The sequence below is a fragment of the Malus sylvestris genome, chromosome 9 (genome assembly GCF_916048215.2).
Source record: "Malus sylvestris chromosome 9, drMalSylv7.2, whole genome shotgun sequence".
NCBI lineage: Eukaryota > Viridiplantae > Streptophyta > Magnoliopsida > Rosales > Rosaceae > Malus > Malus sylvestris.
The window spans coordinates 27,763,942-27,836,030 of record NC_062268.1 but is presented as its reverse complement, the minus strand read 5'-3'; the positions used below and the strand labels follow the sequence as shown (position 1 = coordinate 27,836,030).

General features: G+C 38.0%; 3 protein-coding genes and 1 long non-coding RNA gene across 7 annotated transcripts in view; 3 read left to right on the top strand and 1 right to left on the bottom strand.

Annotated features, from left to right (window-relative positions):
• The window catches only part of LOC126634160 (shaggy-related protein kinase eta-like), a 13,981-nt gene extending 9,083 nt beyond the window's left edge, over positions 1-4,898 (top strand). For both annotated transcript variants that reach the window (XM_050304650.1, XM_050304651.1), the window contains exon 12: positions 4,219-4,898. In XM_050304650.1, the coding sequence (XP_050160607.1) occupies positions 4,219-4,314 (96 nt within the window). In that variant the 3' untranslated portion in view covers positions 4,315-4,898. The remainder of the gene's footprint in view (positions 1-4,218) is intronic.
• A 39,072-nt stretch (positions 4,899-43,970) lies between these two features.
• LOC126634163 (uncharacterized) lies at positions 43,971-44,782 on the top strand. Its single transcript, XM_050304654.1, has 2 exons — positions 43,971-44,397; positions 44,501-44,782. Exons 1-2 carry the CDS (start codon positions 44,181-44,183, stop codon positions 44,614-44,616), a joined length of 333 nt encoding a protein of 110 aa, XP_050160611.1. The 5' UTR covers positions 43,971-44,180; the 3' UTR covers positions 44,617-44,782.
• Positions 44,783-50,262: 5,480 nt separating this feature from the next.
• LOC126634161 (60S ribosomal protein L11-like) lies at positions 50,263-52,428 on the top strand. 2 transcript variants are annotated; one of them, XM_050304653.1, is made up of 5 exons: positions 50,263-50,419; positions 50,519-50,626; positions 50,741-50,783; positions 51,438-51,633; positions 52,057-52,428. In XM_050304653.1, exons 1-5 carry the CDS (start codon positions 50,417-50,419, stop codon positions 52,256-52,258), a joined length of 552 nt encoding a protein of 183 aa, XP_050160610.1. In that variant the 5' UTR covers positions 50,263-50,416; the 3' UTR covers positions 52,259-52,428. The 2 variants fall into 2 exon arrangements, with proteins under 2 accessions (XP_050160610.1, XP_050160609.1); XM_050304652.1 differs by lacking the exon at positions 50,263-50,419 and having other exon boundaries at positions 50,513-50,626.
• A 178-nt stretch (positions 52,429-52,606) lies between these two features.
• On the bottom strand, positions 52,607-60,911 carry LOC126634164 (uncharacterized). 2 transcript variants are annotated; one of them, XR_007627228.1, is made up of 3 exons: positions 60,751-60,911; positions 53,606-53,716; positions 52,607-52,810 (listed from the first exon to the last, which is right to left on the bottom strand). It is a non-coding gene; the product is annotated as an uncharacterized LOC126634164 (long non-coding RNA). The 2 variants fall into 2 exon arrangements; XR_007627227.1 differs by lacking the exon at positions 52,607-52,810 and having other exon boundaries at positions 53,320-53,716.
• Between the last annotated feature and the right edge of the window lie 11,178 nt (positions 60,912-72,089).

The following is a 72,089-nucleotide window of genomic DNA, read 5'->3' as shown; positions in this document are numbered from 1 at the left end:
GTCTCAAACAGGAGATTAGGGGGCTCAAGCATGAGAATAAACAGTTGCACCGGCTCGCACATGACTATGCTACAAACATGAAGAGGAAGCTTGACCAGATGAAGGAAATTGATGGTCAGGTTTTACTTGATCATCAGAGATTTGTGGGTTTGTTCCAAAGGCATTTATTGCCTTCGTCTTCTGGGGCTGTACCGCATAATGAAGCTCCGAATGATCAACCTCTGATGCCTCCTCCTTCTAGGGTTCTGTCCAGTACTGAGGCTCCAAATGATCCCCCTCCGGTGCCTTCTCTTTCTGGGGCTCTACCGACTGCTGAGACTTCTCCTAAGCAACCTTTGTGAAGGCTCCCTCTTGTGTGTTTATTTTGACTCATGCATATGTACATATTTGTAGCTTATCGGGGATATCAATAAATAAGCTTTCATTCATTTCAACGTATTGTGTTAAATACACCAAAGCCTTCTTCGCTAAGTTCTTTGAATTTTCTTTTGTTGAAGCTTGTATGTTGAAGCTTTCTGAGTGGAGCATGTAGGTTGGGGTAGTGTTCCCTTAATTTCCCGAGTGAGGAAAACTTCTCGGTTGGAGACTTGGAAAATCCAAGTCACTGAGTGGGATCGGCTATATGAATCTTAGAACGCCATTGTGCTCGATCCTGTGTCATGTCCTTCGTTAGATCCAAGTACTCTAAGTCTTTTCTTAGAGTCTCTTCCAAAGTTTTCCTAGGTCTTCCTCTACCCCTTCGGCCCTGAACCTCTGTCCCATAGTCGCATCTTCTAATCGGAGCGTCAGTAGGCCTTCTTTGCACATGTCCAAACCACCGTAACCGATTTTCTCTCATCTTTCCTTCAATTTCGGCTACTCCTACTTTACCCCGGATATCCTCATTCCTAATCTTATCCTTTCTCGTGTGCCCACACATCCAACGAAGCATCCTCATCTCCGCTACACCCATTTTGTGTACGTGTTGATGTTTCACCGCCCAACATTCTGTGCCATACAGCATCGCCGGCCTTATTGCCGTCCTATAAAATTTTCCCTTGAGCTTCAGTGGCATACGGCGGTCACACAACACGCCGGATGCACTCTTCCACTTCATCCATCCAGCTTGTATTCTATGGTTGAGATCTCCATCTAATTCTCCGTTCTTTTGCAAGATAGATCCTAGGTAACGAAAACGATCGCTCTTTGGTATTTCTTGATCTCCGATCCTCACCCCTAACTCGTTTTGGCCTCCATTTGCACTGAACTTGCACTCCATATATTCTGTCTTTGATCGGCTTAGGCGAAGACCTTTAGATTCCAACACTTCTCTCCAAAGGTTAAGCTTTGCATTTACCCCTTCCTGAGTTTCATCTATCAACACTATATCGTCTGCGAAAAGCATACACCAAGGAATATCATCTTGAATATGTCCTGTTAACTCATCCATTACCAACGCAAAAAGGTAAGGACTTAAGGATGAGCCTTGATGTAATCCTACAGTTATGGGAAAGCTTTCGGTTTGTCCTTCATGAGTTCTTACGGCAGTCTTTGCTCCTTCATACATATCCTTTATAGCTTGGATATATGCTACTCGTACTCCTTTCTTCTCTAAAATCCTCCAAAGAATGTCTCTTGGGACCCTATCATACGCTTTTTCCAAATCTATAAAGACCATGTGTAAATCCTTTTTCCCATCTCTATATCTTTCCATCAATCTTCGTAAGAGATAGATTGCCTCCATGGTTGAGCGCCCTGGCATGAACCCGAATTGGTTGTCCGAAACCCGTGTCTCTTGCCTCAATCTATGCTCAATGACTCTCTCCCAGAGCTTCATTGTATGACTCATTAGCTTAATACCCCTATAGTTCATGCAATTTTGTACGTCGCCCTTATTCTTGTAGATAGGCACCAAAGTGCTCGTTCGCCACTCATTTGGCATCTTCTTCGTTTTCAAAATCCTATTGAAAAGGTCAGTGAGCCATGTTATACCTGTCTCTCCCAAAAGTTTCCACACTTCGATTGGTATATTGTCTGGGCCTATTGCTTTTTTATGCTTCATCTTCTTCAAAGCTACAACCACTTCTTCCTTCCGGATTCGACGATAAAAAGAGTAGTTTCTACACTCTTCTGAGTTACTCAACTCCCCTAAAGAAGCACTCATTTCATGTCCTTCATTGAAAAGATTATGAAAATAACCTCTCCATCTGTCTTTAACCGCGTTCTCTGTAGCAAGAACCTTTCCATCCTCATCCTTGATGCACCTCACTTGGTTTAGGTCCCTTGTCTTCTTTTCCCTTGCTCTAGATAGTTTATAGATATCCAACTCTCATTCTTTGGTATCTAGTCGTTTATACATATCGTCGTAAGCCGCTAACTTAGCTTCTCTGACAGCTTTCTTCGCCTCTTGCTTCGCTTTTCTATACCTTTCACCATTTTCATCGGTCCTCTCCTTGTATAAAGCTTTACAGCATTCCTTCTTAGCCTTCACCTTTGTTTGTACCTCCTCATTCCACCACCAAGATTCCTTTTGGTGTGGGGCAAATCCCTTGGACTCTCCTAATACCTCTTTTGCTACTTTTCGGATACAACTAGCCATGGAATCCCACATTTGGCTAGCTTCCCCCTCTCTATCCCACACACATTGGGTGATTACCTTCTCTTTGAAAATGACTTGTTTTTCTTCTTTTAGATTCCACCATCTAGTCCTTGGGCACTTCCAAGTCTTGTTCTTTTGTCTTACTCTTTTGATATGTACATCCATCACCAACAAGTGATGTTGATTAGCCACGCTCTCTCCTGGTATAACTTTGCAATCCTTACAAGTTATACGATCCCCTTTCCTCATTAGAAGAAAATCTATTTGTGTTTTTGACGACCCACTCTTGTAGGTGATCACATGTTCTTCTCTCTTCTTAAAGAAGGTGTTGGCTAAGAAGAGATCATATGCCATTGCAAAATCCAAGATAGCTTCCCCATCCTTGTTTCTCTCCCCAAAACCATGGCCACCATGAAAACCTCCATAGTTGCCTGTCTCCCTGCCCACGTGTCCATTTAAATCTCCTCCTATAAATAACTTCTCCGTCTGAGCAATTCCTTGTACCAAGTCTCCAAGATCTTCCCAAAATTTCTCCTTCGAACTCATATCCAACCCTACTTGAGGTGCGTACGCACTAATCACATTGATAAGTTCTTGTCCTATTACAATCTTGATTGCCATGATTCTATCTCCTACCCTCTTGACATCTACAACATCTTGTACCAAGGTCTTGTCCACGATGATGCCAACACCGTTTCTCGTTCTATTTGTGCCCGAATACCAAAGTTTAAACCCTGAGTTTTCTAGATCCTTTGCCTTACTACCAACCCACTTAGTTTCTTGTAGGCACATAATATTTATCCTTCTCCTCACCATAACTTCCACTACTTCCATAGATTTTCCTGTTAAGGTTCCTATATTCCACGTTCCTAAACGCATTTTGCTCTCTTGAACTCTACCCTTCTGTCCTAGCTTCTTCACCCTCCCCCGTCTAATAGGATCAAAGTACTTCTTTTGTGTGTCCCGGGTAAAGTTGATAGGAGCATATGCTCCCAAACAACTTTGAGTGGAGTCGTTCGAAAAGAAGTTTCTATGGCCCCCTTGCTCATTTAACACTGTATCCGGGTGCCGATGGAGATACAGCGACCCTTGCTCACTTATCACTGTGCTCGGGCCACACAGCGCGCCACTTACGGGTGACGCCCTAGCTTTAGCGCGATTTTGTTCTGGATTCATTTTCATAAGGATTCGACGTGATCATGGAGTGCCGGCTGTCGACTACCTGACGCCCTCCCCCTCCTCCTTTATCCGGGCTTGGGACCGGCCATGTAAGACATGGGCGGAGTTATCGTGGTACCTTTCCCAGAAAACAATTCCACCGATTCAGATATTCTGGGCCTTTCAGCAATTGAACGTGCATGTCTGATTGAATCAGTCCTGAATATATGAAATTTCTTCAAATTTTGTCCATAAGTTTAGTTGGGTTGCATAATCTGGAAGAATTGAGTAGGGCCTTTTAAGCGGTTGGAAATTCGTGAGGCAGCAACTCTATGAAAATGACTTATATATGTTTTGTCTTGTCCCTTCATTACTATCCACAAGTTCAAATGAAAATTTTCTTAGCAATCACATTTTCTACTCTACTCGTGCAAGTTTTAATTGACTCGTGCCTCCCACCGTGCTCCAAAATTGACTTGCAGTTAAACGGAGTATCACCTGAATTGATCAAGAGGCTCATACCAGAGCATGTGCGGCAGCAGGCTGGACTTGGATTCCCACAACCAGTCAGAACTTAAACGTAAAGTGATGAAACAAGGAATTATCTTTTGTACTAGTGGACGGATGTGAAGCAAAAGAGGGCCTCTTTGTGGTCTATATATAACTGAGCATTTTGGCCTAATCTGCTGTTCTCGCCTTCCAAAGATGTATACATACAATGGCTCTCCGGCTTAACCTGGAAGTCGTCGATCATATCTACCGTCATTTTAGCCTAAACATACCGTCTTCCTGCGTCTGTACATCATTTTGATTGTAAGGATTCCAGAAAGCCAAAAGTACAAGGTAATGTTATCCAAATCTAGCTAGTAGTGGCTGTAAAAAGTCCAGCAGGAGCCCGAGGGGCGAAATAGTAGCGCGGCATGTGTTTTACTTTTATTATCTGTGTTGTTTCTACTGTCTGGTTGCGGTATGGTCTCAAATTATATCTTTACTATTGATTACTGTCTCCTCCAACACTGCAGTTGTGGATAATTTCAAATCTATGTTGTTTGACAGCCACAGCTTTGAGCTTCATCATGTAATTGAATATTCTTGCTTGGTATTTTTCTACTCGGTTATTTTTCCTTGAGGACGTAATAAAACTCCGAAAACTTTGATTTTATTTCTTACTTAAGGCAAAACCAAACAACAAATTTGCCTCCCAAGGTTTGTATAATATACTCAAAATAAAAGTAAGCGAGCGAGCAAAAACTGCAATGATTTGAACCTAAATGGGAACGTAAATCTAATGTGGATGATTTGAACCTTCTATATTTTAGGTACTCTTTCAAAGGTCAAGCCTGTGAAACTTCAATTTCGAAATTGTTTGGTCACCTAAAATGGCCAATATAAAAGTTAGAATTAAAAATGGATGATCGAACTGCTAAAAATCATAAATTGAGTCAATTTATTTGCCTGCATAAATAAGGGGAGTTTTTATTGGCACTCCAAAATTTTGTTTTTGCATTCCAAATTTTATATAATAAGAAAGAAAAATACACTTGCGAGAGGTATAAAATGAAATTTTTGAAGTACTAATAACAGTTCTCTAAATAAAATCTAAAATTTATAGGGTTCTGATGATTATTGAATAACACCTGAAAATAAGGAGTATGCCATGTCCACTCACAGGGAGAAGCTTGCGGTTGCATTTGGGCTCCCGAAGCTTCCTCCGGAGTGAAAGCTTAATGGGATGATTCACATTGTTTGTCGTTAAAATTGGCAAACTTCACTCATTTGGGCCTAAAGTCAAATTATGACATTTTGTGGGTGGGGTTGTTGTGAAATTAGGCTAGACTTACATCAAGTGGCACATGTTTGGCTTACAAAAATTTAAGAGGCCACCATTATACATGATATATGTTTGTAGATATTTTTCATACAAGTAAGGTTTGGAAGGTGGAATGCATCAAGTGGCTTCTTTTAATATCATTTTATAAGGATGTGGTTAAGGGACACTCTATGTCCAAGGTCCAACATTGAAATAATTTCAAAGGTTTTTCTTGACTTTGTCCATGTTAACAAACAATTTGAAATGCCTCGACTTTTTTAGAACAGGTCATACTGTGTCTGCTCTTGTTCAAAAAGAACGTTAATACTTTATACATATTTGAAAGGCTAAAATAGTTAGATGAAAGAGAAAAGTATAGTCCAGAGAAGTTGAGGGGCCAAACAATCAAACAAATATCTCTCTACAGCTGCACCCATTTCATTTCAAAGCTTTCTTCAATATTGCAAGACTTTCTTTCAATATTGCAAGCTCTGTCATTTCTTTTGATTAAAGTCAAAGCACTCTGTTAATTCATTATATCTTTGTTGTCTGTACAAGTATTCCTATATTTCAATACAAGTTCTCTATTTGAATTGTTATTGTCATTTCAATATAGTGCTTTAGCAATTTCTCTCTCTCCACCATTTACATATTGTGATTGAATTCTCTACATAAGTAAAGTTCTTACATATAAGGCAAAGAAAGAACCTAAATTGAGTCACTCCCGCTCAAATGCCCTAATCTTTTGGTTAGAAGTTAAATAGCGCAATCTACATCACTCAAATCTTGTCTACTAGTGGTAACTAGTAGTGGCACACTCGCAATCTCTAATCTCACGTTCAAATAAATTTCCGGCCTACTGGCAAGGCCCATGACGAATTTAGGGGGCTAACACATACATACGAGGCACGTTGATCCCCTCACCCACCATGTTACCTTTGTGACTCCGGATTTGCAAAAGTTCTGGTACGTTTATCCTTTCGTCACATTTTGTTTTTTGTATCAGAATGATCAGTTGCAGTTTCTTTCATGATCGTTAAATTTTTTGCTTCTTGATAAGCTTCGTGATCACCTACCATTCAATCTTAATCCAACGGTGAAAAAGAAAGTACAACAAATGTTAAATAACCACATGGTGGATCTCCACAATTTCCGTTGACCGTAGAGTCCAAGAGAACAAAAATGTAGAAATTATATGCAACCACAATTTCATTGCAGAAATTGTTACCCACCATGTAGGTTTCAATTCGTCCATGCAAATATCGTAATCACATAAAATTATCATTGTACTTTATGATAATTTGATGCAACAAAATGCTTCAAAGCAAATTTATTGCTGAAGGCAAAACCCAAAGTATTTGACTACAAATTGGGAAACTTGTCACTTCTTTTAGGACTACTTGTATTACAAGACTTGATATGTAACCGAGATAACAGCTCCTCCTTCCAGACTAAAAAAATTGGGGAAGAAACTGAGAAGAGCACACCAATGGTGGTTGATATTTTATTGATCCTTCATTCTCTACCATGAGAAGACGAGGAAGACAAGCAAATGAATGTCTGATACAGTTCCTAAGGTCCTGATAAGGATTTTTACCATCTGCAAAAATAAGGATAAAAATACTTAAAAAATACTTGCAAGAGTACAAATGACAAAAATAATTCTAGATCAAAAGTAGCTGAGTAGCTGAGATAGAAATTAAGCAATAACGCATAAGGAGATAAGAGAAAAACTTACATCGGCAACAAATTAGGATAAGATATCATCTTGCCCGAATTGCTTGCTGGCAACAGCAGCTTTCATTCTACAGACCATTTGTTCTTTGTTGCTCACATCCATGTTCTCATAACCTTCCTCAACCAATCCATCTAATATTTCAATTGTCTGAAACAATAAAAAAATTGAACAAAACTCAGAACACAAGAATTCTAATGATCTGGGTTCGACAAAATACAAAGTCATAAGTTGATAAACCTTTTTGATAGCTTTATTGTATCCACTGATGATCTCACTTAGGTATAAGTGTTCGGGCAGGAATATCACTGGTGGGCGTTCCTGGCTCGAGGACACAGCTCCCCGAGGAGTTGGCACTTTGGTTGATTGTCCGTCTCCTGCTTGTTACAATGCTGCAAGAGGAGAACAAAGTTAGTTTTGAAAAGGTGTTTGCAGAGCCTTAGGTATAGGCTTGGAGGCTCACAATAAAAAACTAACTTTAAGTGCTTAGGCATGCCACTGCCATCTTCGTATGGTAGATGTAAAACAAGTGTATTTAAGCTGATTACTTGCGCCCCAAGTTACTCTGACTTCTTGTTATCAAAGGATTGTCGTAGATGGGTTAAGTCTACATTAAGTTCTTTTTTATGCCTTGAGGTCAAGGACTTTTGTTCATCTTGTATGCTTTAAAGAACGAATATCCGAATCTGGTTGAATGGTTTTATTTCAATAGTAATGCCCAAATGATACGCTTTGAACCACTAAAAGACTGGAAATAACTTGGATATATATTGAAGGATACATGATAATGCTAGATCTATTAAGTAAGGAACAAAACAAAAGGAGTCGGGCTAGATTTAACCTTGTCGGGCAAGGTTGAATCTTGTACAGCGTCACTTCTTTGTAAGTACAAAGGTTTGGGGAGAAAAGGGAGTGAATGATGAGCAGGGTGAACATAAGAGAATCGATACTACTATGCTTGAAAGAGTAGTAGAGCTATTAAACTAGACAAAATATGGCTTTTGTGAGGGCTGATCCTGAAAATGATTGAGGTTGGAGGCTGACTACAACTTCGTATGCAAATCTGGCTTGGGCAGAGTTTGTGTATTTGTTTGTTTGATTGGTTGAGTGTCTTTGTCTCTAGGCCTTCTTCCTCCTTTTATAGCTGAATTAGCCTGACTGCTTGCAACTTGGCTTCTGCCCGAAAGCAACTAAAGAGTAGTGACTCATCAATAATTTACGTACTTTGCCATTCATAAAGTGCTTTTGGACTGAGAGTAGGCTGATTTCCATTAAGTGTCACTTCTTTCAAGCTACTAGCCTTTGCAGTTAATGTGGAATTATCATTTTTCCTTGGGCTGGGCGAATGGATTTGATGCCGAGCCTTCGGGCAGAGTCATGTCTTCTAGGCTTCCTTTTGGGCGCCTCTTCCTTCGGCCCAAAGTTCAAATATTAACCCAAACAGTGCCCCCTTCAATCGTTAGTAAGCTTTCAAACCGAGGTGTTAATAATGATTGAAACGTTGCCGCGCACCTACACTTAATTTGAGCGCCATTTAAAGCAACCGTCTCTACCTAAGTCTTTTCCACTAACCCATGATTTTTTCCCTTTAATCAACAGCTTATTATGTAATTTCCTCTAAACGGTTTAAATTTCCAAAATTCCCCAGATTTTTCCAGAACTCCTAGGGTCTTCAAAAATCTTTCCTGCTTCTGGTTTCTTCTTTTCTACCCTTTTGAAAAAGAATCTTTTATTTCCCTCCAAATCTAATTAATGGCCCCAAAAACTATTTCAAACCGATCTTCATACGAATCTGGTAAGGGTATAGTCACCCACCTTACGCCCTCTGCTTAATGCCCTTCATCATCCTCAAGCAGGTCTACGTTCTGAATTCTTTTTTTAGGAAGAAGGGGTCCACTCACTGGGACCTGCACAAGTTTCTCAAGTTCCTTCTACAGTAGAAGCCAGCATGCCAAAAGTCAATTGGTTCACTCCGAACCCGTTTCTAGCTGAATCGGGCATTTTTTCGTCCAAGTGGTCAAATCACCGCCGTGGCTTCCCTCTAATGAACGATGAGGCTTAGGTTAAATGGAGAAATGAGCTCGAGCCTATCTTAAAAAATAAATGGATGAATAATGGTATTTATGTTGGAAATGTGCCCTAAAACCAATCATATGATGATACTTTACGGACATTTCACATGTTAAACTAATCTAGTTTAAATCAAGGGCAAAGATTATTGTTTGAGCCGTCTCATATAAATGTTATACACTTAAACGATAAGTCCAAGGAATATGTGATTGGGAGAATGCGATCTAAAGAAGTTAGATTCACGAGACAATTCTTTCGTAGACACATCCTAAATGTTCCTGATCATAGGATTGCCAATTGGGCATTGACAGTCCGTTAAGATCAGTACGTGTTGTGTCTTCTCTCAGGGAGAGTGACTAGTCTCGAGTCATTGGTGTGTGTGACATCAAGACAAGCATGTAGGTGCTCAATAATGAATGAGTCCACTGAACACGATCAACGAGGATTTCTCATACTCATGTCACATGAGAACTCATGGTTGGGATAATGCAAAGTAGTCCTTTGACCTGAGGCATCATAGTTGTCTTGTGATTAAGTCCTTGATCTTTGATTATGTCAAAGTCACTCCATCAGGAGGGTGTCCACGACATCGTCGGGGTTAAGCCACTTAGCCATGGAGGCAAGTGAATGCACAACAAGGGATCTCTAACCTTCAAACCGTTTGAGGGAGAATACTCTATGATATGATTAAGAATCTCTGGCTAGAGTATGAATGAGATTTAGGAAGTCGTTCCAAATCACATTCAAGGTAATCATATAAGCACACGAATCACATTGGATAGTAGACATAAATAAACTATCAAACTAAACAATGTGGTCAAGAGTATTGTATTAGAGAAAGGCCGTATTGCATTTGTAATCCTAAACTGAATAGGTTCTCTACCTCTTCTGATTAGCTTGGGTAACCATGATATGCTGCTGTGTCACTCATAGTTTGTGGAAGCCCTAAACGTGTATAATCACTAAAGGGAGAATTGAAAGTAAGTTTCAATTCACAATCGATTTGAAATGGTTTTAATCGCCCACTGCCTCGCTAAAAGGAACCTAATGGATCGTACACTGTGTAAGGTGGAGATTGAAGAAACAATGGAGATGAGTAAGAATGATTAAATGGTTTAATTATTTGTGGCAAGGATTAATTAATATGTTAATTAATCAAACGAATAAGTTCGTTAAAGACCTCGGGATAGTTTTGGACCTTAAGGCCCAATGGGCTCCGAACGTCAAGCCCATTGACTTAAGTTGTATGACAACTTAATGAATAATGATTCAGAAAGGCCCAATTAGCCCAATAATACCCTAGGGCCGGCCATTTAGAGATGGAGTGAGTTTTGGACTTATTTACAAGTTTGCCACTCCAATGAATAAAGGTATAAATATGACTTTATAGCCAAAATTCATTTAGGGGTTTCTTTTGGAGAATTGGAGAGAACATATCTCTCCCTTTTCTCTCTAAGAGGCCGGCCACCCTTGGAGGGATTAGCTAGTAATCTTTCTCCTCCAAGGTCACTCATCTCTTCTTCACATCTTACTTTGGTGTGGAGACTTAGAGGTTCTCAATTTTGGGAACTTGGAGAAACCTATTCTACCATCCAAATCCATGGATCTAAAAAGCAAGGAATGAAGGCCCTCTCCTTGGGTGATTAGCCTTTGCTTATGCAAAGAGGAATCTACAAAGGTATAAATTTCTCAACTCACTTTGATTTGAGTTGAGTCTTGGTTCACCAATCTACTAGGCTTTGAATTTCATGGTTAATGTTTTGTTTTTAAGTGCATACAAGCATGATTCCGCCTTTAATTGTTAATTGCATGCTAATAGATGTTGCTTAAATGAACATGTTTTTCACAAAATTTCCTTCAATTTATGAGCTGATAATGCTCTCAAAGACCACCGTGGTAGCGAAGCCAGAATTATTGACCACTACTTTTCTTTTTTGGAACTCGGGCACCAACACCTTTAACTTCAGGATGGGTCCCATGTCTCCTACTATCTTGGATATGGCACAAGTCTTTGGGTTAAGACCATCGGGCAGAATTGTGGGCGTAACTCATGCTTGGGCTCTTCCTTCTCACCCGATTGTTGAAAGTTCAGGCACAAGCTCGGGCACATCGGCTTCCTTTCTTCAGTTAGACTACAACTCAGCAACTTTCAAGATTTATGAGACGTCTTTCAAGGGTTTTATCCCTTTTGTGAAAAGCAACTTTGGTGCGGGTTCTCCTAATGCCAACATAGATCAGGAACATATGTATTTTCTCCTGTACTGGCTCAACAAACATGCATTTCCTAACAAATCCAATGGGGTAAAGGTCGAATGGATTCCCTTAGTGGAAGCCCTTCATAATTTTGATGATGTAGCCACATGTCATTTCTTTCTTTCTCACTTCTATCATCTCCTTTTTGAAATGACTCGAGGTGAACCATTTGAGACCAACCTTAATGGGCCCATATGGATGATCCAATTATGGTTGCAATGGTAATTCCCAGAGTTTCGGGCAGTTAACTTGGAGTTCCCAGAGGGTGTAGCCCCTGCTCGAATTTTAGCCGAAGCTCCCCCCATAGATCATTCAACATTTGCCTACTTTAATTTTTTCAAAGTCTGCAGGACTCGAGCAGACTTAGAATGGGGAGCATCTGTTTTTCGTAAATATCTGTGGTTTCTTGATTAGGCTTTCCAAGTTGCTCTTATAGAGGACGCTGACCCTTTATGCAGAGAGAAATTTATCAGTTGTATTCAATCACGAGATTTAGCCTGGGGAGTTCGTTGTACGTTATGAACGCGGTCTGGAGGTTTATCATCCCAACTTCTGTAGTAGACAACTGGGCTTTAGGCAAGCTATTCCAATTGCATTTTTTTATTCTATTCATTGTGGTACCTCATACCGCCTTCCATCTCCTCAAGAAGATATTTTCCAAGTTGCCCGACGTAGTCTTGAAGTTATGAGCAAGGTGGCCTAAAAACCTTTGGCCCTTAATTTTGAGCGTTCTTTGGTTTTTTCTTCTTAGTGGGAGGCGAAATGGATCAAGAAATATGGAGGAGATCTACGGGAAGCTCATGACTGTCTTTTCAGCTAACTTTCTCTCAGATATTTTCCTAGCACAGGTGGGCTTAAAAATTGGAATGAAATGGTTTCTCAAAAGAATCAGCTTCTTTTGATAGGTACTTTCTATTCTCTCAATTCATTATTTATAAAATAAAATAAAATAAAAAAACTTTAGACATCAATGATTTTTTAAATCTTCATTCTTTTCATTCCCTGCAGCCCAAAGTACCACAGAAATGACAGACATTGGGTCAGAAGAAGAATCCACCGACACATTGATTCTTCAAGAAGCTGCAAACGAAGCTAAAAGGTGAGAGATTGGAGGTGGTGGGGATTTCTCAGACCTCATTGGAGACTCATAAGCTGAGGAAAAGCCCAAAGTAAGTACTAGGGCCCTCAAACGGTAATGAACAATCGTGATAGATACTTCTGATTTTGATCTTGAACAATGACTCAAATCTAAGTGGGCAGCCCCAACCAGGAAAAGTACAAAAGCCCAAACCTCCAAGTCTTCCAAAGCTACTTCTATTTCAAAGACCTCTACTACTACCGTGGGTAAGAAAAAAATAGAAAGCCTTCCGTAAGTATCTTTTGCCTTAATCTTTCATCCATACCTTACGCTTGGGAACCAACAGTTTGGTCCTTCTTGTGATCAGGACATTCAGTATCCAAAGAACCCTATTTGGTTTTAAAGGATGCTCCATTAGATGTAGAAAAGCAGCGAAGGGCCAAAGATTACCAGGATGTGGTCCTTGGAGAATTAGAGGTATAGATTGCCCCAATTTTCTTAGAATTCTTCCCCATTTTTCTTTTCCTAATATCTCTTTTACCCGATTATCTGTATCAGGAGATTTGGGCAGAAAAGATCTCTCCGCCTGAAATCTCTTCTCCTTCAGCCCGATCAAGGCAAGCCCCTTTTTTTCCAAGCAAAACCCACTCCTTTAGAGGCGACTCCGATCTCTCAATTTGATCATTCAACTGGGCAAATGATGCATTACATGGAGGATGACAGTGATTCAGTGAGTATTTGTTCCTATCATCCCATGTTCAAAACTCTTTTTCTGTACTTACTATCCTTCATTTCTTTCAACCTGCTCTGGTACAAGAATTTCAGCATGTACTAGCTTTTATTTTTGGAGAGCCAATAGTTCATGAGATCTCTGTAGTGTCTGAGGTAACTAATCCACAGGTTTCTCAGGCACTCTTTACTAATGCGCCCGAGGTTCCAAAGTTGAATGTTTCTCAACCTCAAGTTCCTCCACAGGTATATTTTTGAACTTCCCATTTTTCTCTTCTTTAGCTACTGGCCTTCACTTCTTCTTATACTTTTGCAGGCTTCTCTTGAAGTCTTGGGTACCTTCTCTCTTACCTTAGTAGGTGGAGATAACCTCCCCCAACGATCACAAGAAATTACTCATTCTCCACCTCTTTCTAGAGCTCCGGGTTTATTTCAAGTATATTGCCCTTTTGTATTTCATCCTTTCCTGGCTTGGACAACTTATCTCTTATCATTTGTGTCTTTGTTTGCAATAGGATTCCGGAAAGAGCTCGGGCAAGTCATCTCCACGTTTGGTGCGTAAAGGAGATCATCTTCAATCTTTGAGGTTACAGGGGCTTCTGTCCCTAGGCCTGAATAGCGAGCCAAGACTATTGTAGCAACTTCTTCCACTTCTGCTCTTGCTTCTAAGGACCTTTCCATTCCACCTTCTAAAGTTGTCCCTACTGTTACGACTGATAGTGTTAGAGACGTGCCCCCAACTTCATCAACAATATCGTTGCCCGATCTAGTGAAGAAGTTCGGTTAGATAAAAAACAAACTGAAATCTCCTCTAACATCCTCTGAGATTCCTTCATTTCAACGTGCTCGCAATCTTTTCAAGGACTAGACAAGAAGGGGCTTCACAGCTTCTTTTAGTTTTAAGGTCCTTTATGATGCAGAAAAAGCCCTTTCTGAACTTCACCAAGCTGAGTTACTGCCCCCAGCTCAATACAAGTCTTTTCTGAGTTTCTTTGAGAATTTACGGGCATTAAGAGATCAACATCTTAAAGCAGAGGGAGCATCTAATAGAGTAAAGTGCTTTCAAGAAAAGCATGTGAAGAGTACAACCGTGCTCTGACAATTGGTAGAGGAAAGATCAGCAATGGAAGCAAGGATCTCAGTGGTTGATTCTGAAATTCGGAGTTTAGATGAGCATCTTTCATTACTTCAAGCTGAAAAGATGACCCTCACCAACCAACTCTCCCAGAAAGTAGAGGAGATGGAGAAAGCCTCTCAAGAGGTTGAGAAGTCCGAGAATCAACTAGTGAATAACAATATGTACTTAGGAGAGCCAGATAGAATATTTGCTGTTATGCAAACTTACTTCTCTAGAATAGTTGCTCTAGCCGAAGATGTAAAGTTATTGGGTTAAGATTTATGTAAACCCTTTATGAAATGGAATCTTCTTTAATCCACAACCCTATTTCTGATTTTCAATAGCAGAAGTTTCTTTCCTCCTTTCTATTTTTTGATCAACTTCTGGATCGATTTTGGTTTCTGTTGGGGATACCTCATTCTCGTGTCTCCGTTGGTATTGATTTGTACAAACATTCACCCTTTTATTACAGTTGCTTTGGACTTATCGGGTAGTTAGAGAGCTCTCTCCATAGGATTATTCATCCTACCTTTGTCTCCCAAGTGGCTTTTTTCTTCTCCCTTCTGACCCATGTTAAGCTGATCACGTTGATTGGGGCTTCTAGGAAAGGATATGTGTCAATCATCATGTTGGTCTGAGATTTCTCTAATAGCAACTTCCCTTTAACCATGAGATCTTGTATCCAATCTCTAAATTGGACACAATTGGTGATAGATTAGTTGAAGGTGTGGTGCAGCTTACTATACTTTTTCCTTTTTAACTCCTTGGGTTTAGGCAGTTTTTTAGTACTGTCGGGCACAATCACTTTTGCTCGTACTAGATCGTCATATATTTCTGCAACTTTGGTTAAGTCAAAGGAATAACTCTGGTATTTTGAAGGTTTTATGGGGATAAATTCTCCATCATTCATCACTACCTTCTGATCTTTGACCGGTTGGACCAATCGCTTTACCATCAAGGGTTAAAAAGGAGTGGTCATCTTTGCTGCACACATGTCTATTGCTTCTTTAAATTCTCTCCCATAACCATCATTTTCTTTTGGTCGTTCTTCGAACTCTACTTGGTGAATGGCAGCTTTATTTCGGTAGAAATGTGGGGCTTTAGAGGAGTGTTTCAGTTGTTGTTCTTCAAGCAACAACTTCTCATATTTGGTAGCAGCGATCACCAACTCTTGCAGGTCATTAAATTGTACATCATAAAACTTCTTTCTCAAGGGTAGCCTTAAGGCTTTCTGAGCAATAGCTATGTGTTGGATATGGTTAATGGGAAACTAGCATCTCATCCTCGTCTTTCTAAACCTCATAATGAAATCTTTCGTAGATTCATGCTCATATTGTTTCACTTCGATTAGATCATTAATGGTCATTTCTGGCTCCATCCTGTAAAACTGCTCGTGGAAAGCCATCTTCATTTGTCCCCAGTTGGCGAGGGAATTTGGGGGTAACAAAAAGTACCATTGAGATGCTAAGCCTACCAACGAATCCCCAAATAACCTTATCTTATAATTGGGATTGTCTTCGAACGCCACACAATGGTTGGAGAATTTGAAGATGTGATCATTGGAGGACACACTATTGTCCTCTCCACTGAACGTTGGGAATGCGGGCATTTTAAAGAAAAGAGGAAAGGGATTTTGTTCATCAATGATATCCGGTTAGGGCTTTTGATAAGCAATTCTAAACAGTGAGCGAGCTTGTGGTTGGGCATTCCTTACTACCATCTTTCTTAATTCAGCCAACTCATCTCTAAGTTGTTGATTGGCTGTATTATTAGGCGAAGTATGAGAACCTGGTTCCCACTTCAGGTTACGATCAATGCACGAGGTATTCTCCTTCCTTACGTCAGCCCTCCTCTATTTAAGCTCTCATCCCTTATCAGTCTTTAGCAGCAGTCTATAAGGAAGTGGTTTGTCTGCCTTGGCAGGTTCTCCTTTCCCACTGGATTCCCCGATCAATTGGAACATCCCATATTTTGTTCTCTCTTACCCGACCTGCCCCCTGTTGTTTAATGAAAACAGGGGGTCGGGTAATTCTGTTCCCAAAATTTCTTCCAAAACCGGATGACTTGCTTCAGATTCTTCCTTGTTCTTCCCTTTATCCTTTTTTTCCTCAAGGATAGGAAATAGAGGAATAATCACCTCATTCACAGGACTGGCTTCATTTGTCATTATCCTAGCATGATCATTTTCTGGAGTAGGGTATTCCAGATCTAGCCTCCTTCGCAAATTTCCTGTTAAGGAATAGAGTCTGCTTATGTCTTCCCTTGTCTCTCGAGAGTTTATCTTCATGCTCTGAGAGTTTCTTTCCATGCTTTGGGAGTTTCTCTCCATGCTTTTTATAAAAGCCATCATGATGGCATGTAAGTCTTCCTTCGTAACTTTTCTTTCTGACTTCTCAGAAGAAGTCGGGCTTTCTGTTAAGACGAGTCCTTGCAAGTCTTTGGGGAGATTTGCCATGCTGGATCTTGGTGTGTAGTGGGGTGATTTCTGTTTTGCTCCCTACATGAAGGTTTGTTCCTTCCTTCGCCTTCTTGGCATACAAGATAATATCCCACCGGGCATGCCAAAACTATGTTCAGGTAGGAATATCACTGGTGGGTGTTCCTAGCTCGAGCACACAGCTCCCTGAGGATTTGGCACTTTGGTTGATTGTTGATCTCCTACTTGTTACAATGCTGCAAGAGGAGAACAAAGTTAGTTTCAAAAAGGTGCCTTTGCAGAGCCTTAGGTACAGGCTTGGAGGCTCACAGTCAAAAAATAACTTTAAGTGCTTAGGTGTGCCACTACCATCTCCGTATGGTAGATGTAAAACAAGTGTATTTAAGCCAATTACTTGCGCCCCAAGTTACTCTGACTTCTTGTTATCAAAGGATTGTCGTAGATGGGTTAAGTCTACATTAAGTTCTTTTTTATGCCTTGAGGTCAAGGACTTTTGTTCATCTTGTATGCTTTAAAGAGAGAATATCTAGATCTGGTTGAATGGTTTTATTTCAATAGTAATGCCCAAATGATATGCTTTGAACCACTAAAAGACTGGAGATAACTTGGATATATATCGAAGGATACATGATAATTCTAGATCTATTAAGTAAGGAACAAAACAAAGGGAGTCGGGCTAGATTTAACCTTGTCGGGCATGGTTGAATCTTGTACAGCGTCACTTCTTTGTAAGTACAAAGGTTTGGGGAGAAAATGGAGTGAATGGTGAGTAGGGTGAACATAAGAGAATCGATACTACTATGGTTGAAAGAGTAGCAAAGCTATTAAACTAAACAAAAGATGGCTTTTGTGAGGGCTGATCCTAAAAATGATTGAGGTTGGGGGCTGACTACAACTTCGTATGCAAATCTGGCTTGAGCAGAGTTTGTGTATTTGTTTGTTGATTGGTTGAGTGTTTTTGTCTCCAGGCCTTATTCCTCCTTTTATAGCCGAATTAGCCTGACTGCTTGCAACTTGGCTTCTGCCCGAAAGCAACTAAGAGGTAGTGACTCATCAGTAATATACGTACTCTGCCATTCAAAAATTGCTTTTGGACTGAGAGTAGGCTGATTTCCATCAAGTGTCACTTCTTTCAAGCTACTAGCCTTTGCATTTAATGTGGAATCATCATTTTGCCTTAGGCTGGGCGAATGAATTTGATGTTGGGCCTTCGGGTAGAGTCATGTCTTCTAGGCTTCCTTTTGGGCTTCTCTTCCTTCAGCCCAAAGTTCAAATATTAACCCAAACAATAGGCCCATCCTGATAAGCTCCTCTGCGTTTTGAATGAGCTCTCCGGCAAAAGAAATGGTGAGATTAGCACCGTCATCGATTTCCTCTTGTTGCGCCCTGGCTGCCAAAACCAATATCTTGGCAGCAGGGTGCTGAACTTTCAGTTCATTGACAATGGTGGCGGCATTATTTGTCACAAATAGCTTGTCCAAGTGATTGATTACCATCTTATTCATGCTTGATTAGCGAAAAAGTAGACAAATAATTCAAAAATAAACAAAAACAAAATCTACTTGCAAATGTATGCATCTGATCCACTAAAAGATCCACCAAAAGGGATTGTGATACGTAATGGGTAGAGTAAGAGAAGACATACCATTGGGACCGAGATAAGTTCTGGTGATGGTGGAGAGTTGCTTACAGGCATCGATGTTCTTCACCACCGCCTCGTCCAAACCAGAAAGATGCTTGTTGCCCTCCTTTAGCATCGATTGTATTCCGTAGGGTTGCATTCCGAACCCCATCTTCTTCTTCTTCTACTACTCTTGTATTTTTCACTACAACTATAACCCTAGAAAAGTAGAAATGGCCGCTAAACCTTGCTCCCTCCAACTGAAGCCTTTTTCTCTTTCAACCCAGACTCTAGTTCTTGCGGGTTTTTCTTCTCGATTAAAAAGAGGGTAAAACCCTATTTTAGGGATTATTAAATTATGACACAGAAAAATGCTACCAATACCGTCTTGCTAAATCATATACCCTTTTCTCTTTCAACCCAGACTCTAGTTCTAGCGGGTTTTTCTTCTCGATTAAAAAGAGGGTAAAACCCTATTTTAGGGATTATTAAATTATGACACAGAAAAATGCTACCAATACCATCTTGCTAAATCATATATATATATATATATTTTACAAAGAGGTATTCATCAATTTCCCCCCTGAACTTGTGACTATTGGCCACTTTCCTCCCTCAACTCTCATAATTAGTCAATTTCCCCCCTCAACTTTAATTTGGCCAATTTCCCCCCTCAACTCTCATAATTAGTCAATTTACACCATACTGTTAATTTTTTAATTTGATCATAATTAAACAAGTGTGTGTAAGAAACTAAATAAGATGTATGTTAATCATTTTCCTATGTCTTTATCCTATTACAAATAGATTAAAATTTTGAATTTTACAATTGATCATAGATAGTATTATTACTCATAATAAATCAGTATGGAGTAATTTTATTTGATTTTTTTACTATACAAAATTGATAACGAAAAGGATTGATGTGTACATTTTTGTATGTGAATACAATTTTCTTTATAAAAGTGAAAGCTAAGTTCAAGTAAATTGCGAAGAATCGAGCTTTAGTGCAAAAATGGCTAGTCAATTCATAATTTTCGACTCCTTATTAAGAATAACCCATTTTATTGAAATAAGCATGATCCATGAGTTTAGGATTATTATTGCTTCTTCTACATGCTTTAAACCTGATTCATAACTTTTTCTTATAATCAACCTATACACTAAGACCTCGTTTGGCACGCCGTATAAAGCATTGGATAGGATAAATAGTACGAGAGCAGTTGTTTGGTGCACTCTCGTACTAAATAAGCACCCGCTTAATTATCCGGCCCATCAAATTTTATACGGTTGACACCTTACTATTAAAACAGCCCAAAAGCTCGGGATAATTAGTCGGGGCGCTGTCCTTTCCAACTTCACGAAGCCGTCGTTAACGACTTCTCAAAGTGGGCCTTCGAGCAGTTCATCGACGAGTTCTCCACCCCAGGCGCCACTCCTCTGCAATCATTCGTTGACTAATTTCCCGTCTCGTCCGACGAAAAGCACAATGAGGAACAAAGAAGAGAGTGAGAGAAAGACAAAAGGAGACCAGTAACGAAACAACATATTCCACAGGGATATTCAGAAATGGGTGGATGAAGCTGAGGAATTCGTCAACTGGAGGCGTCACTCAGCTCTTCCCCTCCTCCAAATCGAATTTTGTCAATGCTTTTCCCCAACCTAATGCCCAAAATCACAGTCAGCCCCATTTTTCTCTTCAATGAGTGTTCTTGGTTTGTTGAAAAAAAGGTGTCCTCCGTGAATTTCCTTCCAATTGTTTTTTAGGACTAATAGAAACAAAGTCCTTTGTGTGAATTTTCTTGGTTTGTGGTGTGTTTTTTTGCTGGGTTGATTTGTAGCTAAAAAAAAAGAGAAGGATTGGGAAAAAAACAATGAGAATTTGAAAGGTGGGTTTTGCTGGGTTTCTTGTTGCTGCCTTTGTGGTGGGGTTTAGTTCAGGGGAGCGGACGGGGAAGAAGAAGAAGGGATAGAAAGGGAGGGAGTTTGGGGGGCGGGGGTGCGGCAGAGAGATCTGGAACAAGAGAGATGATTTCAGTTTTTTTTTTTTAATTTTTTTTTAAGTTTGATTCCTTCTATCCGGTAGAATATCAAACACAGTATAAATAATACGGTCATTAGTCTGATACTGCACCAAACGCCCGACTAATTTAGTCAGTACTATTTGATGGCTATTTATCTTATTCGACAGAAATAGTCAGTACAGTCCGAACTGCCAAACGAGGCCTAATTGTATTATGTTTTTGTACATTTTACCCTATATTATGCAGGTGAGTTTATGTTAATTTTAGTACTTTGTTGGAAGTTATTAGAAAGATTGAAAGAAAAAAAAAGAATAGATGAAAATTAAAAAAAATTAACAGTATGGTGCAAATTGACTAATTATGAGAGTTAAGGGGGGAAATTGGCCAAATTAAAGTTGAGGGGGGAAATCGACCAAAATTAAAGTTGAGGGGGGGAATTGGCCAATGGTCACAAGTTCGGGGGGAGGGGGGAATTGATGAATACCTCTTTTACAAATGATATTCTTTACATTAAAGGATTGGACAATATTATTTACCATAAGGGAGTGGAGATGGGGCTAAAACTCACAACAGACTGGAAATAATGTGATTCAAATTTGTTTTTGGCGAGAATCGAACCTAACACATCTCGCTTACTTGCAAGTGAAGAGAAATGTCACTAGACTGTAATACTAAGTGAATTTTAACAAACAAATCCAACCATCAATCATAATATATAATTTGATTAACATTTATGCAGCCAATAATTTTACATCACATGATAATCTGTCTCAAGCCAGAAATAAAATACATTGAATGTTGATTCTTCATTTCATAAGCATAAAAACTCAAAGAGAAATTTTGTGTTTGTTTCAGTTCATGTTGCCAATTAAAATTACAACCTGATAAACATATAGTTGGACTATCCAATTGTAAACTTGTGTGTTTTCACTAATTGCATTTCTGTAGCAATTGAAACTGAAACAGAAAAATTAGATTTTCAAACATGAAACAATGAAAAAAAAAAAAAAAAACTTACATAAGGCAGAGATAATTCTGTACAACTCTTGCATAATTTCTTCCCTCCAGTGAGTAGTTATAGACCAAGAATAAGATGGAATCTACAATATCCAAGCATAACTTTATAGTTTCTTTATTCCATATATTCTTCTTTATGTCGCTCATAAACATAACACATGTTTCAACAAATTAGAAGAACTCCAATTATGTTCCTTGTAATGTGTAAATTTGAAATTGGGAACTCGTAAAAGTATCTGATTTTACAGCTATGAGCAGAGTGTACAAAACATGCGTCTGTTTGACTGAGACATATTCGACATGAAATTTTTGTAATTTTGCAATCAAATATCAGTCTCAACCCGCTTTTAGTAAAATGGTCTCCATATTCTTCTAAATAAGTTGTTGTATTCATTATGCTTCCACCCAATGTATATGCGACATGCACTATTTGTTGTTCCAAATACAATTAATAAGGGTCACAATGACATTTCTCAAATTTTTTGTGGCCACTCAGACAATTTGTTTTATGTTCAACATGGTGAAACATGAATATGTTGATACTTGCGCCTCCTCTAAAGTGCACATAAAACAATAGAAGTACTCTGCAAATTTTAGTGCTTCTAAATGATTTTCTCAAATCTATAATATCCTTTGAGTTTTGTTTGGAGTGTTCTTCAATTTGTCTACAGTTCTCTTTAATTTATACTAGCATATGGGCACACACAAAGTGCAAAAAAAAATTTTATTTTTGTTTTTGAAATAGAAGGAGAGAGGAAGAGAGTGATAGAGAATGTGGTAGTGAGAAGTGTTTTTTTTTTTTTTTTTAAATTAGAGATATGTTAGGATTACATGTAAGTGAGGCTTTGAAAAAAACAGTAAAATTTGGTTGTGTAAAATTACATTTATGCCCCATATTTCTTATTCATGTTATGTTTTAATTAGAGAGTTAAACTGGTAATTTCATAGGGTTTTGGTTGACAATGTGTGTTTTATTAATTAGTAGAGATAAAATTATTTTGCTTCAATAAAAACTCTGCAATATACAGTAACCAACAGTAGGTCACATAACTTCTACAAGTTTAAAATCATTCTTGTGAATTGAATACACAAACATAGTAACAAATATAACAAAAATATACATGCTAACTAAAAACAATACAGCAAACTTAAACTATACATGTTAATTAAAAATAATACAACATACTTACTTATATTAAAGGCCAAAATCATATTTTATGTCTCTAAGATGCTTGACCCAGGCAAATAGATTATTACTGATACATTCTAACCCGAATATCCACGTGGGCGCCGAAATCTAGGCATGTTGGCTGACACTTGAAAAGTGATGAAGTCATAACATGCAAGTGACGTGTAAAAGTACAAATAAATTAAAGATTGAAATAAAACAAGAGCATAAATAAGTACGAATGAACCTTGAATAAATGAATGTATTGGAAACCAAAGCATGTAATTATCTACAACAGAAGTATACATGTAACACATCTGAAGATGTTAATTACAAATTTACTAAGAATAGTACTTACACTGATGAGGGAAGATTATGCCACCACGCCTCAAGGCGTCCAGGCACCTTGTTTGTCTTTTTTCTTTTTCTTTTTTTAAACCTCCCAAACCCAAAACAACGTCGTTTGGGTAGGGGTTTTTAATCTTCAATCTCCATATGGACCATACCTCATCTCTCTTCTTCGATCATGCCTCTGCCTTCTTCACTCCTCCCGTGTCGTTAGACCAGAGCACATAACAGCTTAGCCGCCGCCAGCTTGGAGCAACAACGGTCACCAACTTCAAAGCAGCACCGCTGTCACCCAGCAACATCGCCGTCAGCAAGCGCCCAGAAATCCCCAATTTTAAAGGTTAAGGTTTCTGGGATTTTGATTTTTTTGATTTTCTTTTATTTTAATTTTTTTTATATAGTTTGTGTGTGATGATCTTACTGGCGAATACTTGATATTAGTTAAAGTAGATACAAAGGCTATGATCAATATAATACTAAAATATATAAAACTACATAAACAGGATTGTAACATTATGACACAAAACATACACCTTTACTGATTCGGAACACAAAACTACATAAACACCATGTACTGCTTTGCATTTTCGACTTCACCGAGTAGAAGATGGCAACTAATACCAAAAATAGGAAGCATATTCAGACCATTTCAAGAGCAAAAGCACACTAATAATGCAGTACATTGAAATACACATACATGAATGCCTAATTATATAGTTTTGTTTATATATTATTTAGGCATTGAAGAATATGCATTGGAATGTTTATTGTTTATTCAAAAATGGATTAACTGTAAGCATCGAATGTTTATTGTTTAGGCATTAAAGAATATGGCTTCTTCTAAGAAAGATTTTGTATGGCAATGGACAAAAGATTTGGATCCTATCACTAAGCACTTCTATTGTGTTTTTTGTAATCACAAATGCACGGGTTCAATTTCTAGATTCAAACATCACTTGGGTGGTGTAAGTTTGGAAGGAATAATTAGTTGTAAACAAGTCTCACCCAATGTGAAGGAACAATGTTTTGCTAATGTTCATGAAACTAAAGAAAAGAAGAAAGCTAGCCATGAGTTGTCTCGTGGTGGTGGAGAAGAAAGCGAAAGTGTCGATATGGACTCAAGGACATAATATGTAAGTAGTGAGAGTAAGAGTATGAGTGTCACACATCGACAACAAACCGGTTCTTTTCCACCACCTATGTCAAGGGGACCAATGGATAGGTATGTTTCATCAGAAGCTCGTCAAACCACATTGGATGTACCTTTTGTTTGTACCATACTTGACCAATCCCGAAACTACTGAGCATTGGTCAACGTTATACCCTCAAGGACCCAGAAGAGTTTCCTTCTAACCAGGAGGCCAATCACAACGTGACACGTGTCGACATCAGAAGCCAATCATAGCGCGACACGTGTCAACATCAGAAACCAAACACAACACGACACGTGTCAATGTCAGAATGAAACTAGAAACTTTATTCTATAAATAGAGATCATTCTCTGACAATATTTCCGAATGTCATTTGTACTAAATCATTCACTAGTACTCACTAAAAGAGAGCTTGAACTTATGTACTTGTGTAAACCCTTCACAATTAATGAGAACTCCTCTACTCCGTGGATGTAGCCAATCTGGGTGAACCACGTACATCTTGTGTTTGCTTCGCAGTCCCTATCCATTTACATACTTATCCACATTAATGACCGGAGCAATCTAGCGAAGGTCACAAACTTAACACTTTCTGTTGTACCAAAGTCCTCACTGATTTTGTACATCAACATTTGGCGCTGTCTGTGGGAACGACACTTATTCCCACTCTCTTCAGCTTTGTCAAGCTGGTTTCCACCATTCGTACACTCTCTTTTAACCAGGCATCCCTCTCTAACATGGGGAGCGAAGGAAGCCACAACACAGAATAACACCTTTCTTGCACCTAGTGCGAAGCAATGAAAGAAGGAAGGAAAGAGGGTTGCTCTTCAAGCTAAAGTCGATGAGCTAGAAGCTCAGAACAACAAGATAGCAATGAAGAATGAGGTCCTCCAATAGTAGTATGAGAAGCTCTTTGAGACACTCCACGAAACTAGGTGTACTCAAACACGTGAGTTCGTTGCCCTTGTGGACATTAACCATCATCTGGGTGCCCCCCAACACGGAGGGTCACCTTCATTCGACATGGGTATCCTTGATGAGGAGCGAGCTAATCATCAAAACATTGATCAACATGAGACTTCTCTCAACCCAGCAGCTTCGACCCGAAGCAGGAAAAGTGGAGGAAGACACCTCATTGTAGAAGGGTTGGAAGGATCGAAAGCCGTTTATCGTGACTGCCGAGACTTCCTAAAGCAACGTCGAGAGAATCCTCTCCACATATGCTCGAAGATTAATGACCCAAGGGTTTTTGAAAGACTCAGTCTCCTCCCACGACCTAGGCCAGCTGCCAATCTAGGGAAGGAACGACAGGCCCCAGATGAACATGAAGGTACATGGGACTTTGAGGTATTCCGACAAACTTACCCTAGAAGTCAGTACGACGAATCCAAGGAAAAATCACACATCCTTGCTCAAACATTCTTACTTCCAAGAGGCGAAGAAGACTTACGAAAGAAAATCCCAGTGGTACATGACTCTACTGAGGACCCTCTTGTCCTACAACTCTTTGAGGAAGCAAACAAGTTGAAGGCCGAATGTCAAGCCGAGATACCTGACTGGAACCAACCCAGGCCTGGCCCTTTCACAAGGAGGATTCTCGACACCTCATTTCAAGCGAAGGCAAAACAAAAGCTTGGTTTACAACTCTATACTGGAAGAGATGACCTAATTGAACACCTTAACTGAAGGATTTATTTTGAAAAACATGTTCATTTGAGCAACATCATATAGCATGCAATTAACAATTAAAGGCGGAATCATGCTTGCATGCACTCAAAAACAAAACATTACCATGAAATTCAAAGCCTAGTAGATTGGTGAACCAATAATCAACTCAAAACAAAGTGAGTTGAAATTATTACCTTTGTAGATTCCTCTTTGCATAAGCAAAGGCTAATCACCCAAAGAGATAGGGCCTTCATTCCTTGCTTCTTAGATCCATGGATTTGGATGGAAAAATAGGTTTCTCCAAGTTCCCAAAATAGGGAACCTCTAAGTCTCTTCACCAAGGTTTGATTGTAGAAGAAATGAGTGACCTTGGAGTAGTAGGATTGCTAGATGTACCCTCCAAGGTGTTGGCCTCTTTAGAGAGAAAATGGAGAGACAATTCTCACCAATTTTCCCCCAAAATAAACCCTTAATTTTTCCTTAATGAATTTTGGCTATAAAGTCATTTATATAGTCACTTCTTTAAGTAACCTAAACAACCAAAACCCTAATTCATCTAATATGGCCGGCCATTTAGGGATGTTTGGGCTTTTGGGCTTCAATGAATCTTTATTCATTAAATTGTCATACAACTTAAGTTAATGGGCTTGACGTTCGAAGCCCATTGGGCCTTAAGGTCCAAAACTATCCCGAAGTCTTTAACGAACTTATTCGTTTGATTAATTAACATATTAATTAATCCTTACCATAATTAAATGATTAAACCATTTAATCATTCTTACTCATTTCCGTTTAATCTCCAATCTCTACCTTTTACGGTGTGCGATCCATTAGGTTCCTTTTAGCGAGGTAGTGGGCGATTAAAACCATTTTACATCGATTGTGAATTGAAACTATTTTCAATTCTCCCTTTAGTGATTACACACGTTTAGGGCTTCCACAAACCATGAGTGACACCTAGCAGCATATCATGGTTACCCAAGCTAATCAAAAGAGGTGGAGAACCTATTCAGTTCGGGATTACAAATGCAATACAGTCCTTCTCTAATCTAATACTCTTGACCACATTGTTTGGTATGATAGTTTATTTACTCATGTCTACTATCCAATGTGAATCGTTTGCTTATATGATTTCCTTGAATGTGATTTGGAACGCATTCCCCAATCTCATTCATACTCTGGCCAGAGATTCCAAATCATATCATAGAGTATTCTCCCTCAACTGTTTGAAGGTTAGAGATCCCTTGTTGCGCATTCACTTGTCTCCATAGCTAAGTGGCTTAACCCCAACGATGCCGTGACACCCCGAGGGGGTGAATTAGACATAATCAAAGATTAAGGACTTAACCACAAGACAACTGTGATGCCTCAGGTCAAAGGACTACTTTGCATTATCCCAACCATGAGTTCTCATGTGACATGGAATATAAGAACTCTTCGTTGATCACGTTCAGTGAACTCATTCTCTTATTGAGCACCTACGTACTTGTCTTGATGTCACACACACCAATGACTCGAGACTAGTCACTCTCCCTGAGAGAAGACACAGTACGTACTGATCTTAACGGACTGTCAATGCCCAATTGGTAATCCTATGATCAGGAACATTTAGGATGTGTCTACGAAAGAATGGTCTCATTAATCTAACTTCATTAGATTGCATTCTCCCAATCACATATTCCTTGGACTTTATCGTTTAAGCATATAACATTTATATGAGACGGCTCAAACAATAATCTTTGCCCTTTATATATTAAACTAGATTAGTTTAACATTTGAAATGTCCGTAAAGTATCATCATATGATTGGTTTTAGGGCACATTTCCAACATTAACCTCATTGAGTCCACCATGGCATATCAGATGCACACCGACGAAGAACGATGTCTTCTCTTCCCTTCCACCCTCTCTAGCGGAGCTCTAAACTGGTATTGGTGTCTTCCACCTGAGATAGTAGACTCATTTGAGGAACTGAGGAACTGTTTGTCTCTCAACATATCTTCCAGACCGATTGCTTGCATTCTGTAGATGACTTGTACACTATTAGCCAGAAGTCGGACAAGTCACTACGAGAGTATGCCGATCGTTTCAACCATGAGTATTCTCGCTGCGCTGAGGCAGATGATAAGACCACCCTCAAGGCCTTCACGGCCGGCCAACGTGATTGTTTCTTCCAGTACATGATCAATGCCAACACTTGGAAGACTTACTCTGAGGTAATGGCACAGGCTTACAACCATGCCTATGCCGAGGCAAAGACATATCAAGGGAAATCCCCCATAGCCACCCCTTATCAACAAGTAGGGAGTGAAAGCCAGATCCAACCAAATGAGAAGACCTCGACCTTCCAAACGGCAGCGGTGCCTTACTCTGCCTTACTTAATACTTTGCCAAGTCAACAGACATATCAATCTCAGGGCAAAAGGAAAGATTTCCATCCTCACTAGTCTCATTTTAGTAAAAGGAGTAAGAGACACTACCGCGATAACCAAGGGTATCACCATGATAATCCCTGATCCCAGGTAGTCAACACAGTGGGTCAAGCACGTGTCAGGACAACCCCTACCCCGAGGCATGAGGCATACACACCTTTGAACGCCACATGTGTGGCCATTTACCCCAGCATAACACACCTAATACCGAAGCCAAAGTCGAGGCACCCGGATTACAAGCCCACGAAAAACACGGGCACGTTTTGCTGCTACTACGAGCATAACGACCATGACGGCAAGAAGTGTATCACCCTTCGTGATCATATTGAAGCTTTGGCATGAAGGAAAAATTGATCAATTCATCCTTCACCCTCCAAGGAGTAACCGTAACCAATGCTAGGTAAATATGATGTATTCCATAAGTGGTGGCACACCCATATCTAAATCTTCCAACAGGGCCATGAAAAATAGTGAACGAGCTTTAAGGTCTGGCCATCAAGTGTTTCATGTGGAAGACATCAGGGGAGGTAAGTATCAAAAGCCTAACTGGGATCCAATATGTTTCTACTCTGAAGAAGAAAGAGGTATCATCTACCCTCACAACGGCTCACTGATCGTGAAAGCTCACATAGCCAACTTTGAAGTATGACGAATCCTCGTAGACACGGGGGCTTCGGTCAATATCATGTTGCTAAAGTTTTCAGGGCACTTAATGTAGCTGAACACTTGCTCGATCGCTCGATTTTCCCTTTGATAAACTTCTCCGGTGATATCGTGCAACCTTTGGGGAGCATACACTTACCTTTCACCATTGGTACAGGCCCTTACACAGCTACCATTACCACTAACTTTCTAGTGATTGATTGCCCAACGACATACAATGTCATCTTTAGACGCACATGCATCAATGATCTCAAGGCCATGGTATCCACACATATGTTGTTGATGAAATTTCCAACCCCTTATGGCAATGGTTACATCAGAATAGATCAACTTAGTGCACGATCATGTTACAACACTTCGGTCAAGCAATAACACCTGTTTGTGCCCAAGGAAACCCTTTCTATACATGACCAAGTCATAAAGACCAGCCCAGACGAAGCTAACTTGGATCTTCACGATGGTAACAGTCAATCCGACGATCCTCGAGATGACTTTTTCACCCAGTAAGCACAACCTGCTGAAGATTGGCACCACCTTGTCACCACCCATTCGATAGGCATTGATCTCTTTTTTGCAAGAGAACACTGAGGTCTTCGCCTGGTCATACGAGGACATGTCAGGCATCTTTCCTGATATCATCTGTCATCGCTTAAGTATTAACCCCAAGACCAAGCCAGTGAGACAGTAGCGAAATCTTATGACATTAAACGGTACGAAGCAATGAAGGTAGAAGTTGAAAAACTCAAAGGCATAGGCTTCGTCCGCGAAGTCAATTATCCAACATGTGTAGCAAATGTTGTCATTGTTAAGAAGAATCCGACCAAGGAAAGTCTCATGCTCCAAAAGGTCTTGTGGAGAATGTGTGTCGATTGAGAATGTGTGTCGATTACACCAACCTCAACAAAAGATGCCCAAATGATAGCTTTCCTCTTCCTCTCATAGACAGACTTATAGACTCTATGACAGGGTGTGAACTCCTAAGCTTCATGGATGCTTACTCAGGATACAACCAAATCCTCATGAACCTTTCGGACCAAGAACACACAGCCTTCACTACTGATAGGGGACTATATTGCTATAAAGTCATGCCCTTCGGCCTAAAGAATGTAGAAGCGACTTTTTAAAGACTGGTCAATTCAATGTTCACCGAACAGATTGGGAAGAGCATGGAAGTTTACGTTGATGATATGCTAGTCAAGAGCAAACATGCTGACCAAAACATCACCAACCTATTTGAAACTTTCACCATTCTGAAGAGATATCAAATGAGGTTGAACCCCAACAAATGTGTCTTCAGCGTAGGCTCTGGCAAATTCTTAGGCTTCATGATAAACCAACAAGGCATTGAGGCTAATCCCGAGAAGATCAAAGCAATCTTCGACATAAAGGAACTGATAACTTCAAAAGACATCCAAAGCCTTACTGGCAATGTGGCAGCCTTAACTAGGTTCATCTCTAAGGCCACAGACAGATGTGCTCATTTTTTCAAAGCACTTAAGGGAAGTAAAAAGTACATTACATAGACTGATGAATGTGTTGAGGCATTCAAGAATCTCAAAGACTACATGAGTAAAGCCCTTTTGCTCTCCAAACCTGAGGTTGGTGACAGTCTCATTATCTATCTATCGGTATTGGCTTCAGCAGTAAGTTCTGTTCTCATTCAAAAAGATGGTAATGTCGAATGACTTGTCTACTATGCTAGCAAGGCCTTACAAGATGCAGAGACACGATACTCCAACATTGAGAAATTGGCTCTAGCATTGGTCATATCTGCTCGAAAACTTCGCCCTTACTTCCAAACACACTCCATCATCATGCTTACCAATCATCCTCTTCGACAGATACTCCAAAGTCCTGACACTTCTGGGCGAATGATCAAATGGGCGATAGCATTGGGTGAGTTTGACATCTCCTACCAACCAAAGCTAGCGGAAAAGGGCCAAGCAGTGGCAGACTACATCGTCGACTTCACATATCATGTTGACATTATTTCTATGCCTAAAGAAGTGGTTTCATTACCCTCGGAAACTCAGAAAATAGAACCAACAGTCGCAGCATGGAGTCTATATGTTAATGGCTCGTCCAACCAACAGGGTTGTGGAGCAGGACTAGTCCTTACGACCCCTGACAAAGTGGGGATGGAGTATGTTCTTCGTTTCAAATTCAAGGCGTCGAACAATGAGGCCGAATATAAAGCCATCCTAACAGGCTTACGTTTGGCCAAACACCTTGGAGTTAAACGAATTGATATCTTCAGTGACTCCCAATTGGTGGTTAACCAGGTCACCAACAACTTTGACGCTAAGGATAGCTCCATGGCAGCATATCTGGCACAAACATAACTGTTGCTCAAGCACTTCCACTACCAGATTACCTAAATTCCTCAAGCGGCAAACAGTCATGCAGATGCTTTGGCTCACCTCACCTTAGCGGTGAAAGACAAGATTGGGAGAAAAATTCAGGTCGAATTGTTGGCAGCACTAAGCACCATAGTTGCGGAAGTGTGCAACTTACAACAGAGGGATAGTTGGATTACCCCGATTTATAGATTCCTTGCTCATGGCACCCTTCCAAATGACAAAGTCCAAGCTAAGCAGATTCGATACAAGGCTACCTGTTACTTGATCATTAATGACCAACTCTACAAACGGGGTTTTAATCTACCATACCTAAAATGCCTTACGCTCGCAGAGGCAGAAACTGTCATTCGGGAAATACATGAAGGAGTCTGCGGAGATCATGCTGGATCTCGATCCCTAGCACACAAGGCTTTTGGCCAAGGATATTACTGGCCAACACTCCACCAAGATGCCATCAGAATATCCCACTCATGTGAAAAGTGTCAACGCTACGTAACTATTCCTCACTCCCCTTCCGAGCCGCTTACTCCTATGATTAGCCCTTGGCCCTTCGCCCAATGGAGACTTGATTTGATCCGCCCAATGCCTATAAGGAAGGGCAAGGTTCACTATGCAATTGTTGCAGTTAACTACTTCACAAAGTGGGCCGAAGTAGAACCCTTGGCAACCATTACTGAGGTAAAAATAGAAGACTTCGTATGGAAGAACATCATTTGCAGATTCAGCATTCCCAATGCGATAGTCACTGACAACGGGTGACAGTTCGACAACAATAAGTTTAGGATGTTCTGCTCTAAGTTCAACATTAACTTATGTTTTGCCTCCCCACCTCATCCCCAGTCTAATGGACAAGTTAAAGCCATTAACAAAATAATCAAGCGAACTTTGAAAACCAGCTTGGACAAGGCTAAAGGTTGTTGGCCAGAATTTGTACCCCAAGTTCTTTGGTCACACCACACTTCGTATCGGACATCAACAAGAGAAACCCTATTCTCACTTGACTTTGGTACAGAGGCAGTTGTCCCAGTTGAGTTTGAGCAAGTAACGTTCCGAGTCCAGAACTATGTGCAAAGCAAAAATGACAAACAACTTACCCTCAACTTAGATCTAGTCGAGGAACACAGAAACCATGCTCACTTGAGGAATGTCGCCTACAAGTAGCGTATCTCCAACTACTATGACTCAAGGGTCAAACCTCGTTCTTTCAAAATAAGGGACTGGGTATGAAGAAAATATTACTCTGTGACAGAGTCCTGAGTGAAGGAACACATAGTCCAAACTGGGATGGACCGTTTGAAGTTGTTGGCATCAGTCGCCCTAGCTCTTACAAGCTTAGAAGCTCTGATGGCAAGACCCTTGGCCATCCATAGAACGCTGATCACTTGAAGTACTATTACAAGTAAACTCACATTGTACAAGTGTTAAGCTTCAGCCATTCGGCATCCTATGTAACGAAGACTATTTGGCATGAATTTAATAAAAAGGTGATTTAGATAACTCGGTCCTAATCCTCTTACATTCCTAGCAATGAAACACTCGGGTTCAATGCTTCAACATGATTGCTTCCAACATGAAACAAAGTCTAAGTATATGTCAACAAGACTATACAAATAAACGAATAGCTTCACAGTATATTCGTTCAATCATACATTCCAACATATTCATACATAAGCCAACTGTGCTTTGAAAGGGTTCAACATATTTTGTGTCATTCGACACTTGCTACAATGTGCCTAGACACCTTGACCTTATTCTCACCAACCAAGTGATGAAATGTGAAGAATGAACTCATCTTCATGCCACCAACCAGGTGATGAAATGTACAATCCGTACTCTCCTTCATGCCACCAACTAGGTGATGAAATGTACAACCCGTACTCTAATATCATTTGGAAACTTGCCACTCATGCCACCAACCAGGTGAAGAAGGAACTCATCTTCATGCCACCAACTAGGTGATGAAATGTACAACCCGTACTCTCCTTCATGCCACAAACCAGGTGATGAAATGTACAACCCCTACTCTCCTTCATGCCACCAACCAGTTGATGAAATGTACAACCAGTACTCTAATATAATTTGGCAACTTGCCACTCATGGCACCAACCAGGTGAAGAAGGAACTCATCTTCATGCCACTAACCAGGTGATAAAATGTACAACCCGTACTCTCCTTCATGCCACCAACCAGGTGATAAAATGCACAACCCGTATTCTAATATCATTTGGCAACTTGCCATTCATGCCACCAACTAGGTGAAGAAGGAACTCATCCTCGTGCAACTAACCAAGTGATGAAATGTGATGAAAGGTGATGAAGGAACTCACCTTCGTACCACCAACCAAGTGATGAAAGCAACTTACCATTCATTCCACGTACCAGAAGACGAGTGGTACAACTTGTACATATGAACTCCTAGCATTCACAAATAATCAAAAACCCTTAAGCTTAACAACTCAACTAGAGGAGCACTTATGCCCAACAAGAGTTATAGTCACCAACAAAGTCTTATTGCAAGCCAACAACAACTTCAGTGCATGACATACGAAGATCAAGCTATTCAGCCCTCTTGCATCTGCTTCAGACATTTCCCCTCTGTAAAAATGCAAACACTACAACTTATAGAAAGCTTCACATACTCTTGATCAAGACAGTGTGAAGCAAAACCAATTTATGGTGCCAACAAGAGCTTCATCAATGAAGGGCAACCACAATTCGCAAAAGCTTCACACACTCTTAATCAAGACAGTGTGAAGCAAAACCAATTTATGGTGCAAACAAGAGCTTCAAGAGCTTCATCAAATGAGTTCAACCACAATTCTCAAAAGCTTCACAAACTCTTGATTAAGACAGTGTAAAGCAAAACCAATTTATGGTGCCAACAAGAGCTTCATCAAAGGAGTTCAACCACAATTCTCAAAAGCTTCACACACTCTTAATCAAGATAGTGTGAAGTAAAACCAATTTATGGTGTCAACAAGAGCTTCATCAATGGAGGGCAACCACAATTCGCAAAAGCTTCACACACTCTTGATCAAGACAGTGTGAAGCAAAACCAATTTATGGTGCCAATAAAAGCTTCATCAAAGGAGTTCAACCATAATTCTCAAAAGCTTCACACACTCTTGATCAAGACAGTGTAAAGCAAAACCAATTTATGGTGCCAACAAGAGCTTCATCAATGGAAGGCAACCACAATTCTCAAAAGCTTCACACAATTTTGATCAAAACAGTGTGAAGCAAAACCAATTTATGGTGCCAACATGAGCTTCATCAATGGAGGGCAACTACAATTCTCAAACATTCGAAGCAAATTCAAGATTGTTCGAAGAAAATTCAATTTATATGGTTCATCCAAACCTTCGACTATTACAAGGTATGGCTTGCATTACAATCTCTTGCTCAACAGTGTGGAAGCAAAATTTGTATATCTTGTCTCTCCTACATTTTCAAATTTCTAGTTTCCAAAAAAAAAAAAAAAAAAAAAAAAAGGAAATTCAACAAAGCTTCATCAATAGAGGACAACTACAAATTCTCAAAAGCTTCACACTATCTTGATCAAGATAGTGTGAAGCAAAATCAATTCGTGGTACCCAACAAAGCTTCACCACAAAAGCTTCACCAACAAAAGCTTCATCAATGGAGGACAATTACAAATTCTCAAAAGCTTCACACTATCTTGATCAAGATAGTGTGCAGCAAAATCAATTCATGGTACCCAACAAAAGCTTCAACTCCAAAGCTTCACCTACAAAAGCTTCACCCACAATAGCTTCACCTACAAAAGCTTCATCAATGGAGGACAACTACAAATTCTCAAAAGCTTCACACTATCTTGATCAAGATAATGTGAAGCAAAATCAATTCATGGTATCCCACAAAAGCTTCACCCACAAAAGTTTCACCCACCACAAAAGCTTCACCCACAAAAGCTTCACCTACAAAAGCTTTACCTACAAAGCTTCAACACAAAAGCTTCACCTACAAAAGCTTCACACTATCTTGATCAAGATAGTGTGAAGCAAAATCAATTCATGGTACCCAACAAAGCTTCAACATCAAAGCTTCACCTATAAAGCTTAAAATATATATATATATATATATATATATATATATATATATATATATATTCTTCAGAAATTTGAAAATTTGAAAATTCAAAAATTCAAAAATTCAAAAAAAAAAAAAAACATTGCCTAGGCCTCCTCTTCTTTAGGCTTAACAACTTTTATAACAAATATATATGAAGGCGGAGTTTTGGGCTACCACTTAGAAAGGAAAATAGTGAAGTTTTGTTACTTTGGAAACTTGGCTACTAGCAAGACACCTCATTCGTCAACTCCCTCGACCAGAGACTTGGGGGACTCCTACCATATGCTACTGCACCTTGATACTCGGAAGTCTCACGACCATTTAGTGACTTGGATTTTTTCAAGTCTCCAATCGAGAAGTTTTCCTCACTCAGGAAATTAAGGGAGCACTACCTCAACCTACATGCTTCACTCACAAAGCTTCAACATACAAGCTTCAAAAAAGGAAAAATTCAAAGAACTTAGTGAAGAAGGCCTTGGTTAACACAATACATTGAATTGAAGCAAAGCTTGTTTATTGATATCTCCGGTAAGTTACAAATATGTACATATACATGAATCAAAATAAACAAACAAAATGGAGCCTTCACAAAGGTTGCTCAGGAGAAGTCTCAGCGGTTAGCAAAGCCCCAGAAAGATGAGGCACCAAAGCGTGATTATTCGGAGCCTCAGTACTAGGCAGAACCCCAGAAGGAGGAGGCATCGAAGGTTGATCATTTGGAGTTTCATTATGCGGTACAGCCCCAGAAGACGAAGACAATAAATGCCTTTGGAACAAACCCACAAACCTCTAATGATCAAGTAAAATTTGACCATCAGATTCCTACAACTGGTCAAGCTTCCTCTTCATGTTTGTAGCATAGTCATGTGTGAGCTTGTGCAACTGTTTATTCTCATGATTGAGCCCTCTGATCTCATGTTTGAGACTTATCACTTCAGCCGCTAATGATTTAACTTGGCGGGTTCGAGCAAATAGGCATTGGGCCATATTAGACACATAACCTGCACACTGAACACTAAGAGCCAGAGAATCCTTAACAGCCAACTCATCAGACCGTTTGGAAAGTAGTCTGTTATCTTTGAGAGTGAGAAGGTTCCTAGCCACCACCGCAGCGGTCATATCATTCTTCATCACAGAGTCCCCAACGGTAAGAGAACGAATAGAGGATAAGAAGGATGGGCACCATATGTTGTCTTGAGAAGGCATGGCTGCCTATTCACCAAAGTTTAAGTCAAAACGACGATCGGATGGGCCAGACATTCTCATAAATGATGAAGGAGGAATGAAGTGCAATAAATCTTTGAAGTAAGGGGAAATTCCTACAAGCAATAATTCTCTGAATGTACTTCTTGCACACAATTGGTGCCCTTATAAAAGAGAGGGCAACAGGGCTGTTGGTTTAAAAATCGAAGAGGCACCACTCTCCGGATTCCGAAGAGGCACCACTTTCCACACGCAACATCAGCTCCTCGGGTACCACAGATAACTTTGCCAAAGATCTCTGAAAATGTTTAGACACATAAATTTTGAAGGTCCAGCTACCATACTATTACCCACAAGGGTAAAAGAACAGCATCACTACTTGATAACAAGAAAGTCCCAATGTGTGTCAACCTCCGTGCTCCATGGCAAGGCAGACTGGCAAAAATGCCCAACCTTTACTCACATTCGAGAAAACACTCCCAACAAGATTGCTTGCTCAAAAATCAAAGAGGCACCGCTCTCCGAATCTCGAGAGCTAGACTCCCAACAGGATTATGTGCTCAAAAATCGAAGAGGCATCGCCCTCCGAATCTCGAGAGTCAGACTCCCAACAGGATTACTTTCTCAAAAAATCAAAGAGACATTGCTCTTCGAATCTCAAGAGTCATACTCCAATAGGATTACGTGCTCAAAAATTGAAGACGCACTGCCTTCCAAATCTCGAGAGCCAGACTCCCAATAGGATTACTTTCTTAAAAATCGAAGAGACACTGCTCTCCGAATCTCAAGAGTCAGACTCTCAACATGATGGCTTTCTTAAAAATCGAAGAGGCATTGTTCTCTGAATCTTGAGAGCCAGATCCCCGATAAGATTGCTTGTTCGAAAACTGAAGAGACACCACTCTCCGAACTTCGAGAGCTAGATTTCCTTAGATAAAGCTTGTCTGCAATCTTCACATGCAACATCAGCTTTCCAGATATCACAGACCACTTTTTCAAAGTGCTCTAACAAAGTTAAAACACATGAAGCTTGCAGCTCCCACTACATTGCTATGACAAAAAAGGGTAAACGAATAGCACCACTACTTGTTGTTAGGGAGACTCCTCCTCCACAGCCAGGCAAACTTGCAAATAAAAAGAAAATGCTAACTTTTCTTCACATCCAAGAGGGCACTCTCAGCAGAGTCTCTCGAAATACTCAGTTTCTTTTCTCCTAATAATACCTCTGCAAACAAGCCACACCAGAGCAAGAGTATCTCATATCATCAGGGTTGAAAGCAAGAGTATCCCATATCATGCTTTTTCCCTGTCTTTTCCTTTGGCCTTGTTCTTACCTGCAAGACAAGGAGAAAGAGAGCAATCAGTCAGCACTTGGAATCAAGCTTCCAGTCAGGAACTGACTACCTGGAACTCCTTGCCTGATTACTTACCTGGCATTGTTCTCGAGTACTCATCCTCAACATCTTATGCTTCCAGAGAAGATACCACATCTGCCTGAGGAACAGATAGGGTAAGTGAGAAGGATACAAGGAAGCATGTGGAGATAAGCGTAACAGAACACGTGCTGATACATCCACTACTTTGTCAACAGCAAAAGTATCCCATATCATCAGGGTTAAACGTACTCTAGATTTGATGGACTTGTTTTGACCCTCAAATTCTTAAGCCGGCCTTGTACTCTGGAGGAAACCAGAAAATCCTCCAGCCCAGTTCAAGAATAAGCCTGTGAAAAGTTACTTCTTCAAAAGCAAAAGTATCTCATATCATCTCTTCTCCATTTGCTTCTCCTTATCCTTGTTGCTATTTACGACACAATGAGAATGAGAACAATTAACCGGAAGCCAAAGTCAAACCTCCGATCCAGCTTGCTTGCTTGGAAGTCTGATTGCTTACCTTGTCTATTACCTTCTTCGGCAAATAACCTACCTCGGCGACCTGGGGGACTCTTACTATAGGGTTTGTATCGCACTTGACCAAGCCCGAAACTACAAGTAAGCTTCAAGTGAAATTGATACATTACCTTGTGCATCTTCATCGATTAAAGATACCACCCCTGGATGGAGGAAAAGTACTTCCAGAGAAGATGCCACATCTACATATGAGACAGATAAGGTAAGTGAAAATGATACCACACTCAATGGCTTGGATCTTGCAAGTCCCCAACCGAGGAGCTTCCTTCACTCGGAAACTTAAGGGAGCACTGTTTGTACCATACTTGACTAATCCCGAAACAACTGAGCACCGGTCAACGTTATACCATCAAGGACCCAGAAGAGTTTCCCTCCAACCAGGAGGCCAATCACAGCACGACACGTGTCGACATCAGAAGCCAATCATAGCGTGACATGTGTCAACATCAGAAGCCAATCACAACACGACACGTGTCAATGTCAAAATGAAACTAGAAACTCTCTTTTATAAATAGAGATCATTCTCTCACAATATTTCTGAATGTCATTTGTACTAAATCATTCACTAGTACTCACTAAAGGAGAGCTTGAACCTATGTACTTATGTACACCCTTCACAATTAATGAGAACTCCTCTACTCCGTGGATGTAGCCAATCTGAGTGAACCATGTACATCTTGTGTTTGCTTCCCTGTCCCTATCCATTTACATACTTATCCACACTAGTGACCGGAGCAATCTAGCGAAGGTCACAAACTTAACACTTTATGTTGTACCAAAGTCCTCACTGATTTTGTGCATCAACACCTTTCAAAAAAGAAGAAAGAAAACAAGCATCCCGAGCACTTGCACAATGGTTCTACACTAGTGTCATTCCATTCAATGCAACAAACAACGAATATTATGTTAAAGCAATGAAAGCGGTATTCAATTTTAGTCCCAACTTTGATGCTCCTACAAGTCATGACTATAGGACTTGGATGCTCAAATAAGAAGTTAAGGATGTACAAAGCATGATGAAAGAACATGTAAAGGCTTGGAAGAGATATGGATGCACTATTATGTCGGATGGATGGTAAGATGGCAAAAGTAGGCGTTTAATCAATTTTCTTGTCAATAGCCCCCAAGGTACTTGGTTCTTGAAATCGGTTGATGCATCGACCTCTATTAAGAATGGAGATTTGTTGTATGGCTATTTGGATAATGTTATTCAAGAAAACTGGGAGGAGAATGTGACTCAAGTTATATTTGACAATGCTTCGAACTACAAGAATGTCAGGGCAAAACTTATGGAGAGGAAAGAGAATGTGTGGTGGACTCCATGTGCGGCTCATTGCATTGATTTGATGTTAGAAGATATCTCTAAGATGACATGGTTTGATGACACACTCAATTCTCATCAAAGCTAGTACCCATTGATTTGATGCTAGAAGATATTTCTAGGTGTATTTCAAAGTAGAGTAAATTGTAACAATGATCCCTCAACTTTAATCAAATTGGAGCAATGGTCCCTCAACTAAAAATCCATTACCATTGGTCCCTCAACTTATCAAAATGTGTAGCTATGGTCATTTTCATCAATTTCATCAAAATTTCGTCAAAATAAGTTATGTTGGAATGACCATTTATACAATTAGGGTCCCTTAACTCATCAAAGTGTGTAATTATGGTCCTTTTCGTCAACTACGTCAAAATTTGTCAAAACGAGTTATGTTGGAATGACCATTGCTACAATTGGGTTAAAGTTAAGGGACCATTTCTCCAGTTGAATTAAAGTTGAAAGACCAATGGTAATGGATTTTTAGTTGAGGGACTATATATGCACGTTTTGATGAGTTGATGGACCAATGGTAATGGATTTTTAGTTGAGGGACCATTGCTCCAATTGAGTTAAAGTTAAGGGACCATAGCTACAATTTACTCTTCAAAGTATCTATATGGGCATCAATGGGTACTAGCTTTAATGAGAAAGTACACCAACAATTCAGAAATTCTTTGTCCGTGCAGTTACTAGGTTTGCCACTTATTTCCTTACACTTCAACACTTACAAAAGCAAAAGGAAAATCTTGTTGCTTTGTTTGCTCCTCAAGAATGGTCGGAAAGTACCAATGCAAAATCCTGTAAAGCAAAGTTGGCTAAGCATCATGTGCTACATGATTGTGAGTTTTGGGGTAGAGTTTTCCTTTTGCATTAAGAGTGTTCTTCCTCTTGTTTGTGTCTTGAGAGAGGTTGATTCGGAGGAGAGACCCCCCTGGATGCAATTTCTTCCAGAAGAGAGAAGTCATAAAAGGAGGAGGAAGCATGATCCCATTGTTGTGGAAGAAATTACCTCCAATGATGAATGGATAACAAAGATAGAAGATCCTGCTCTTCCTGAAGATCATATGTGCCACCACCGGTTTATGAAGGTGGCCCATACATTTGAGAGCCTAGAGCGTCTTCTCCTCCTCCCCCTCCTCCTCCTCGTGAGCCTACTCCTCCTCGCGAGCCTACTCAACCTTGAGATCCTATTACATACAAAAGGAAGCGGGTAATGAAGGATCCTCAAGTCGAATAAATTTGGGGTATAATTCAGAAGATTCATTTGATGAATTGATGACATACTGTACAAGTTTATCTAGATTTGGCAATGAAGAGGATGATGTCGCCTTTGAATTAGATGAAGAGGATTTTGATGAATGACTGATTTCTTTGTTTGTATTTTGATATAGATGAAGATGATTTGGATGAATGATTGATTTCTTTGTTTGTATTACCTTTTGAATGATGAATTTGGATGATATTACCTTTGAATAATGAAATTAGATGATATTATCTTTTGAATGACTATGGATTTGAATGATAAATTGAGAATGGATGTTTATTTTACAAAGTATTATTTTTTATACAATTATATGTATAATATATAAAACATATATATTAAAAACAAATTAATCTCGTGAGACTTCGCCTCACACCTAGGCAAGGCTATCACTCGGAAGCCTCGTCTACACCTCGGCCTTTTAATACATTGTTACGGACTGAATACATAAACATAGTAAGAAATATATTTAAAATAGACATGAAAATTTAAAATAATACAACATACTTAAACTATACATGTTAATTAAAAATAATACGATATACTTACTAATAGGAGCATATTTATGCGACTTAGTTAGCATGTTTTCTTGCATTTACTTAGTTAGTTTATGCTTATTATAGTGTTTTAAGCTATTTTCATGTGTTTGTAGGTCCTAATGGCAAAGTTGGCAAGAAAGTGCATTTTGGTGCATTTTGGTGCAGTTTTGGGCTGAAATGGATTGCATGCATATGGAGCAAGTTGGATAGACCTTTTTGGTGCTTAAATGAGGCTAGGAATGTGCTACAAATCTGGAGAAATTATTTCAAGACTTGGAAGATAAGGAATCAGCAAGAAAGAATGAACATTATCCAAACCTTATCCAAACTGCCTTATCTTATCCAAACTGTAACTAACCTTATCTTATCTTATCCTATCCTAATCTTTTCCTAACTTAATTCCTTCTGCAAGGGGGAGTTAATTTCTAATTTAAATCACCTAGAAACCTTTCTAGAAGGCCTTATCTGTTCCTACATTAGTGCTACATGTTTTTAGGCCTTGTTCTTCTAGAAATCAGCCACATAACATTGTTTCTAGAATTCCCTACAAAGTGGCACCCCAAATCTTTCTAGAAGTCCCAATTTCTGCCACAAAACACATTGTTTCTGGATTCCCTAGAAAAGTGGCGCCTCTACCCTTTCTAGAAGGCCTTTTCCTTGCCTTGCAATCCATTCATTTTTCCCTCTAAGTATGCCACAACTTTCTATCCCTTTTTCCCCTTTGGATTTTGATTGTGCTAGCCTTTTTCTTATTGGATTTGGATTGTGCAAAGCCTTTTAAAAAATTAATAAGGCTTTGACCCTTCTCTTGAGGCCCAAGCAATATGTGCCACACCCTTTAAACCCTAGACCTAATTCTGAGGGTTTTCAGCCATGCTATATATATATTTATATGTTCTGCACCACTTACCCCCATATATTCTACAACCACACCAGAATTCGTTCTACACTACCACCCATTTAGAAATCCGTATTTTGCCGCAGAGGAGAGAAGACAAGACCTGGCCGTGGCTTCCATTGGAGAATGAGGAGTGTGCTGCAAGCCTACCTGCATCCTTTGGAGTTTCTAGAGTTCTTTCTTCCCTTGTTTTGTTTCCATGTTTATTTCAGATTGCTTTTCAATTGTTATGAATATGTGTAACTAAATTTCTTATTAGTTAGAGGTGAATTCGAAGCCATGAACTTATGCTTTATATGAATTGATTATCTTCAGTTATTGTTTCGTAAAACATGAATGTGATTTACTTATCTAGTTGATTGAGAACTTATTTATGTATGTTGATTAAGGGTGCACACTTAATTTGCATGCATGAATCTGATGCTAAAATATAAGGGAGTTTCACCTAGTCGTTATGAACTTATATTTATAAGTAGTGGAGGTTGCTAGTTACAATCGCGTTAAGTAAATCCATGGCAGGAGTATCATGCAGTTCATAGTTACAATTGCCTTGTCAGTTTTTATGATTTTCATAGAATTTTATGATCTTTGATTGTATCTCTATCATGTTGTTCATATAGGGAACTTGAGAAGAATAATTTGGTTTCCGATGCGTATTCCATCCAATTCAATGAACTTAGGAAAATCTGAAAGTTAATTTGTGCTTTTCACGATTAATTTGGGTCATCGTCATTCATGGTTTAAAGAAACAATACTGGAAATCAATTTATGTTGCATATGTTTCATGTGTGGAGAAGAATCCTCTAGCTAGCTTTTCACCATTCAATTCACTCAATTTCTTTTTTAATTTGCTTTGTTTCTGCAAGTTCTTTGTTTTAGTTTTAATTTCGTCAAAACAATGCCCCCTTTAATTAAATGTGTTAGTTTAGTTAGAAACTTGTTTAAATCTGTCCAATTAGTGTTTTGAGTCTTACTAGTCTTAAATTCGTCCAAATAACTCTTTAGAGTTAGTTTTGAGTCTTTTTTTTATTATTTTGTGCTGTTTTGAGTTAGTTTAGTTTGTTTTGAGTTATATAAGTCTAGTTAAGAGTCTTAGGGTGCGTTTGTTGCACCGGATTATCTCGGACTGGACTAGCTTTAGGGACTAAGTTGGACTGGGTTAGACTAGACTAAGCTGGACTGTCTTAGTGAAGCGTTTGATGTAGTGTCGGACTAAACAACAGGATAACAACAAATTCTAATATTATATTTTTTCATTTATATTTTATTAATATTTTATATTATTTAATACATATTTAGTAATATTTAATTACTTCCACTGTCTATTTGCTTTTTCATTCTGAAACCACCCATCTCCATTTCTTCCTAATTTTGCTCCGACCCTCTCCCTCTCTTCGTCTTTTTCTTTTCCTTTCCACTCTCTCCTCCCTCAAAACAGTGTCATTCATCACCCCCTTTTGTTCTCTTTTTTTTTTCCCTTTCCTTTTCTTTGCTGTTGTGATTCCTCTAAAGACCGAGGCGAACGCTAAGCCGAGGGAGGATGACGACGAGCCTGAAGAATGAGAGATCGTCGGCAACCAAGACTCGGCGTCGTCGAAGCCTTCGAAGGGAATTGCGCCGCAGTCTCACGCCCTGGAGCACTCCTGGACCTTCTGGTTCAATAGCCCTGCCGCAAAGTCCGCCAAGTCCAAGCAGGAGGATTGGGGCAGCTCCATCGGCCCGATCTACACCTTCATTACTGTCGAGGAGTTCTGGAGGTTAATTTCTTTCATTTCATGTGGTTTTGGGTTTAATTTTGTTTGGTTGGTAGGAAAACTGAGAAAAGATTGAATTTTTGCGTTTGTTATGTGCTTGCTGTAGTTTGTGATAGAACAAATTTGGCCATTTTTTGGTGGTGGAAGAACCCTCGCAGGGAGAAGGAAGAAGCCCAGAACTCACAGAAGGGCTCTCAGGGAGGAGGAAGAAGCCGGTCTTAGCAAGTCCCATGGTTTGGGGAGTGCCTCGCTAAGAACCTTTAAGGAGGCCTCTAGTCCACACGAGTCCCCTTTAGTCCCACTTAACTTAGTCCCATCACCTATCAAACATGGGACTGTAGTCCAGTCCAGTCCAGTCCTTCCTAAGGAGGTGAAACAAACGCCCCCTTAGAGTCTAGTTTTCTGTTTTTAAGTTTAGTTTTGTGTTCTTAAGTCAGTTTTTAGTAGATTAGCATCCCTAGTTAATCCCCGGTCTAGAACGATCCCTACTTGCATCTTTACTACAATTGTCAACAATAGGGTTTAATTTGTGTGTCAAGTTAATTTTCACATCACTTACTTATATCGAAGGACGTAATTCTAGTGTATATCCCTAAAACGCTTGACCCGAGCAAATAGATCATTACTGACACACTTTAACCTGGATATCCACGTGGGCACTTAAATCGATACATGTTGGCTGCCACTTAAAAGGTGACGATGCCATAACATGCAAGTAACGTATAAAAGTACGAATAAATTAAAGATTGAAAATTGAACAAGAAAATAGTGCATAATGAGTTTGATGAACCTTGAATAATTCAACAATTGTTTTGCTTTTAAAATACTTTTTGTAACCGATACTTGGACCTCGATCCACATTATAAACTACATGGTCATCACGGCCCCTTTTTGGACACTAATAGGGCATTGCATAAGAGGATCCTAAACTTTGTCCAAATTACATCTCGCAAAGGTGATGGCATTGGAAGGTGTCTAGAGATTTGCTTGAATGATTAGGGCATAGACAAGGTGTTTAGCATTACGGTTGACAAGGATAGTGCAAATGACACTGTTATTGCATACATGAAGAGCTCAAGTCAATTGGTAATGTTTTACTCAACGGGGCTCACTTGCACGATGTGTGCTTGTCACATCCTCAATTTGATAGTTAAGGATGGAATGGCAAATATTAGTAGTGAGATTGAGACCATAAGAAATTGTGTGAAGTTTTTACACTCATCCCTGTGAGGTTGGAGTCTTTTACGGAATATTGCATCTTGAAGAGACTTGATAAGATATCAAGTATCCCTTTTGATGTTGTCACACTCACAAAGTGTAATGCCACCTATGAAATGCTTAAATAGGGCTTTCAAGTTTAAATAAGTGCTCGCTAGGATGGCCTTTGAGTGTGACACTTGTATCGCTTACTTTAACAAGGAGGTCTCTAAAGAGGTTAATGGGTTGACAACAAAGGCCAAGCAGGTGGGTCATTCAGGGTGGATGATTGGGAGAGGTTGATGATTTTTGCTCACTTTCTCAAAAAGTTTTATGATGCCACCTTCACTATAAGTGCAACCCTTACTGCAACTTCAAACTTAAAACTCGGCACGGTGATTGCTTTGGAAGTGGAGATACAAAAACAAATTTTGAACACCTCTAACACCACTTTGCAAAGAATGTCTATTTCTATGAAACTCAAGTTTGACAAATATTGGGGTGACATTGAAAATGTGAACCTTATTCTCTTTGTGGCCCAAGCACTCAACTCGAGGTAAAAATTTGAAATGTTGGAGACAAATGTAAAAGAGCTCGGCTACGGATGAGACAAAATAAGGGAGGTGAAAGCAAGGATAAAAATGAGATAGCCAATGAAGTGGAAATGTACTTCAACGATCCACATGAAAGCCAAACATATGGTGGTTTAAATCTCTTGGATTGGTGGAAGGGAAATAATGGACATATCAAACTCTTGGCAAAGTTGCTAGGGATTTTTTGCTCTTCCTAATAGTACCGTTGCTAATGAGAATGCATTTAGTTTTGGTATGAGAGTTGTCAATAATTTTAGAGCTTCCTTAACACCTAAAACGGATAAGGCTTTAGTGTGTATTAGTGATTGGCTTAGGGGGAATGAATTTTGTTTCTACAAGGAGCATACACTCAACAAATTCATTTTCTACAAGGAACTTGAATGCTTAGAAAAAAGTAAGTGAATAATTTGATTTCCCTTTTTTATTTTCTTAATATTTATTATTCTATTTCTATAATTCAATCTAAATAATGTGTGGCTTATTGTTTTAGGGACGCCTAATTTGGGAAGTGAGGAGAATTCAACTCAAAGAAATGAAATGTCACCTCTACCTCCTCCACCACCTCAAGTTCAAGTTCAATAACGTCAAAGTCAATCAATACCTCCACGAGCACTCATTTCAAGGGGAAGGGGAAGAGTTCAACCATCAATGCCAAGGGGAAAGGGAAGAGTTCAACTAACAAGAATGGGAAGGGGTAAACCATCAACAAGCATGGAAAGGGATCAACAACCAACAAGTACAACAATGGATTAACCACAACCATCAACAAGAGCATGGGGCCGAAGGGGCTGAATGGGCTGAAGGGGGCAATCTTCATGAACTTAATTTAAACTTTTCTCTTTGCTTTTAGTTTGTAACTTATTTTTTTGCTTTTTGTTTGTTACTTATTTTATTTTGGTTGCATGTATATTGAATGTTGAATTTAAGTAGTTTGATAGTAGTGTCACATCCTAGACTCAACTCTGCCGTAGCACTATATTGTCAGCTCTGGGCTTACCATTCCCTCACGATTTTGTTTTTGGGTTTCAGCACAAAAACTTCCTAGGGGGTCACCCATCCTAGGACTGTTTTCACCCAAACTCACTTAACTTCGGAGTTCTTATGGGATCTGGAGCCAATGAGTTCCCAAAAGGCCTCGTGCTATAGGGAGGGAATCATGTACATATAAGGCACATCACCCCCTCTCCGTTGGTTGATGTGAGATCTTACAATCCACCCCACTTAAGGGGAACCCGGCGTAATCACCAGCACACTCGCACCGAACGGCATAGTGGCTTTAATACCATTCTGTCACATCCCAATCTCGACTCCGCCCTAACACAATATTGTTCGCTTTGGGCTTACCATTCCCTTACGCATTTGTTTATGGGAGCTCAGACTAGAATTTCCCAATGGGTCACCTATCCTGGGAATGCTCTTGCCCTAACTCGTTTAACTTTGGAGTTTCGATGGAATCCAGAGCTAGTGAGTTCCCAAAAGGCCTCATGCTATAGGGAAGGGAGCATGTACATATACGGCATATCACCCTATCTCCGTTGGTCGATGTGGGATCTTACAATCCACACCACTTAAGGGGAACCCGGTGTCTTCGCCGGCACATCTGCACCGAACGACAGAGTGGCTCTGATACCATTCTGTCACATCCCAGCCTTCGCCATAGCACGATATTGTCCGCTCTGGGCTTACCATTCCCTCACAGTTTTTTTTTTTTGGTTTCGGCTAGAGAACTTCCCAGGGGGGTCACCTATCCTAAGACTGCTCTCGCCTAAACTCACTTAACTTTGGAGTTTTTCTGGGATCCGGAGCTAGTGAGTTCCCAAAAGGCCTCGTGTTATAGGGAAGGGAGCATGTACATATAAGGCACATCACCACTTCTCCGTTGGTCGATGTGGGATCTTACAATCCACCTCACTTAAGGGGAACCCGACGTCCTCGCCGGAACATCTGCACTAAATGGCAGAGTGGCTCTGATACCATTCTGTCACATCCCAGCCTCCATCGTAGCACGATATTGTCCGCTCTAGGCTTACCATTCCCTCATGGTTTTGTTTTTGGGTTTCAACTCTAGAACTTCTCAGGGGGTCACCTAGCCTAAGACTGCCATCGCCCAAACTCACTTAACTTTGGAGTTTTGATGGGATCTGGAGCTAGTGAGTTCCTAAAAGGCCTCGTGCTATGGGGAAGGGAGCATGTACATATAAGTCACATCACCCCATCTCCGTTGGTTGATGTGTGATCTTACAAGTAGACTATATTAGAAAGTGAAGTATGAAATTAAGTATTTTGGAACTTTAGAATGTTAATTTGACTTGGTAAGAATGAATTGGTATTTCAATTAGTATGAAATTTCAAAATGGTATGAGGTAAAAAGCCTAAATTTCAATTGACATGAAATTGAGCAACAATATTTCGGGCCAAAAGCTCAAATTTTAGCCCACAGCCCAAAAATCTCAAAATTCAGCCTAAAAATCCAAAACCCAAAATCCAGTCCCGATCCATCTTGAAATATCGAAAACATTTTAGGAATTACGAAATTTTGGTTCGGGATTGGTCTTCAAATTCCTGTCCCGAAAATTTTCGATTTGGGATTCAGGATTCCATTTTCAGTTTGGGATCCCATACTTAACCACCCCTAGTTGGAATCCATAAATTCAACGTCATTTCAATTACCCAGATCCTCCCTTTCCCTCCCGCTCCTTGTACCCTCTCCTTGCACAAGTCTCTCTGCCTATGAAAATTTACATATCTTCAAACGACAGAAAAAACTCGAAGTATATATATCTAAACAAACATCGTTGTTAAATATCAAAACTACCTATTCTTTGTCAACTAAAGGGGGGTGAAAATATTATTTAGTCTTCTATCACAAAAAAAAAAATTATATATATATATATATATGGGCAATGTAATTTCACCAAATAAAAAATTGTTGTCTTTTATTAAAACATCACCTATATGTGATTTTAACATATATCTAATATTAAAAACAGAAAAACAAAAACATCCCTTCCACTTTGTACCTCTCTCCTTCCCATTTTAAAAACAAAAAAAAATGTTAACATACACCAACATTACTGACCATTATGTGGATCAATTTAATGTGAACATCTGTCATTTGAACAAGTAAACATTTGTCAATTTAATTATTAGGATAGGTTTCAAATGACAGATGTTTACATTAAATTGCTCCACATAGTGGTCAGTAATGTTGGTATGCTGACCATTCAGCATGCAAGTATTGTCCGTAAGCATATGCTAGTATTCAAATAAAAGAAATGCGTTGGGTTTGATTTTTTATGGCCTTGACTATTTATACCACCTACGCTCAAATCCATCAAAATTCATCACGCATTGAAATTGTAGGAAATCTTTTGCATTCTCAATACAACTAGACATATGGATTTTTTTGAAATTCTAATTGAATACATTTGGATTTGAATGCATTCTAAAAAATCATATTAAATTTTACTTTGAAAGTTTGATTATACCGTAGCCAAAAAAAGAAAAAAAAATTGATTATACTATGATTTCAAATCTTAATTTGTCTATACAAGTTCCGGAGCCAACGTAAAACTGAGGTTGAGTTTTAGGGGTGGTTTGGGAGTGAGGTGCTTATAAAAAAACACCCATGAAAAAAAGTTGTGAGGGTTTTAGGTGTTTGGTAAACTAAAAAAAAAGGCTTATTTTGGAAGCTGCTGTGAGAATAAGCCGAAATCAAAGGAAAAGGCTGAAGCTGCTATTTGTAGCTTTGGAAAACTGGCTTTTTTTCAAAGCACACGGAGCTACAGTGCTCCTTTAATGAAAAGACCCACTATCAGACTGTTTTTTTTTTTCCAAAAGCACTTTTACAAAAAAGTTTACCAAACACTCTGCTGATTTATTTCACAGCCGCTTATTCTCACAGCAGCTTTTTTTCAAAGCACAGCAATACCAAACCAGCCCTTAGGGAACGGTGGTGAAAATAAGCCTTAAACCCTAGTTCCCCATCAAATTAAAAATGAAAGTAGAAATGAGTGATGCAAATGACTATATAGAAACAAAACTGTAATTTTCAAAGTCCAAAAGGGGTAATTCTGTCTCTAAATCGAAAACAAAATTGTTGCTGAAAAGAATACACTCCCATCAAAAACCCTAGCTCTGTAGGACTGCATCCCCTGGTCACATTAGGGTTCTTGCCTCTCTCTCACTCTTCATCCCAGAACCCTCCTGCGGCTGCTACCCGCCAATCCCAAATGGTCTCTCTCTCTCATCGGTTTCAATGTTTAATTTCTGCATTTGGGTGTTAATCAAGTTTGGTAATCGTGAGTTGGTTTTTGTGGGGTGTGGAAATGCAGGCTGAAGAGAAAAAGTTAGCGAACCCTATGAGGGAGATCAAGGTCCAGAAGCTGGTCCTCAACATCTCCGTCGGTGAGAGCGGAGATCGACTCACGAGAGCGGCCAAGGTACACCCTGTTGCTAACCTCACCACCCATCCCACACAAATCCTGTACTACTTACTCATAGTATATGAATGTATATGTACTGTTATAATTGATTTAATTGTTTTTTGTTTGAAGGTGTTGGAGCAACTCAGTGGCCAAACACCCGTTTTCTCCAAAGGTAATTTTTTTACCCGTTTGAATTTTAGTGGTAATTCAGTTTTGCATCGTTTCATCTGTCTGCAGCTAGAAATTTGTATGCTTTTCATGGGTTCTGGGATTGGGGTTGACTACTGGTTTTTTGACGTGTTTTCGGAATCGAAATTGACTTTGAGTGCAGTATGAGTTTTCTAATTTTATCTGTCTTGTGGATTCGTGGGATAGTTTTTGCGTATGATCTTATTCGCTGTGTTTAATCAGTACGTCTATATTTTTGCTTTTTGATTGCTTCAGCAGTTGAGCAATTTTGTCTACAATGCTTCAAAAGGCCGAAAGTTGAATTGAGTGTGGACTTCGTTCTGTTTCTGTGCTTTTTTCCCTTCTAGTTAGATGTGTTTAAGGTATTGGCTAATGACTTAGTTGTTAAGGAGTACAGCGGTTTGACGTAAGTCTGGTTAAATTTGCCTGGTACAAAATATTTTTGCTTATAGACTAGCCTCTTCCGTTTTTAGCTTTATGGAACTATGTATTTTGAATGTATGAATGAATTTTTTTAGTTTTCTTTTTCTACAACATATTGGATGGTAATTGTTCATTCGGTTTCTGATTATTTGTTGTATATTTTCATCTATTTCATACTGTATACATATGTGATTTTCTCACTTGCTATATCTAGCAAGGTACACTGTTCGATCCTTTGGCATCAGGCGTAATGAGAAGATTGCATGTTACGTCACTGTCAGGGGTGACAAGGCGATGCAACTTTTGGAGAGCGGTTTGAAGGTCAAGGAATATGAGTTGCTACGAAGGAACTTCAGTGACACTGGTTGTTTTGGATTTGGAATCCAGGAGCACATTGATTTGGGAATCAAGTAAGCCGTTTTATTCCACAATACTTGTTCCTCCATTTATTTACTCTTTTAAATCTGAGTCATGGGTCCCTTTATTATCTTACTACAAGTTAATGTAATTTGAAAGTACTTTTTTCCTAATTGCAAAATTTCATAATTTTCGTCGAAGGCAACCGATATTGATATAACCATCAAAATTTTCATAAATTTGCATATTGATATTTCCACCAATATCGAAATCCCTGATAGAAACTTTGGGTGAATTTGATTTTCGTTTTCAAGACATCCCATTTAAATTGTTAGTTATCGTTGCCCAGTATTGTGGACTCTTTGGTGCTTTTCCTGTTTCTTGTATCCAGTGGGATGTTACTACCATGGTATGTTGACTTTTCGTTCTTATTCAGTCCGTTGTTTCCTCATTCCTCTTTATTTATTTTCTTTCAGATACGATCCTTCTACAGGTATCTATGGAATGGACTTTTACGTTGTTCTGGAGCGTCCGGGATACCGTGTGGGTCGACGTCGCAGGTGCAAGTCTCGCGTCGGGATCCAGCACAGGGTCACAAAGGATGATGCCATGAAATGGTTCCAGGTCAAGTATGAGGGAGTGATTCTTAACAAGTCGCAGCAGCTCTCAGCTTCGTAGGCCCTTAGGATCGTTAATTTAATTTTATCAGTCTCTATGACCGGCTTCTGTTAATTTTCAGTTTTGCAAAGCCCGAGTTAGCGTTTGGAGCGAAGTATGTTAATTTTGTTTTTTGACTTATAAAGCTTTTGGAAGTTATTATATATCATTAGAGCTTGTGTTGCCTGGAATTTCGGTTTCTTTGATTCATACTTATCGCAACACTTGGGAGCATTGAAACCTCACAGCATGAATGAAGCGGTTAATCTTGATTTCTGTTGTGCCCTATATTTTTCGGACATGAAATCACGTTGTGACTCGGAGTGTGACATTGCGGTTCGTGTTTAAAACGATTGTCTCCTTAGAAATCAAGGATACATAGGTACAACCTAGTCCTATAGGGTACAACAGGTAATGAAACAAACAGAAGAAGCTGAATCCAGAGAATTCTGGAAACCAGTTTCTAAAACGTGACAGGGACGAGATGTGAGTTCATGGAATGATAAGCTTTTTGCCAGCGTAGATTGTATCTCCTGTAAGACCATTCACCTCTTTGATCGCATCAATGGGTACCTAAGATAAGACGTGCATAACAACAGATTAACAGTTTTCACAGGCAACCTAGTAAGTGTTTCTTGTCAAATGAACACATACTTGAGCACACAAAACATATTACTTTCCAAAGGTTATCCCACGCAAATGGAATATCACCCTCTGTTTCATTATACAGATATAACAAGGCATCTCGCTCCAATTTGCATTGAAGCAGGCCTTGTGCAAAGAGAGATGCAGATTGCCCCAACCTCCGACGTTTTCTTGAGTTGATGCACTCAAGCATTTCAGAATGACGTAAATCAAATTCAAGTGTTATGTGTTGTTCTAATAACCAACATTTATCTCCGTTGAGCCGGTTAGTTGGATCAACCTTAGTTCAATCACGAAGCAGCCAGCCACTTCTTGCAGGTGACAAATTCCAAGGTTTTCAAAACATGGCCTTGTTGAATTTCCCAAACATTCAAGGATAAAACGGCAGGAACTTTACAGAAATGTAGCCATTGAGATACAAAATACACATTTGAAAGTCCGTCTAAAATTTGGCAGCTACTTTTATTTGGGGGTTTAAAACACAAGTTCACAAGGCGGCGCAAGTCAAAGGCGTTTTCAACATCTATCCAACATATTTCTCACAAACCGTATGGTTTAAAATCGTAAACTAAGCAAGCCCGATCTTTTCTTCTCAATACCAGCTGCGCAATTCGACACCACAAGAATTACCGTATGGATGCAAATTCTCAAAGAAAAATATAAACATAAGAACACCACATCACGTGTAATACCATAACAGTTGAAAGAGTTGAAAAGGTTTACCCCATGTTCTCTAGAGAGCCCCCAAAGAGTGTCTCCCTTCTCGATCTCTATCGTTTTATGCCATGACTTCCGCGTGACTTCCACATTTTGGTCCATCCTGGTAATGGTTTTCTGCAATAAAATCCACAAAGCAAATCAACGTCAATGGGCTTAGCATTTAATAGTGGGAGCTTTAATGAAAAGCGCTTTGACTAACTTTAATTTAACCAAAAACCACATAATAACTTTATTTAATAAAAATGACATGAATTTTAATGAAAAATGACACAAACTATAAGAAACAGAAGTCTAACTAAAGAGCACACGGGCTAGAAGTAAGCCCAGCATGCAAAACAATTTTTTTTTCCAATCCTTGCCCCTGACGGAACACCACTTCCGTTAGCCAAACCGTTTAGAATTTGAATGCCATTTTGTCAGCCAGTTTCTCTCTCTTTTTTTTTTTTTTTTTTTTGTTTTTTTTGAATTTGCCGTTGGTTTCTCCTTTTTATTTTTCTTATTTTCTTCTTGCCCTCCCCCTTGCTCCTGGAAGCCAGAAGGGACGTCTTTTTCATAGGCTTGAGAAACCCATCGATTCCCACTTTCTTTTATTATATATATATATATATATTTTTTTTTTTTTTTTTTTTTACTTATTTGAATTAGGTTGTTCAAATTACCAACCTCCACCTTAATTTTGTTTGTCACTTAGAACCTGTATAAATGTTTTTTGTAGGAACCCTTTCATTGAAACTTATTTCAATTTCATTTTTAGTTGGTGGGTTTAAAGATTTGCCAGTGCGGCCTTGACTATTGATCGATAAAACAATGGTCCTGTAGATGATCAATAGTTCAGTTTACTTTGGTAAAAATGTATGGTTTAGTTTAATAAATAGTTCAGTTTGTTTTAATAATAAAGTATGGTTTTCTAGTTCAATTTGATAAATAGTTCAGTTTGCTTTGGTAAAAAAGTGTGGTTTAGTTTGATAAATAGTTCAGTTTGCTTTGGTAAAAAAGTGTGGTTTTCTAGTTCACTTTGATAAAAAGTTCAGTTTGATAAATAGTTTAGTTTGCTTTGGAAAAAAAGTGTGGTTTTCTAGTTCAGTTTAATAAATAGTCCAGTTTGCTTTGGTAAAAAAGTATGGTTCAGTTTGATAAATAGTTCAGTTTGTTTTGGTAAAAAAATGTGGTTTAGTTTGTTAAATAGTTCAATTTGCTTTGGTAAAAAAGTGTGGTTTTCTAGTTCACTTTGGTAAAAAAATGTGGTTTTCTAGTTTACTTTGATAAATAGTTCAGTTTGCTTTGGTAAAAAAATATGGTTTAGTTTGATAAATAGCTCAGTTTACTTTGGTAAAAAAGTATGGTTTTCTAGTTCAGTTTGATAAATAGTTCAGTTCGCTTTCGTAAAAAAGTGTGGTTTAGTTTGATAAATAGTTCAGTTTACTTTGGTAAAAATGTATGGTTTTCTAGTTCAATATGTTAAATAGTTCAGTTTGCTTTCGTAAAAAAGTGTGGTTTAGTTTGATAAATAGTTCAATTTGCTTTGGTAAAAAAATTGTGGTTTTCTAGTTCACTTTGATAAATAGTTCAATTTGATAAATAGTTCAGTTTGTTTTGGTAAAAAAATGTGGTTTAGTTTGTTAAATAGTTCAATTTGCTTTGGTAAAAAAGTATGGTTTTCTAGTTTACTTTGATAAATAGTTCAGTTTGCTTTGGTAAAAAAATGTGGTTTTCTAGTTTACTTTGATAAATAGTTCAGTTTGCTTTGATAAAAAAGTATGGTTTACTTTGATAAATAGTTCAGTTTACTTTGGTAAAAAAGTATGGTTTTCTAGTTCAATTTGATGAATAGTTCAGTTCGCTTTCGTAAAAAAGTGTGGTTTAGTTTGATAAATAGTTCAGTTTACTTTGGTAAAAAAGTATGGTTTTCTAGTTCAGTTTGTTAAATAGTTCAGTTTGCTTTCGTAAAAAAGTGTGGTTTAGTTTGATAAATAGTTCAATTTGCTTTGGTAAAAAAATTGTGGTTTTCTAGTTCACTTTGATAAATAGTTTAGTTTGTTTTGGTAAAAAAATGTGGTTTAGTTTGTTAAATAGTTCAATTTGCGTTGGTAAAAAAATGTGGTTTTCTAATTTACTTTGATAAATAGTTCAGTTTGCTTTGGTAAAAAAGTATGGTTTAGTTTGATAAATAGTTCAGTTTACTTTGATAAAAAAGTATGGTTTTCTAGTTCAGTTTCATAAATAGTTCAGTTTGCTTTCGTAAAAAAGTGTGGTTTAGTTTGATAAATTGTTCAGTTTACTTTGGTAAAAAAGTATGGTTTTCTAGTTCAGTTTGTTAAATAGTTAAGTTTGCTTTCGTAAAAAAGTGTGGTTTAGTTTGATAAATAGTTCTGTTTGCTTTGGTAAAAAATTGTGGTTTTCTAGTTCAGTTTGATAAATAGTTCAGTTTGCTTTGGTAAAAAAATGTGGTTTTCTACTTAACTTTGATAAATAGTTCAGTTTGCTTTGGTAAAAAAGTATGGTTCAGTTTGATAAATAGTTCAGTTTGTTTTGGTAAAAAAGTGTAGTTTAGTTTGATAAATAGTTCAGTTTGTTTTGGTAAAAAAGTGTGGTTTTCTAGTTCACTTTGATAAATAGTTCAGTTTGCTTTGGTAAGAAAATGTGGTTTTCTAGTTTACTTTGATGAATAGTTCACTTTGATAAATAGTTCAGTTTGATAAATAGTTCAGTTTCCTTTGGTAAAAAAATGTGGTATAATTAGATAAATATTTCAATTTGCTTTGGTAAAAAAGTGGGGTTTTCTAGTTCAGTTTGATAAATAGTTCAGTTTGCTTTTGTAAACAAATATGCTTTGGTTTGATAAATAGTTCAGTTTGTTTTGGTAAAAAATTGTGGTTTTCTAGATCACTTTGATAAATAGTTCAGTTTGTTTTGGTAAAAAAGTGTGGTTTAGTTTGATAAATAGTTCAGTTTGCTTTGGTAAAAAAATGTGGTTTTCCAATTTACTTTAATAAATAGTTAACTTTGATAAATAGTTCAGTTTGTTTTGGTAAAAAAATGTGGTTTAGTTAGCTAAATAGTTCAATTTGTTTTAGTAAAAAAGTGTGGTTTTCTAGTTCAGTTTGATAAATAGTTCAGTTTGCTTTTGTAAAAAAATGTGGTTTGATTTAATAAATGGTTCACTTTGATAAATAGTTCAATTTGCTTTGGTAAAAAAGTGTGGTTTAGTTTGAAAAATAGTTCAGTTTATTTCGGTAAAAAAGTATGGTTTTCTAGTTCAGTTTGATAAATAGTTAAGTTTACTTTGGTAAAAAAGTGTGGTTTAGTTTGATAAATAGTTCAGTTTGCTTTGGTAAAAAAATGTGGTTTTCTAGTTCACTTTGATAAATAGTTCAGTTTGATAAATAGTTCAGTTTGTTTTGAAAAAAAAGTGTGGTTTTCTAGTTCAATTTGATAAATAGTTCAGTTTGCTTTTGTAAAAAAGTGTAGTTTTCTACTTAACATTGATATATAGTTCAGTTTGCTTTGGTAAAAAAATATGGTTCGCTTTGATAAATAGTTCTGTTTGTTTTGGTAAAAAAAGTGGTTTAGTTTGATAAATAGTTCAGTTTGCTTTGGTAAAAAAATTGTTGTTTTCTAGTTCACTTTGATAAATAGTTCAGTTTGCTTTGGTAAAAAAATATGTTTTTCTAGTTTACTTTGATAAATAGTTCAGTTTGTTTTGGTAAAAAAATTTGGTTTAATTAGATAAATAATTTAGTTTACTTTGGTAAAAAAGTGTGGTTTTCTAGTTCAGTTTGATAAATAGTTCAGTTTGCTTTTGTAAAAATATATGGTTTGGTTTGATAAATAGTTCAGTTTGTTTTGGTAAAAAGTTGTGGTTTTCTAATTCACTTTGATAAATAGTTTAGTTTGATTTGGTAAAAAAGTGTGGTTTAGTTTGATAAATAGTTCAGTTTGCTTTGGTAAAAAAATGTGGTTTTCTAGTTTACTTTGATAAATAGTTCACTTTGATAAATAGTTCAGTTTGTTTTAGTAAAAAAAAATGTAGTTTAGTTAGATAAATAGTTCAATTTGTTTTAGTAAAAAAGTGTGGTTTTCTAGTTCAATTTGATAAATAGTTCAGTTTGCTTTTTGTAAAAAATATGTATTGGTTTGATAAATGGTTCACTTTGATAAATAGTTCAATTTGCTTTGGTAAAAAAGTGTGGTTTTCTAGTTCAGTTTGCTTTGGTAAAAAAGTGTGGTTTTCTAGTTCACTTTGATAAATAGTTCAGTTTGATAAATAGTTCAGTTTGCTTTGGAAAAAAAAGTGTGGTTTTCTAGTTTAGTTTGATAAATAGTTCAGTTTGCTTTGGTAAAAAAGTGTGGTTTTCTACTTAACTTAGATAAATAGTTCAGTTTGTTTGGTAAAAAAGTATGGTTCAGTTTGTTTTGGTAAAAACGTGTGGTTTTCTAGTTCACTTTGATAAATAGTTCAATTTACTTTGGTAAAAAATTATGGTTCAGTTTGATAAATAGTTCAGTTTGTTTTGGTAAAAAAATGTGGTTTAGTTTGTTAAATAGTTCAGTTTACTTTCGTAAAAAAATGTGGTTTTCTAGTTACTTTGATAAATAGTTCAGTTTGCTTTGGTAAAAACATGTGTTTTTCTAGTTTACTTTGATAAATAGTTCAGTTTGCTTTGGTAAAAAAATGTGGTTTAATTAGATAAATAATTCAGTTTGCTTTGGTAAAAAAGTGTAGTTTTCTAGTTCAGTTTGATAAATAGTTCAGTTTGGTTTTGTAAAAAAATATGGTTTGATTTGATAAATAGTTCAGTTTGTTTTGGTAAAAAAGTGTGGTTTTCTAGTTCACTTTGATAAATTGTTCAGTTTGCTTTGATAAAAAAGTGTGGTTTAGTTTGATAAATAGTTCAGTTTGCTTTGGTAAAAAAATGAGGTTTTCTAGTTTACTTTGATAAATAGTTCAGTTTGCTTTGGTAAAAAAATTGTTGTTTAGTTAGATAAATAGTTCAATTTGTTTTAGTAAAAAAATGTGGTTTTCTAGTTTAGTTTGATAAATAGTTCAGTTTGCTTTTGTAAAAAAGTGTGGTTTGGTTTGATAAATGGTTCACTTTGATAAATAGTTCAATTTTATAAATAGTTCGATTTGCTTTGGTAAAAAAGTGTGGATTAGTTTGATAAATAGTTCAGTTTACTTTGGTAAAAAAGTATGGTTTTCTAGTTCTGTTTGATAAATAGTTCAATTTGCTTTGGTAAAAATAGTTGAGTTTGCTTTGGTAAAAAAGTGTGGTTTAGTTTGATAAATAGTTCAGTTTGCTTTGGTAAAAAATTGTGGTTTTCTAGTTCAGTTTGATAAATAGTTCAGTTTGCTTTGGAAAAAAAGTGTGGTTTTTCTAGTTCAGTTTGATAAATAGTTCAGTTTGCTTTGATAAATAGTTCAGTTTGCTTTGGTAAAAAAGTATGGTTCTGTTTGATAAATAGTTCAGTTTGTTTTGGTAAAAAGGTGTGGTTTTCTAGTTCACTTTGATAAATAGTTGAATTTGCTTTGGTAAAAAAATGTGGTTTTCTAGTTTACTTTGATAAATAGTTCACTTTGATAAATATTTCCGTTTGATAAATAGTTCAGTTTGCTTTGATAAAAAAATGTGGTTTAATTATATAAATAGTTCAGTTTGTTTTGGTAAAAAAGTGTGGTTTTCTAATTCATTTCGATAAATATTTCAGTTTGCTTTTGTAAAAAAATATGGTTTGGTTTGATAAATAGTTCAGTTTGTTTTGGTAAAAATGTGTGGTTTTCTAGTTCAATTTGATAAATAGTTCAGTTTGCTTTGGTAAAAAAATGTGGTTTAGTTTGATAAATAGTTCAGTTTGCTTTGGTTAAAAAATGTGGTTTTCTAGTTTACTTGGATAAATAGTTCACTTTGATAAATAGTTCAGTTTGCTTCGGTAAAAAAATGTGGTTTAGTTAGATAAATAGTTCAATTTGTTTTAGTAAAAAAGAAAGAAAAGGGGAGGTTATGCAAATGAAAGCAACCATTGTCTTGTAAATAACGGACATCATGATTTGCTGCAATATGCTGACCAGAAACATTTTCTTGTAAGAATGAACGTAAAGCGTTATCTTCACTTTCTCAGACAACCATGAACTTGTCTTTGTGTGGCTTTTGGTTCACACCATAATATTCAGAAAAACCTAGGCATATAGAATTGAACAACATTGTCCAAATCATAAACAGTATTTGTATGGTAAGAAAATGAGGAAATATAATTATTTTATATCTGATACTTTGCCAAATTAACAACCTAGTTCTCTTATCCAACCCCAAATTTACTATTTTACACATTTTTTTCAAACAAATGAACTTTGAGTCCTTCTAGTGCTGCAGATACAAAAATTGCATATGACAAGTTTGTCCACATTCATCCAAAATACACACAAAAACAAATGAAAGGGCACATTCAAACTCCAAAAAACTACATAGAATAAACTCCAAGCCTTCAATAGTAGTAGTACGAATTTGTCTTCGTATAATAAGTTCAAATATAAAACAATGATTGCCAAACTTCAACTACTACAAAAATTTTAGAAAATAATTCACCAAAACTAAAACCTTTAGTTTATACTTTCCACATATTGTTTTTCTAGCTAATAGCTACAACAGTAAATCCATATGAAATCAAATGTTAACCAACCTGCAAATCTCAACATTGGAAACCTCGCTTGTGTATGCATGCCTGCTGATGCATGCCAGTCCATATGAAATCAAATCTTAACAGTCCATATGCGGTATGCATACCTGCTGATGCTGAAGCTCGCTTTTTCTTATTGGATTCGATCAATTCAATTGATTCAAAAATGGTGGAATTCTAATTAAATTGAAAACGAAAAAGTGACTAGGGAGAGAGGGAGAGAGACAGATTCGATCCGATTCGGTTAAAATTCAAAATTTTCAAGCCATTTTCATTAGTTTTCCTTTTAATAAAATCACCAGAAATAGTATGACCAATGTATCAAAATCTAAATCAGAATATGTAAAGCATTTTTTGTAAAATACACAAATGATTTGATCACTCAAATAAAAATAAAAATTCAAAAATCCACATACAAATCGAAACAAACAGGGAAATGGGTGACCCCAAAATGTCAAATCGTAACTTGCACGTACCCGAAGAGAAGGGTGTGGTTCCTTGACAGTGATGGGTTGCTGCTGGGGAGGGAGAGGAAGCTGGGACGGAAGCTGAATGGGTTGAGTTGACTCGGTGAGTGGAGGAGTTTGTTCATTTCTGTTTTTGTTAAAAAGGGTTTAGAGCTTTAAGAATGCTCATAGCGATGTAAGTCTCATGAGAGCTGCATGCTTGTTAATACGTGTATCTAAGGTTTGAGGTTATAGAGTTCGAGTATGACTTTGTCTATAAGCTACCAAAAGGTGTGTACGATAAGGAATGTAGCTAAACAATCCTGATAAACTATACTAATGTTATATTAGCTGATATGGATACTTGGGATTGCATGATAAGGTTGAGTTCAATTAGGACTAACATTATGGGAAGTCTCCTAGTTGAACACCATTGCATAAGGTATAAATATAGGGTCCCTGCACTCTCAATTGATATGCAATAAAAGAGCCTCACGCCCCATAGTATTGAGCCATTGCATTCTGAGATTGACGAGTTGCAGAAGAAGCCTACCTCGATTGCATTCTAGCCTACATGGTTTCTTCAGGTTAGTGGTTATTTGGTTTTAGTGAATCAGTTATGTATTAAACTAATCTTACATTTGGTATCAGAGCTTTCACATACCAATTAACCCTAAGATGAAAGCATCAAGAACAATTTTTTTTTTCTGTAGATTATGGACTGATGACAAGTTATCAGGGAATTTATGTATTGAGCATATACCAGCTAAAATTGTTTGTGTTCAAATGCATGTCTTCAAAAACTTGGACATCAATAGTTGCACTAGAGTTTGATATGTAAACACTGATCATCTAAAGATGAACCGTTGTTTATATATCAAATTTTAAGTGGCATAATGCTTCATTAAAACCATGAATGACCAACGACATGACCTCAAAACCACAAAGGTTTATAGTCATGATCAAAGTCAGGTTCGTTCATGGGGATATGTTGGCATTGTGATAAAGAAAATTGTTCATAAATTTTGACATTCAAAGATGTTGAAACTGTGACATATGGATATGGGACTAAAGTTTAATTTCTTTGCATATTGCAGTTTTAAAGGTGTCAATCCAAGCTCCATGAATCTCAATACCATTGAGCCACTGACTAGAATGAGTTATAAGAAGTGGAACCAAGACCTTGAGATTGTTCTTGGGGTGATGGACGTGGATTTGGCACTAAGGAGTGATGAACCACTGCTACGCGATGAAGGATGCCCAGCAAGTCAAAGGTCTAAGCATGAGAAATGGCAGAAAGCAAACAGAATCTCTCTCATGATTATCAGAAGGACCATGACTGATGTTGTGCGCGGGGGTTTCCCAGAAACATCCAAAGCCAAGGATCTTATGAAATCCATTGAAGAAAAATACAAGGAGTCTGAGAAGACCGAGACAAGTAACCTAATGAATTCTCTCACCACTATTAGATATGATGGAGTTGAAAGTGTTCGAGAATATATTCTCAAAGTGGTGGACATTGCTGGAAAATTGAAGATGCTTGAGGTACCAATTTCTAAGACCTTTTTGGTTCATGTCGTTATGAATTCTCTACCTGAAAGTTACACTTAGTTAAAAGTCTCATATAATGCACTGCAAGCTAAGTGGGACATCAATGAATTGATTTCCATATGTGTGGGTGAGGAAGTCAGAATTAAGAAAAAAAGGGCTGAGAAAGAAAGGGTTGAATCCGTGAATTATGTCCAAAGCTACCACCAAAACCCCAAGCATGGTAACCATGATACTGTCAGAAAAGATGCTACCAGAAGTACTTCCTCCTCTAAGAAAGTTTTTAAACCTAACAAACCAAGTATTTTCAAATGTTTTTTCTGCAAAAAGGCACGCTACATGAAGAAAAATTGTCCAAAATACAAAGCTTGGCTTGCCAAGCAAGAAACGAAAAAAGGTAAAAATGTTTTCGTTTGTTTTGAGTCTAATTCAGTTGACATACCTAGTAATGCATGGTGGCTTGACTTTGGCTCTTCTATTCATGTTACGAATTCATTGCAGGACTTCACAATAAAGAGAACACCAAATAAAGATGAAGTGAAGGTCTTGGTGGGCAATGGAAGAAGAGTTGAAGTCAAAGCCTTAGGGACTGTTAGACTTAAGTTAGAATTTGGTTTTCATTTGGATTTGGAAAATGTTGCTTATGTACCTTCCATGAGGAGGAAATTAGTGTCGGTTTCAAAACTTGTTTTGCTAGGTTATTATTTTACATTAAATAAAATTGGCTTCAACATTTTTTTACAATTGTTCTCACATTGGCACTGGTTCCATATGTGACGGTATGTTTCAGTTCAAATTAAGAGTTGAAAACGTGATTTTTAATGTTGAAAAGAACCATAAAAAACCACAACAGTCATCCCATCTTTGGCATAAAAGACTCGGACACGTTTCAAAACCGAGAATGGAACTCTTGATCAAAAGTGAAATTTTACCACCCTTGAACTTTAATGATTTCGAACTTTGTATAGAATGCATCAAGGGAAAAATGACTAATTCAAGAAAAGAAGGATCAACTAGAAGTAAACAACTTTTAGAGATCATTCATACAGATATTTGTGGCCCCTTTCATACAAAAACAATCGATGGAAACAAGTACTTTATAACATTTATAGATGATTTTTCACATTTCTGTTGTATATATTTAATCCCCGAGAAGTCAAAAGCTCTTGAAGTCTTTAAAATTTTTAAAACTGAAACTGAAAACCAATTGGAAAGGAAGATCAAAATGGTTAGGTCGGATAGAGGAGGTGAGTACTATGGTAAGCAAAGTCAAACTGGCAGGCAACCAGGACCATTTGCATTGTATCTTCAAGATCATTGCATTGTAGCACTGATAAGCTCATATTTATATATATATTACATAAAATTCACTTGTCTTTTCTTAGTTAGTTCCTTATATTTTTGAGCTATTTACTATGTTTTTGTGTTTTGTGTGATTTATCAAGCAAAGAAAAGAAAAGTAGCACAAGTGAGATATTAAGTAACAAATTCGTCAAAACTGCATGTGCAGATTAGCTGACTTTGGAAGCATGTTACGAACAGCTCAAAATGAATGAGAGAATGAGCCTTATATGCTTGGAAAGCTACGGATATCTATTTTCTGGAGCAATTTACGGATTGTTAATATCCGTTTTCTAGAAGAAGTTATGGGCATTGTAACACTGAAAGGTTCAGAAAAGGGCTAAGCAGATTTGACTAATAAAATGAGAAAGTAAAGGCACTTGTTTTGTGTTTTGCTTTGTCATCAACACTCAGCAGCAAATGGGGTTATGATTGCACTCATTTGGCTTTGGAGCGAGTGGAAATGCACAGCTAGAAAGAGAAGGCATGGCACATGCAAAAGAGAAACATGGACAGCTACACACATGCAAACTGCACAGGTTGGAGGGCATACACACACTCTACATGGACAGTTTGGAAAAATAAAGGAGAGACAACATGGAAAGGCACGGCATGGGCAGCAGGAAATGTAGAATGAAGGCACATGGGCAGCAGGAAATCAGAAAATGAAGAATGAAGAAGTGGAAATAATGATAACATAACAGCAATGACACATGCAAAGAGGCCTTGAGCACCATCCTTCACACTTGTGCAGCAGAAACCCTTCATCATTACTTAACATTTCTGCCACAAGAACATGGAACAAATACATGCAAAGGGAAAGAAAGACACACGACATGGGCAGAAAGTGTAGTGATTTGTGGCTGAAATGATGAGTGCATGTGTGTGCAAATGTAAAAGGAAACATGGACAGCACACACCCATGCAAAGGAAATGGAGTGGTCCTCATACTAGCCTATAAATGCATCCACCATTCCCATTCCTATGAGAACGATCTTGATCCATAATTTTGACATCCCACAAACACTTTCATTTCCTTTGCTGTGACCTCCATCATTCATCCAGCCATTCCCCATTCACATATACATTCATCCAACATATCCCAAAACACAAAGCATACATTGTCATCTTCCCTTGGCCGAGACATTCACCAATCCTAAATACATTCCTAACCTTTCCAAATATCCATACACATGCTAGACACTTGTGCTGCAACAAGGTGGTGAAAACGAAGGTCCTTGGCGTTTCAAGCTTGGAACTTTGGAGCGTTTTAGGTGTACTTCGTTCTTGCTTTCAATGTCTACTTTGTTATTTTTTGATTTTGTTTCAATTATGAGTAGCTAAACCCCCCCTAGCTAGGGGGGAATTCAAAGCCATGAACATACTTGCAATATGAATTGATTACCTTCAGTTGTGATTTCATAAGTTGTGAATTCAATTTGTTTAACTGCTTGATTGATAACTTATTCGTGTATGTTTATTAAAAGTGCACACTTAGTTTGCATGCATGAATATGATACTAGAGTATAAGGGAGTTTCACCTAATAGTTACAAACTTATATTCACAAGTAGTGGAGGTCGCTTAAACGATCGCGTTAAATGATTTATTGGCAGGAGTTTCATGCTCATCATAGTAACGAATGCCTCGTCAATACTTATAGTTTTCATAATGCTTAATGATCTTTGATTGTATCTTTATTGTGCGGTTCACGAAAAGGACTTTTGAAGAATGCTTGAATTGTTGTATGCGTTTTCCCATCCAATTCAATAACTTAAGGAGAACTTGAAGGTTAATTTAAGCGGACTTAATTAACCTGGGGTGTTGAGTTTCATGATCTATCGAAAGAACAACTGAAAATTGGTTTATGTGCAAGTGTGTCATGTGTGGAGAAGAACCCTCTAGCCAGCCCATCATCCATAGTTTACCCAAATTCGTCCAAAATCTGTTTTAGTTTACAATCTGTTTGTTTTGTTTTCAAATTCGTCAAAATCAATTCCCCCTTTACTTTAAAGTGTTTTATTAGTCAAAATCTGTTTTGATTTGTGTTTTTAAGTGTCTTGAGTCAAGTTAGAACCTAATTTCGTCCAAAACCATCCCTAGAGTCAGTTTAGAGTCTAATTCATTGTTTTAAGCTGTTTTGAGTCTTTTAAACTAGTTTTGAGTCTTTTTAGTTTGTATTGCAGCTTTTGAGTCTAATTTGGTGTTTTAAACTTAATTTTATGTTTTTAAGTCAGTTTAGAGGTTATTAGCAAGCCCTCATAATCCCCCGTCCAGAACGATCCCTACTTAGATTCTTTACTACAATTGATACAAGAGGGTTTAATTTGTATGTTAAGTAATATTCGCACCAAGCACATTATACCACTCCTGGTACACCTGAGCAGAATGGAGTCTCGGAGAGAAGAAATAGAACCCTTATGGACATGATTAGAAGCATGATATGCAAGGTGAACTTGCCAAATTTTTTGTGGGGAGAAGCAGTCAAGACTGCTAATTACATTATTAACAGAGTGTCATCCAAAGCAGTTGTGAATACACCTTTTGAATTGTGGACAGGTAGGAGACCTAGCCTTAATCACCTACATATATGGGGATGCAAGGCTGAAGCTAAGGTTTACAACCCTAATGGCAAGAAGCTTGATCTTAAGACACTATCTTGTTATTTCGTGGGATATGCTGAGAGGTCTAAAGGTTTTAGGTTTTATTGTCCCAATCATGACATGAAAATTGTTGAGACTGGCAAAGCAATATTTATGGAACTAGGGATGGATGCTGATAACTGTTCGAGGACAGAAGAATTTGTTTTTGAAGAACAAGGAGATATATGGGCTAAATATGACCAAATACAAACTGTACCCAAGTCAGTGGTTGAACTTCCAAATCGCGTGGACCATAGCATGGGAAATGATGATTACTTAATTCAACATGGCAGCAACCACCCACCAGTGAATGGTAATGACATTGAGGCATTATTAAATGATGAATGACATGAAGAAAATGAGGAAGAGCACGTAGAAAATGCAGCTGCAAATGGCAGCCATGATCACCGACAAGAGCACCGACTGGAGGAGCATGCAAATGTTCATAGAGAGCACGTGGAGATGGCTAATGCAAACGGCAGCCATGTTCACCGACAAGAGCACCAACTGGAGCATCATGCAAATGTTCATGGAGATCACGTGGAGATGGTTGAGGTGAATGGCAATGAACACCGACACGATGGTATGGGTATTGGTGAGGTTGCACCGCTTGTGAGGAAATCGAGTAGGGTAAGAAAATCCACTTTCTGTTCAGATTTTGTATATATGGGCGAATTAGACTTTAATATGTCAGAGTTTAATGATCCTGGGAGTTACAAAGAAGCAATCTCAAACATTCATGCAGATAAGTGGATGGATGCAATGAGGAGTGAGTTGTCCTCGATGGAGGAAAATAAAGTTTGGAACTTGGTATAGTTAAAAGAAGGAATAAAACCCATAGGTTGTAAATGGGTTTTTAAAACCAAAAGAGACTCAAATGGAAATATGGAAAGACACAAAGCAAGGCTTGTTGCCAAGGGTTTTGCAAAGAAAGAGGGCATTGATTACAAAGAAACATTTAGTCCAGTGTCTACTAAAGATGCATTCAGAGTCATCATGGCAATGGTAGCACACTATGATTTGTTTTTACATCAAATGGATGTAAAAACAGCCTTGTTAAATGGTGAATTGGAGGAGGATATTTATATGGTACAACCTGAAGGCTTCAAAGAAGAAGGGAAGGAAAATATGGTATGTAAACTGGATAAATCAATTTACGGTTTAAAACAAGCATCTAGGCAGTGGTATTTGAAGTTTCATCGTATTGTTAAGGAGCATGGTTTCACAGAAAATCCATCTGATGCTTGTATATATTTGAAAGTCAGTGGGAGCACTTATATCATATTAGTGCTCTATGTGGATGATATTATTTTAGCAGCAAATTGTTCTAGCTTATGGATGAAACTAAGTCTTTCTTGCAGTGCAAGTTTGAAATGAAAGATTTGGGTGAAGCTTCGTATGTCTTGGGAATTGAAATCAAAAGAGATAGAGAGAAATGACTCCTGGGACTATCGCAGAAAAGGTACGTAGAGAAAGTGTTAAAAAGATTCAATATGGCATCATGTGGAACCACAGAAATTCCAATTTCGAAGGGTGATAAACTGAGCAAAGAACAAAGTCCAAGAAATGAGATTGAAAGGGAGAACATGAAAGAAAAACCATATGCTTCATTGGTGGGAAGTTTAATGTATCTTCAGGTCTGTACAAGGCCTGACCTTGCATTTACCATAAGTGTTCTGGGGAGATTTCAGTCCAACCCTGGAGAAGCACATTGGAATGCAGGGAAAAGGGTTATGAGATACCTTCAGAGAACCAAATCTCACATGCTTATTTACAAGAAAACTGAACGTTTGGTTTTGGAAGGTTATAGTGATGCTGACTTTGCAGGATGTCCTGATGATTTAAAATCAACTTCGGGTTTTGTCTTCACTATGGCAGGATGAGCTGTGTCGTGGAAAAGTTCTAAACAAGATATAGTTGCAGCCTCAACTATGGTAGCTGAGTACTTGTCATGTTGTGAAACAGTCAATCAGGCAATATGGATGAAATTTTTTATTACAGGATTGAGAGTGGTAGACTCAATTCAAAGGCCTATTCAAATATTCTGTGATAACAATGCAGCCATCTTTTTCTCTAAGAACAACAAGAGGTCAACTGCAACAAGGAATTTGGAGATTAAATATCTCATTGCTCGAGAAAAGGTAATGGCAGGACTTGTTAAGATTGATTACTTGGCAACTGGTTCTATGATTGCAGATCCTTTGAATAAGCTGGTGCCAGCTGCAGTGTTCAAGGGGCATGTTGCTAAGATGGGTGTGCTAGCAGGTTTTGAAACTGTGGAATAGTGGGAGTCGTGTTTGTTCAATTTGTTAAGTTTTAGTTAAGCATGTTTAGATTTATGCATTGAGAATAAGGTTATATTTATAACTAATAAAGATGTTGTTGGTTGTTCAAAGTTCCCTTAAAGCATACAGCATTAGTTATAATGATATGTTTTAATACATGAATATCAATCTGAGTTATTGTTTAAAGATTAACAACCATTGAAGTTTCTTATGAAGCATGAAGAAAGCCTACGTTGGTAGTCATAAGGAGGACCACATGTCAAATGTGTTTAAATATATATGTACAGTCACATTTACATATTTCCATGTCTTGTTGGAGTTTCATGTATGGTACGGTTTCATGAAGTGATTATGGGGATGTTGTTCTGGAGATGAGCATATAGTTCCTTATAGTTCTTTATGAATACTTTGCAATGACAGAAACTGGATTTTCAGGTTTATGTTCAACTCTAAACTCATGGCCACTTAAGTATAATCTCTCTTCAGTATTACTATGATTAACAAGTGTTGGCTCTAGTGGGAGAATGTAAGTCTCATGAGAGCTGCACACTTGTTAATACGTGTATCTAAGGTTTGAGTTATAGAGTTCGAGTATGACTTTGTTTGTAAGCTACCAAAAGGTGTGTACGATAAGTAATATAGCTAAACAATCCTGATAAACTATACTAATGTTATATTATCTGATATGGATACTTGGGATTGCATGATAAGGTTGAGTTCAATTAGGACTAACATTATGGGAAGTCTCTTAGTTGAACACCATTGCATAAGGTATAAATATAGGGTCCCTGCACTCTCAATTGATACGCAATAAAAGAGCCTCACGCCCTATAGTATTGAGCGATTGCATTCTGAGATTGACGAGTTGCAGAAGAAGCCTACCTCGATCGCATTCTAGCCTACCTGGTTTCTTCAGGTTAGTGGTTATTTGGTTTTAGTGAATCAGTTATGTATTAAACTAATCTTACAAGCGATGCCAAAGAACACCACTAAGCCGGCAGTCTTAGCGACGGAGTTGTCGTTGGAGTTGTCGTTGGAATTGCTGTTCCCTGCGGTGGAGCTTGGGTCGGACATTGATGGTTGGTGGGATTTGGAGAGTAATTGAGCAGAGGACGCAGAAGTGAGAAGGGCTTAAGTCTTTTTGTTGGGGTTTTTGGTGTCTGGTCGATCTTCGATTTGGCTTTCAAGGAGCATTTTTCTTCTTACAAAGTACCGATTGATACGTGAAGTTTTTGTTTGTCTTTTAATACAGGCTACATTGGTGATGGCCTAATTCCTCTTTTTCTTGCCGCCTCGATAATGCATAAAGCGATAACGTACTTTTAATTTTGTTTGTATTTCTTGTAAGAAAAGAATTATTGTTGAGAAATGCAAATTTGAGATTTAAAAGTCACATTTATATTTTTGGGAGGTGTAGACATACTATATCAATTGGAGAACAGATTTTTCTATGTTACCGAAACACTGCCTAGTACATCACGTGCTGTAAGATGAGTGGAGATAAGTTTTTTATTTTTAAGTATCCATCCACTTCTATTAAGACACGTGATGTATCAAACTGCACTATAGGTACATTGAAAAATCCATCCAATTGGAAAGACACAAATTTGATATCTCATTTACTTTTCTCTTTTAACTAGCAGGTCCACCTCCTATAAATCTTCTAGTTCCACCCTCTTTACAACTCCTAAAAGATTTCTTCCTCGAAAGACATGTATGGAACCGGTACATCACAACGGTGCTATCCCATGTTAAAAATGGAAGGACATGTGAAAATAAACTAACACATCTTCTTATATTATCAACACGAGACGTTATCATCATAGTAGTATACATATGTCAATCTGTCATACAAGTTCCCATCGCTTCCTGGGGTCATGAGGGGTTTGCAAGATGGGTGAATATTGAATAGAATTTTTTTTTTTTTAACAAATAGTTCCAGTGTGTAAAGGCTCCCCATGGCAATAGGCAATTAAATCCCCTCAAGTGAATAGTAACTGCCTTTAATGAATAGTAATTGTCTATTGCATCTCCACCCCTAAACTGGACAGCCTAGGCAATTCATATTAAAATATTAGTATTTTTTATTTTATAAAATAATAAAAAATAATTTTATTTTTAATTTTGGATAGAATTTTTAACCGATCTCGTCACGCCACGTGTCATTATCCTAAAGCACTTGTAGATAGGTTGATAAAAATTTTAACCAATTCCGTCGAGCAACGTGTCCTGTTTAGAATCGTTGAAAATATTGAATTGTGGTGTAAGGTGGGAGAAAATGGTAAGGTATTTATGGATAAAAAAATTATAACTTTTAAAAAAAAAATTGGAATTTTTTCTAATTTTTAATTATTTAAAAAAAAAACATTATTAACTTAATTAATCTAAACCGTTGGATTACAAAAAATTTGAAATCCAACAGTTCAGATTGTGACACGTGGCCCACAGTAACATTTCTTTTTTTTTTCTTTTTTTAATTTTTAAAGCGAAAAACCGTGGACCATTGATCTGAAAATCAAACAGTCCAAATTCAACAGCTACTAAGTGGGTTACCATGCAGGCCCCACCGCCTGAAATCTTGTCGATGATGCCCCCCACCCACACGCCTGACACAAATTTTTTTATAACATGGTTGACATCACTCCCCCTTAGGCGCTCAGGCCTAAGACATGGCCTAATCTCTTCCACGGGTTCCCCTCAGCCCAATTGCCCGAATAGGGTGGGGTGAAGGGTAAATATTGGGTCCTATTCCCTTCTTAACCAAAATTTTCTTTTCTTCAAAACAAATGATAAGAGGGATTCAAATACACGACTTTGGGTGTAGCAATACAATCTGTTTAAGTCTTAACTGCTTGAATTGCAAATCTCGTACTTTTTTTTACTAGATTTGATTACCATCATTAATAGGTGAATGAGATATTATTGATCTTTGTAATAAAGTAATAAAAAAAGGTAACAAACCGTATAATTTAATATTTTGTTGTAGGCCTATTTGATTGAACGATCTAGGGTTTAGAGAGAGGGGGGGCGGCTATGGTTAGAGAGAAAAGAGATTGATTTAATTGTGAAGTGTGTTTGATTCACCCCATTGTGCCTTTATTTATAATAGTAGGATAGGTAAAAACCGTTCCTTTTAGGATTACAACATTTAATAGGTAATCTACTCCTAATAGGAATATAAGATACATTCTCATATCTACTAGGATTTACACAATCACATTCCTATTCTAAATATGACTGCAACACTCCCCCTTGAGTGTGTAAATACTCAACAAACCATCACATCATATCTTCAGTAGATAAGGTAGAATAGTTGATGAAGTCATCGGCACAACGGGTGATCACGAGTCTCAAATTTAAGTGAAGTATGCATTTGTAGTAAAATTCACAAAACCTCGCTATGGTAAAACCCAAGGCAGGGGGAAAACCCATAGACTAAGGAGAAAAGTGAGAAGTATGCATAATGTCTTTAAACAAATGTCAAACAGGATGAAAGTAATGAACTCAACGAAGTATGATCATCCCAAGATGGGTGCCTCATTAAAACCTCGTTAG

Excerpts from the sequence above, each read along its gene's own strand:
- LOC126634161 (XM_050304652.1), top strand. The coding sequence starts at position 50,513 with ATGCAGGCTGAAGAGAAAAAGTTAGCGAACCCTATGAGGGAGATCAAG. Across the intron at positions 50,784-51,437 it reads AACACCCGTTTTCTCCAAAG|CAAGGTACACTGTTCGATCC; the intron begins GTAATTTTTTTA and ends TGCTATATCTAG. Across the intron at positions 51,634-52,056 it reads CACATTGATTTGGGAATCAA|ATACGATCCTTCTACAGGTA; the intron begins GTAAGCCGTTTT and ends ATTTTCTTTCAG.
- LOC126634163 (XM_050304654.1), top strand. The coding sequence starts at position 44,181 with ATGACGACGAGCCTGAAGAATGAGAGATCGTCGGCAACCAAGACTCGG. Across the intron at positions 44,398-44,500 it reads ACTGTCGAGGAGTTCTGGAG|TTTGTGATAGAACAAATTTG; the intron begins GTTAATTTCTTT and ends TGCTTGCTGTAG.